At 43.3% G+C, this 72,089-nt stretch overlaps 1 protein-coding gene across 1 annotated transcript; it reads right to left on the reverse strand.

Moving 5' to 3' along the window:
• Positions 1–15,416: 15,416 nt before the first annotated feature.
• Positions 15,417–48,136, reverse strand: b4galnt1a (beta-1,4-N-acetyl-galactosaminyl transferase 1a). Its single transcript, XM_036533274.1, has 11 exons — positions 48,119–48,136; positions 41,174–41,398; positions 39,314–39,490; positions 38,439–38,545; positions 38,248–38,285; positions 37,694–37,874; positions 37,042–37,134; positions 36,429–36,616; positions 35,995–36,135; positions 16,048–16,285; positions 15,417–15,650 (listed from the first exon to the last, which is right to left on the reverse strand). The coding sequence occupies exons 2-11, from the start codon at positions 41,389–41,391 to the stop codon at positions 15,436–15,438; spliced, it is 1,596 nt and encodes a 531-aa protein (XP_036389167.1). The 5' UTR covers positions 41,392–41,398; positions 48,119–48,136; the 3' UTR covers positions 15,417–15,435.
• Positions 48,137–72,089: the final 23,953 nt, after the last annotated feature.

The raw sequence follows: 72,089 nt of genomic DNA on the forward strand, positions 1-72,089 counted from the left end.
ATTTACACAAAGAAAATAATCACAGTAGAGTTTAAAAAAAAAAGGGGGGGGGGGGGGTAAGGGCGCAGGGATTTGGTATTTAGATGCTAGGTCGGAAAATTTGAGAGTATATATCAAAAATTGCAGACCAAAAAGGGCCAAGTTTAGAGCAGGACCAAAACATGGGATAGAGTGTCGCTGGTGCCTGATGGCACTTAAGGCATTTTGGATCTGTATCTTGATATTTTTTAGCGAGTCTTGATCTGGAGAAATGGAGTCTATGGCAAACCTTAAACTGCAGTACACCATGCCTGATACATATGGAGGAGGAGTGAATCCTTTCAATGGAGTGCTGCCAATTCACATCCAGGATAACGCCTCCAAACTCTTCCTGCCACTGCTCCTTTATATGGCTGAGGGAAGGTGCAGTCATTGTTTGGATCATATGATATAATCTAGAAACTGACCCTCTTAACAAATGGATCGCAATCGAGACACTCATCAATCCAGTCCTTATATGACAGAGCAGGGGATGAAGAAAAGTTTTTTTTTATAAAGGCTCTAACCTGTAGGTATCTAAAGAAATGTGACTGTGGAATTGAGTGATCTTTTACCATCTGCTGAAAGGATATCAACATTCCATTTTCAAAAAAGTCCTTAATATGAATGAGGCCCCTCCTCATGTCCTGAACGCTGGATCTACCATTGATGGTGGGAATAATGGATTTACTGCTATGGGGCAGGACGGCAAAGTAACTCTATGCTTAAAATGCATCCTAAACTGGAACCATATTTTAAGCGTGGCACTCACTATTGGATTATTCGTTAAGTGTTTCTTACCAGGCACAACGAGGTAATGAGGCACATACCAACCCAGCTAAGTTGACTGGGGAGCTTGCATCTCGTTCCATTAATGACCATGAAGGCTGGTGTTCCTCAGGAGACATCCAGATTAGAATCTTATGTGCATTGGCAGTCCAGTAATAATTCATAAAGTTTGGCAAACCCAGGCCTCCATCTTTCTTGTGTCTCTGCAGAAACCCTTTCCTAATTCGTGGGACTGCCTTATTCCAAATGAAAGAGGATATGGACTGATCCAGATCTTTAAAGTAAGTTTTGGGAATAAACATGTGTAATGTTTGAAATAAAAACAGAAATTTGGGCAGAATAATCATTTTGACAGAGTTGATTCACACCGCTAGCGATAAAGGTAGGGCTAACCAGCAAGATAGATCACATTCAGTCTTGTCTAACAATGGCTTAAAATTCTTGATAAATAGATCTTTGTACCTACTTGTCACAGTGATACCCAAATAGGTATACTGTCATGTGCCTCCTTAAATGGATATGTGCTAAGGGACACCTACCTGGACTGTTCATTCATGGTAAAAATCAAACTCTTTGTCAGGTTGACTCTGTAGCCTGAAATTTTGCCAAAGTCTGATATTATTTTCAGCACTGTGGGAATAGAGGTGTGTGGATTTGACAGAAAAAGCATTAAGTCATCTGCATATAATGATACCTTGTGTGTGTTCCCCCCTCTTTCTATACCTATAATATTAGGTGAGCTTCTGAGAGACATAGCTAGTGGCTCAATAGCAATATTGAAAAGTAAAGGGGATAAGGGACAACCTGTCTGGTGCCTCTACAAAGGGGAAAGTATCCTGACAATATTTTATTGGTGTAGACAGCAGCGCTGAGGAGCAGCATACAACACTTTAATCCAAGACTGAAACACAGGGCCCAAACCAAACTTGTCAAGCACCCTATATAGATAATTATGTTCTACGCGATCAAAAGCCTTCTGGGCATCCAATGAGATAAGTACTTCTGGAGTAGGTGATAGCTCAGAGGAGTACAGTAAGTTAAACATTCTCCGCAGGTTACAGGATAAATGTCTGCCAACCACAAACCCTGTCTGATCCGAATGTATAAATTTAGGTAAGACCAACTCTAGAAGCCAGCACCCTTGTGAGAATTTTGTAATCACACCCAAGTAAACTCACCGGCCTGTAGGAATCACATTTAGAGGGGTCTTCACCCTTCTTAAGGAGTACAGATATTGTAGCTTGGGCTATGGTTGTAGGTAGGTTTTTATTATCAAAGCATTCAGTGTATACTTCTTGTAAGAGAGTTGTCAGCTTTGCGGAAAATGTTTTATAAAACTCAATGGGGAAACCATCAGGTCCCGGGACTTTGCCAGACTTCAAATGTTTGATTGCCTTATGAATTTCTTCCATAGAAATAGGTTGATCAAGAGTCGTTTTGTCTGTCTCCTCAATGCCTTTCAACTCTAGTCCATCTAGAACCTGAGTTATCAAGCTGTCCTCAGCCATCTCAGAACTGTACAAGTCCTTATAGAATTTCATAAACTGATTGTTTATGCTTCTCTGATCGCTAGTGACTTTCCCATCAGACAGTGTTATCTCCGTAATTTGACTGGCTGCTTCATATTTTCTAAGCTGATGACTCAATAGTTTGCCATGCTCATAATACTCACAATGAGATCTTAGGTGCAGGTCTTCAATTTCGCTTGTCGACATAATGTCGTATTCGGTTTGTAATAAAAGTCTCTCTGTGGAGAAGCTAACTGCTGCTCCTCCACTGTCCCTTTGTTCCTAAAATAAACGCAGGGAGATCGCTACGCATAGCGAGTGTGCTCAGGCGTACGATGGGTGCCTCACTAGTTGCTAGCCGGTTTCCTACAGCACAGTAGTTCGTACCTATGCTAGGTAGTTTTAACCCTTTCGCACGTACGGTCACACTGGTGTGATTAGCCGTTTAGCGCATATGCTAAAACTGGTGTGATTAGAACACTAGATTGGAGAAATTTTAGCTAATTTTAGCTTTGAGGAAACAGCGATTTAACTCTAAAAGGTAACATGCGCGCTACATACCATAACAAATAAGTTACATGCGAAGGGGTTAAAACAAAATTTGCCGTTCAGCACATCTGCGTTTGCCACGCCTTTCAGTAATTCAGCCAGATAAATATCCGCGCTGGAATTATGGAAGGAAGTTGCGGTCAAACTTGATAATATGATTAATTTGCATTAAAACATTAACACGTTAAAGTTTCGCGATTAATCACGAATGAGCGTTAACACGTTAACGTTGACAGCCCTTATATTTAACAAAGTGTTCGTTTGAGAATAAGCGCGGATTTAAGTGCCACACACGCTGGGGAGGAACATGTTCTGGAAAGCAGAGTACCATACTGACTGGGCTATGATCTGATATAACAATGGCTTCATAATTAACTGATTTAAGTAAAGCAATGAATGCTTTGAACAGCAATGAATTATGTAATAAAAAATAGTCAATCCTGGAATATGATTGATGCACAGGGGAAAAGAATGAATATGTTTTAGAAAATGGGTTTTTAAACCTCCATGGGTCAGTTACTTCATAAGCCTGAATGAAAGAATTGACTGCCTGGGCTGCCTTGCTCACAGCATTTTTAGTGGGCTTGGTGCGGTCCAAGTCTGGGCATAAAACACAATTGAAGTCACCCCCCTAGTACCAATTTGTGTGTCTCTAGAGCCGGAAGGTGAGAAAAGTGCACAAAAAAAATTGCATCGTCCCAATTAGGTGCATATATATTAGCCAATATGACCGAAATATCAAATAATTTCCCTTTAATTACGATAAACCTGCCATTCTTGTCAGCAATAACATAACTCTCTAAAAACGGGACATCTCTATGAATTAGAATGGCCACTACATGCGATTTACCATTAAATTTAGAATGATATACCGGTGAATACCCTTTGCTACAGACCCTACTATGGTCTTTCACATGCAGGTGTGTTTCTTGTAGATAAACTGTATCTGCTGACAGGTTTCTTAAGTGCGCAAACACTCTGCTACATTTGACTGGATGATTGAGACCGCGAGCATTCCATGTAACCAGATTTGTCTGCGGTCTAGTTACACTACTTGATGTCATAATGAAATGTAAAGTCACTAAAGATCACTAGCATGTTCAAACGGTTACATCGTCTGATGCAAAAATCCACTGCAGGGGCATAGAGTGTAAGGGGCAGGAGAGGAGGGAAAAAAAACAAAAAACAAACAAAACGAAAAAAGTGGAGAAAAAAAGATTGTAAGAATATACAGAGTAGGACAACTGAACCATGTATCATATGCCTCCAAAACACGAGGCAGCGGGAGTCCGTCTAACACAAACACAACACATCCAATGTAAGCTTACCACGTGTGTCTCACTAGAACTGCCCCATATCAAATAGAAATGTCCACAAACTATTAAACAAATATAATAATTCTTATGTTGCGATATTTATTCCCTTATATATTGTCCATTTGGCCAAGATTTGCCACCATTAACCCCCCGGGGGTGTAGGCACAAGCTATATTTCCTTGCAGCAGAACAGTACTTTAAACATTCACATACCTTGCGAGAAAGGATTCTCCTAGTGGTAGACCTACTACAGTCAGGGAATGAGCAACCACTCAACTAATGTTGATCAGTTACCCTGTCATTATATTTCCCAGGATATAGTCCTTTGCCTTACTAGAATTTCATCCCAGTTCCATCCACAAGCGTGATTCTCAGCTCAGCAGGGTAAACAACTCCAAAGCGAAGGCCCTTGATCTTGCATTCACGTAGCATTCTCTTCACGTCGTTAAACTTGGCTCGTTTTCTGCTAACTTCAAGGGTGCAGTCAGAAAAAATGCAAATTTTGTCACCATCCGCTGTGGTGAGCAGTTTCCCTGAAGCCTTTTGCAGAATCGCTACTTTCTGTTGATAATAATGGCATCTGATCACGAATGCTCTAGGTGGGCCTCCCTCATCGGAAGATCCTCACAAAGTGCAGTGCACCCGGTTGAGTAGGGGTGCTTTGTCGAGTTGCAAAATCTCACCCAGGATGTGAGAAATGTAACTGACTGGCCCCTCGACATTCTCTCTGCCTTCCTTCACACCCATGATTCGCAGATTGCAACAACGTGCCCTATTTTCAAAGTCTTCACTGCAAGCTTTGAGAGCAACTATGTCTTTTTTCATATTAGCCACTTTGAGCTCAAGGACACTGACTGCTGTGGACTCCTCGTTGGTAGAATTCTCCATCCGCTCATATTGTTGCTCCAATACTTCAATCCTGCTATTAGCATTGTCCCTGCTAGTTTTCAGCTCCTCGCAAAGTTGGTCTACCTGGCTCTTAATGTCAGCAGTTTGAATCTCCATTTTCTCGTCAATTTTTGCCAGGAGTTCCTCTTTCAAGGATGCAACTGCTTGAAGTATCGGTGCTTGTTCCGCAGCTGTGATAGGCTAAGCCATGGTCCTTTGTGCTAATTTAGCATGGCAAGTAGAGCTAGCCGAATTGACCACCGTTTCACGTTTACCATGCCCACGAATACCAGGCATCATTGAATTGCAGAGGAGAACGATAAATCGGCAGTTGATGTAGATGTATAAACGATGTTAGCGATGCGTTGTAAACCACGCTTTACTTTGGACTGTGAACTTTAATGTACATAATTTTCAGCTCTAGTGAGGAGCTCCACAAAACACATCCTCACATGGCGCTGCACCGGAAATTCCCCATGAGGGCGGGTTAAAACGCGTTCCCACGGCTTCACACAGGCACCTGTTGTGGGCCAGCAGACTTGGAATGAGTGGAACCGAGGATTAACAAGAAGAAGAATAAAAAGAATGTAAAATCCTTTAAGAAGGCAAATACGAGTTTGAGGATACTACACTTCCACATCTGGGAAATGGCTGGTTCCAAAAACTGGAATTGGAACAGGACAATCCATCAATAGTGATCAGATGATTAGATCATCACTGAGTAGCCTGTTATACCAGAATACTGGCCACTGCCCTAGACAAACAAGTGTTTCTCAACCATTCACCTATTGAGTATGTTATGTGTTTGCCTGAAGGATGTAATCAGTTGGACTGCCAATACAACTACTTGACAACTTGTTCATTTGCAGTTGCTGCAATAAAATCAGAGTTACTACGTGCTCATTCCTTTTCTCTACTGGGTTTTGTTGCACAGGACTCACCCAGCCACGTTCTCTTTCAGTCGGTAAGGGATGGCATTAATTCTGTGCTCCCAATCTTGGTACCCCTTTTGCTGCAGCTTCTCCATTTTGTTTTGCGGTTTCATTTTGGCAATGGTGTGGCTGCAGAATGTCCAGGTGTAGTGGACTATGCCCAACAAATCCACTAAGACCACCACCACCAGAAACACCGTCATCCGTAGTTTGTACATGGCATGACTTCTGTCATACAGAAGTACAGGGAAAACACTAGAGTAATGCTGCAAGACAAGCTTTATTCTTTATGAGAGCCCAATAGTGTGAGGCACCCTATTGTGATTCCTATATTTCTTTAAAGTTGCTTATTTTGACAACACATCACCTTTTACAGTGTAAAAGTGTCTAAGTCATATCCCTCGATCCAGTTTCAAGTTTTGTTTCCATTGACATTGTTGCTTGTTTAAGTTTAGTTGTCACTAAAATTTCCTTGTTAATTGCATAATTCTGGTTTCATACCTGTTCGATTGGCCAAGGTTGTTCAGATCTTTGAGGTTCTGCTGTAGATAGATAGATAAATCGATAGATACACACACACACACACACACACACACACACACACACATGCACGCACACACACACACAAAAGCTTCATGTCAAACTATATTTTCATTATTTTGTCAAATTATATCAAATCCCTCTCATGAAAAAACGAGGAACAACTGTACAGTAAATAAATGACAGAGGAAAAATGTTTTACCTTCCATACCTTACTGATACAATTCTCACCACCAGATATGGAATGGCTATTTACTTGACCTAATACAAATATAAACTGGTCTATCAACAACCAGCCCCATGACACGTCAAATTGCCTCAAGCGATTACATGTCACGGAAACAACTACAGAGATGGGAGACACCTTCTTTTCTGTTTGACTTCTTCCAGGAATTCATTAGTGACGAGTCTTGCACCAAATTGTTTCATTCATTCAATACCAAGATCTGATTGTTGACTCACTGATTCCTTCAGTTCCTCCAGTCAGCCCCTCTGCTCACTGTTATTCATTTCTTTGTTGCTCCAAACGTTTGGGCTTTGCCTGACTGCAGGCATATGAACAGGGAGAAGGCTAGAGGGCTTCTGCTCCTGCCCTTTCCCCTTACCCCTTTCCTGCAAAAGTGACCATTTCTATACATGGTCATTTCTTTACAACCCAGTTGAAACCTGTCCAAACCGGTCCCGCTGCTCCCCTTATCAGCAGGACCCCCGCAGGTATTCCGAGGCACAGACGCACCCCCAAGGACGGCCCCCAGGTCACCATTTGCCCTCTGACCTGTCCATATCCTGTGGCCACCAATAATAAACCTCATTAGGGCTAAGGATACGGGACAATATAAAATAGTGCTGACCTCCCCCACCTCAGTACTGCACCAATACCTGTGGAGTGAACAACTGGGGAGACCAAGCCCTTGGGGACTGAGAATTGTGTTGTTGTTGTGTGCATCTGTGCCTACATAAGTACTATGCCTGAGTTCAACTGTAATTGTAATACAATCGTCTGTAGAGAGGGAAGGGTATGTGTGCATGTTAATTAAGATAGTGTTTGTCTAAATGTTGCCATTGCCATAACCATCAACACAGTTAAGAGACTGTACCGGTCTAATTTTGTATTCCTGCTCCTTCCCTTGCAGGAAACCACACACACTCACAACACATGCAACTCTCACACATCCACACACTCCACACCCACTCAAAGAAAATCTTCAATAAACTTCTGAACCCGGAAACCTGACTCCTGTGTCCTGACCGACACCCCACTGTGACAGCAAATTAGCCTGAACCTAGTTCACGGGTGGAACTGCCCCCTCAGTTTCAGTGGTCCTTCGAGGCGGAGTGGTGCTGTTGCAATGGAAGGCGCACCAGGTTCAGCCACCTCATCTGCAAGCCGCTCTCGTTGTGAGACCCGTCATCCGACCCACCACGAGAGCTACGAGGTCCAGTATGTGGGGAGAAGCACCCACAGACCTGCAGATGTCCATGCCAGGGAGCAGGAGGGACAGGCTAAGAAGACCCCCCTCAGCACGTCAGAGAGGACACAGTCAAGATAAACTGGTGCAGCCGCTCATGGACACTGTGAGGCAACAGAGCAAGCTCATGGAGCGCATGCTGCAGCACTCTGCCACCTCCACCCCCTTCAGCGCCAGGTCCTCACACTGCAGCTCGAGGTAGGCATCACCCCAGATGGCCTGCACCCAGCCTGTGCAGCCAGGAACAAACCCAGCCATTGTCCAGGAGCTGACAGAGCACCTGCATCGGATGCAGGTGCCACCATCGCCCCCGACACCACCACCAGTCAGCCACTCCTCAGCGTCCATCTCCACTGCCCTGTACCACCTGCCACTGGGGCAGGAAGGCACTCCCAACAGACAGGGCCACGCACAGCCACGTGTTGGCACGGCAACCAGCCCCGCCACAGCAGCACTCCCTGCTGCCACTGCAGGTACACCCAACCCACCAGGGGATCACCCACAGGGCCAGCTCCCTCAGCTGCCCTATAGCCTGCCTCAGCCAAGTTTTCCCCCTGCCATGCAGGCTGCTGTGACCCCTGATCAGAACCCAGTCCTCCTGCAGCCCACTCAGTATCTGCCGCAGGGACCAGTGATTGGTGTGCCATCGTACCTAACGCCCTACCCACAGCCGGTTACCACCCTTCCCTCCCACTGGGCAACGCAGCACCCAGGAACTGTAATGACGGCTCCGCCACAGACAGCAGGAAGCCCCCTGCTGTGCGAAGACGGTCTTACAGGAGGGTGGAAGGCCCAACCTTCCCGGAACTGACTAAGGAGGATGAGACCGAGTACACCCTGCTCTGGATGGCCCTTGACAACCTGCTCGATCCTGAAGAGACCGAGCAGTACAAGTACCACATCCTCCTGGACCACCTGAAGGTTGACCAGGCCCTCGCCTTCTCCAAGGCCCCAGACCCCTTCATGTGGGCAGTGAAGGCACTGGATGATCGATACAGACAACCATGCCAGCTGGCATCCAGGGAGATTAAGGCCATTATGGCCTTACCTCCAATCCAGCCAGGGGATGGTCAGGCCTTTGACAACTTCACTCACCCTAGAGGCCCACTGCCAGCCAAGGAGAGAGCGCCCCCCAGCTTGCCAGAAGGAGCAGTGGCCCGCAACGGAGACCACCAGGCGGAGGACCAGCGTCCTGCACAGAGCCAACCAGGCCACCAGCGCTGCAGCCCAGAAGTCATCGCCCGCAGCGCCGGCTGCTGGGAAACCAGGGCGGAGGAGGAGCATGTACTGCGACAATGCTGAGCACTACCTCAGCCTTCCAGTGGTCCTCCAGGGACAAGAAGGTGGCCTGGATCAAGGAGAACCAGAGGTGCTGGCGGTGTGCTCGCGCTCATCAGGCTGCACAGTGCACCCTGAAGCGGCTCTGCAGTACCTGCAATGGAAATCACCTGCAGGTACTGCATGAAAGAGAGGACACGCTCAGCTGTCCAGACGCTGTACCTGGACTGCTGAGTGGCCACAGCCCTGTGATGCTCAAAGTTATTCAAGTCACCCTGCATCACAGGGGTCAGTCCATGGAGACGTATGCAATGCTTGATGATGGCTCCAAGTGGACAGTCCTCCTCCCAGCTGCAGCCAAACAGCTCCAACTGCAGGGCACAGCCGAGGATTTGGCCCTCCGTACGATTCGGCACAAGGTCAATATCCTCTACGGGGCAGCCATGTCATTCCAGATCTCCCCTGCATCTGGACCTAAGTGGACCTACAGGATACGGAATGCCTTCACCTCCGACCATGTGGCCTTATCGGAGCATTCCCATCCAGTGGCAAAACTGAAGAAGAGGTACGCACACCTTAGAGGTCCCTCGCTGCAATCCCTCAACCGGGTGCTCCCACTCCTGCTGATTGGGGCGGATTACACCCACCTCATCACCCCCATCGAGCCAGTGCGCTTGGGCCCACCAGGGGGCCCAGCGACCACCAAGACACGGTTGGGCTGGACTCTCCAAGGGCCAGCACAGCATCTTCAGCGCCAAACCTCTCTCCCCTAATGTCTGATGACCTCAGTCAGCAAACCCAGAGAGGACAGCTGGAGCAGAAGTAGAGGATGCTGCGAAGCTGCGGGAGCCCAGCTACTGTGGGCTAGTGTCAGGGAACACAAGCTCCTCCCTCCTAGGAGGCAGCCCAATCAGTGGCTCCCAAGAGCTACTGGAAGGGACTGCACCATCCCATCATGGGGCGGCTGATCAGGCCAGTGAGCCCTCACCCACCAATCACCCAGGGACAGAGGCCCAGCTCTTCTGGAAAGCTCAGGAAGAGAGCTTTCCAGAAGAGCTCACTGGTTTGGAAGCAGTCAGGCCAGTGCCCTTCAGCAGCCACCTGACAACCCTGTCGTCCGAGTCGGGTGGCTCTAGCCCTGCACATAAGTCCTGGACTCTGTGAGGAAGGGGGTCCAGTCGACATCACGACCACAGCAACACAAAATGGAAGTGACGGCGAGCTAAGCCAGTGGTCCCAAAGGCGACGGATCTACCCCCTGCTTATCTACAACCCCCCGACTCAACCAACATAGCCTGCCCTCCGCTGTGGGAGAGGATGTGTTGTCTGTGTTGTTGTGTTGAGACGGATGGGTCTGGACTGCAGAGGACACCTACACCAGCCCAGTTGCTCGACTGGTTGCGCTCCCTGCCGTACCTGACGACACAACTGAGCACCCTTAGAACGTATGATGTGGCCCTTTGGAATGAGCAAATTTCCACAAGAAATTTGGGGGCGGCTGTAGAAAAACTTCTGAAACCAGAACCTGACTCCTGTGTCCTGACTGACACCCCACTGTGACAGCAAATTAGCCTGAACCTAGTTTACAGGTGGAACTGCCCCCTCAGTTTCAGTGTCCTTTCCTCAATCTTCCAAGAAAGGGCACTTTTCAATTTTTTTCAATTTTTTTTCAAATTTCAATTTTTGTTCAGTGTATTTATCTTAAGAACTGGTTAGTTTTTCTGTCCTGGCTCTTTGCAGTCCTAGTAAATGCAGGTGGTGAAAGGGTTTTCTCTGTTAACAATTGCACTCCATCAGGCTGACAAACCTGTACAACTTGCTTTATCAGAGTAATTTGTAAAACAAGCAAATATTATAACAGCCACATAAGTGTTGAATGCAAACAATGTTGATTTTTAAATTTCTCCAACAATGTTCATTGTTGTGAAAATGCTTCACATGGACAGACTTCCAATAATCACTGACACCAAAGATCTTGTGGGCTGTTTGGCTTTTCACTCCAGCAGGCTTGCTGTCTGCTGTCTGCACACCACAAGATTGTGCATATCCACCAAACTGCCATAATTAATCCATTATAAATGAACTAGTGTGAGATAGACCAGACGTAGACGCCTACAGTACACGCAAACATGCATTCACATGCATGCACTCTCCTGCACAAAACATATGGGCATTTTAACAAACAGCCCAGAAACACAGGAACATACTCAGACAAGCACGTTTTAATGCACACACACACACTTCCTATCATGTTGTGGAGTTTGTAACCAGACACTGGCATCAGTAAAGTAAGCAGTGTAGTAAGCTGACAAATTCTATTTCTGATGCTGTCAGCATTAGTCATTTTAAATTACATTCCTTGTTTTGTGTTTTTTGTCAAGTTGAGGCAGTAAGTCTGAATGCTGGAAGATTATAGATCATACATAGCTGCCATTTATTCCTTTTTGTAGACTGTTTTAATCTTAATGAAAAGTATTAAGATGAAAATGAATTACATTGCACAGAATATGAGCAATAATGATGCTTCTTCTAGACTATATTCACACTCTTGTTCTGTATTGTATTACTATTGTTAGGAGACAGTTTTGTGGAACGGCACGGGGTTTGATCCGGAGACACGCGATGTGTATTCGAATACAAACACTGGAGATAAGCGATGTGTATTCAAATACAAAGCAACGTCGCTACATCCGACCAGAGCCAAACGGTGCCTGTTGTGAACCCTACAGAGCCAATTAGGTTACAGGGCTCAGGAAAAACACAATTAGAGAGGGAGCTGTGTAGCTATGCACAGCTCCACAAAACCAATCAGAAACAGCAACCCTGATGGTCACCATAACTCACATGTAAATGTAACTGTATAAAAAAAGAACGAAATGTTATACTAGTTTAACTGCTCAATGCTGATGTTCCCACGGCCGGCTGCGCAAATAAACCTTCTTGTCTTTTTCTATGATCATTGAATCTGTTTCTTTGTTGGAACGAAACACGTTTTGGTGTTTGGGACTTTTACTAACACTATTTCACTTTTTTTGTCTTCATAAATACATTCAATCCTTTCAAATATTAAAGATCATCATGTGTTTTGGCTGTATTGGTTCCTGGAATTGGTTTATCTTGCTGTGCAGAGACTGTGTTATGTACTCACACACTGCCCTCTGCTGTTATTTGGAGGTACTTCTCTGCTGCCACTTCAATGTAATTCCAATTCATTACATCAGATTACATTATGTCATTGAGCAGATGCTCTTACCCAGAGCGACTTCCAAATAAATGCATCACTATGCTAAGAGTAGTTATCGAGAAGTATTACAGGAGGTCAGTAAGATACTGAGTTTGGGACTGAGTTTTGGGACACAGAGACGACCCGAGGTAGCAGAGCGCAGCACTCTTACTGGCTTGTAGACCTTGATTGTGTCCTGTATGTATCAGGGGGCTGATCCATTAAGTCCCTTAAAGGTTAGTAACAAGGTCTTGAACTGGATCCTTGCTGCAACTGGTAGCCAGCGAAGGGACTCAAAGGGAGGTGTCACATGGGCCTGCTTCGGATGTTGAAAGTCAGTCAGACTGCTGCATTCTGGATAAGCTGCAGAGGTCAGATGGCATATGCCGGGAGGCTGGAAAGCAGTGAGTTGTAGTGCATTACATTATTGGCATTTAGCAGACGCTCTTATCCAGAGTGACTTACATAGCTTATGTTTTTTTTTTTACAATGTCATCCATTTATACAGCTGGATATTTACTGAGGCAATTGTGGGTTAAGTATCTTGCCTAGGGGTACAGCAGCAGTGCCCTAGTGGGGACATGTCCAGACATGACAGGATAAGAGCCTGGATCACAACTTGATCTGTGTATTTGGAGAAGTATAGTCTGATCTTCCTAATGTTGAATAAAAAAAATAAAAAATGAATTCCTTCCATTACATTCCCAAATTATTACCTTGACCAGATAAAATTAATGCTAAGTTCAAGAATGAGACAAAAATACCTCCCAAAACAAATCACTGCAGATATTGACTAGTTGTCTGCTTGATGTTGGATTGTTGCTGTGTTTCCAATACGTATTTCAAAGAAGTCTCCAGACAAAATGCCCTTGGGGCATTCCCTTTAAGGGTTCTGGAGTATTTCATTAATTGGCATGTAGGATAGTAATCTGTATTAAAAGTGTGGCACACAAGACTGACCTGTAGTTTCCACAGACAATTGCCTTCCTCTGAACCCCAAAATCCTCCTCCCCACCTTACACCACACACATGCACACACACACATTTTAACTGAAGGAAAATAACAGATCATATTTGCTTATTTTTACAGATAATTCCTATTAAATTAAACAAAAATCTTGAATAGTTTTTGACAGAATCTCATTCTGAGGCAATATTAAATGAAATAAGATCCTTCACAAAATGTATATTGTTCACTGAAGATGCAACATCTTCATAACAATTTTATCATCATTTTTCTATTGAAAAATGTATGGCCTTTACTATAATGTCAAAGGTAATCTAGACAAGATCTTGTGTCCATTGTTCCATTTCTTAACCTCTGATATGCTGAATACTGTATCAATACACATACAGGATTAAAAAGTGCTCTAAAGTGCTTATCTGTACATATAGGCCATATGTGAAATATCTCTTGTTTTGGCATATTCATCTTTCTACATTTGAATACATATAGTGTAATTCCAAATCATGCCCTAAACAAATCACATGCCACTATAAAGTCTTATAATCTTTATTTATCTTACTCTGAAAGCACATAATCTGGAGCACATAATTTATTATAATCCTTATACAGATTGTGTAAACAATTCTCTGCAAACAAAACACAATGAAGTTAGTTTCATCACACAAATGGGAAAACCCATATTCCCTTCTCACACACAAAAATAATCAATTTAGAAAGAAAATTGCAGATATCACCTTCTCAGAGTCATAGATTAATTGTAAACATCATTGTTTTATGGGTTATGGATACCACCTTGGTGTTAACATATAAAATGAGAAGAACAGTTTCTCAAACATAGCAATGCATAGTCAGGCATCTTTCATGAACATATCCTTGACAAAACATTGGCAAAATGTTTCTCTGAGACTTTGGCAGTTATCCTCTGTGAAATAACAGGTGAAAATCCAACAACGGAGATATTACATATGCATTTGTATTGAATATTTACTTAGTAATATTCCTTATGAACATACCTGTCTCAAAAACACGAACTGAAAGCGTAATAATTATATACTAGCAATTCTCCTACTTCACTTTGCCGTACATGCCCAATTGAAATTGAATCAGTGGTACCAAAGCTAAAAGAGAGTGCTTTTAATAGCCACAGTCTATTGAGATGCACTCAAAACAGACTGAGTGCTTTGCATCTTAGTGATGTTACAACAAGGACAAAATGCATCTGAAGTTTTTGAAATTCTTTTGTTTAACCTTTATTTGACCAAGAAGGTCAGCTGAAAACTGAAATCAGTTCCCTTTTATAGTGATCTGTGGAATCAGTCCAGGTAGGGACTGCACAGCTTATCAACTATAGGGGGAAGTGATTCATTATGTGGCCAGAAAGCCAGTTTAGTAGTTTGACCAAGACACCAGGGTCTACACATCTATTTTTGATAATGACCCTGAGGTTTTTAAAAATAACAGTGAATCGGGACTTCTGAGATTGAGGGTAGGTCTTATTTCCACATACCAACCTTACCAACCGTATTTCCAGTAGAGGTGAGGTTCCGGTATAGGCCGTGTGCTCTCAGTTCAGAGAGCTGCTTGGAACGGCTGCTTGGTTTCTTGGAACTTCAAGAAACAGGCATCCCTGCTAGCTGTTTCTTCAGATGATCTTGATTGTCATACCTAGACAGGCTGCATTAGACCTTTGAGGTGCAACTCTTAGAACAGAAACTAAGAGATTTGCATCAGCTGGCTTTACCGCTTACTGCTGCCAGGTGTTCATTCTGTATAGGGATAACATATGGCTGGCTCCTCTTTGCAAGCAAACCAAATTGGAGATATTACCCTCTATCCTATTGCAGAGCATAGACTTTTTGTTTAGCATTTGTTTGAGCCATAAGATTCAACTTGTCAGTGCTTCTTTGGCAACTCAGGTAGAGAGAAGAGAGAAAGAAGGAGGGGTAGTATAGGAGTATTCAATTTGAAGTTAAGCACTGGAATCGATTCTTGAAGTAGAAGAGACCATTGTTAGAGCGGGTGGAGTCAGAGGAGGTAGAGGGGTAGCGGAACTTGGCATAAGCCTGATCACTATCTGATTGGCCCCAGGGGAGCTTAATCTTGGAGGCGTGGCTCACTATGACATCATCGCAGGAACCGACATGAAGAGAGCCAAGTCCATCAATAAAAAACTCTGTAGGTGGGAGGGAGAAAAAGAAGAACTAATGAGCTTCTGCTTTAAACCACCCCAGCCGTTATTATGATCTTTATTATTTTTCCACAAAAACTATATGTACATCAATGTATTTGCTACTTCAATTAATTAGAGCTCTAATCAAAAGGTTAATATTTATGTATATATATCTCTTTACTGAACCAACAGCTTGCCTTGGTTCAGAGGCAGGAGATTGGTTCAAGAGATTTGGCACAGGGATTCAATTTCAATCTGTTATTGCCCCATGCATTTTAAATTTAAATCAAACTGCAGAAGGCTGCAGGTCTACTCTTTCTGCATCCATGCTATGTTTTTCAAACTCTGGATTTCTTAATTTGTCTGGAAGCACAGGGGACACTTTGAGAGGTGTACTCACCCAGGTGCGCCACCCGGGCCAGACGAGGGTCGAAGCCAACCTGCCGAACCTTCTCTGTCCGGCCCAGGAAGAAGTTGATGACCCCATCGCAGACAACACAGTTTGGGAAGCCCTGGAGGGCGTGGTGGAAACCCCTCCGAATGTGCAGGCAGTCGCCCTCCTCACCACCATCCTTCCTCATCATAGTCTGCCGATAGGTGGCAGTATAACCTGTGACCTCCTGCACTGCTCCGCCCACCTACACTCACACATGCAAAAACACAGGCATGCACACACAAAGGCAGACAGACTCATCATTAAAGGTCACCTCCAGCTGTTCTCTCTAAATACAGTAGTAAACTACTGAGTGTCTGCACATGGGCACCTGAATGAACCTGCATAAATAGCCTAAAGGTAGTTCCAGTTAGTGTTAGCCTAATAATACATCCAATTAATTGAATAATAACCACATTCATCTCTACTGCTCCAGAAATGCTGCAGGTTGACGAGCCTGGAACAAGTCAACAGACATCATAAGGCCAACTTCTGTGGCCAACCATACACTTTCCCTTGGTTTGATTGTGTCATCAGAATGCTTTCAAAATAATAAAATGAATAGTTTTTAATGTATGTATTAACAACATACAAAGTGCACAAAACAGAAAAATCAATAGTTAAATCAATATTTGGTATGACCACCCTTGGCTTGCAAAACATCACCGATTCGCTTCGGTATACTTGTGCACAGTTTTGTAAGGTACTCGGCAGGTAGGTTTTTCCAAGCATCTTGGAGAAGTTGCCACAGTTCTTCTATGGATTTTGGCTGTTTCAATTCTTTCTGTCTCTTCATTTAATCCCAGACTGACTCGATGATGTTGAGATCAGGGCTTTGTGGGGGCCACACCATCTATTGCAGGACTCCTTGTTCCTCTTTTTGGTGAAGATAGTTTTTTATCACTCTGGCTGTATGTTTGGGGTCATTGTCATGCTGCATAATGAATTTAGGACCAACCAGACGCCTCCTTGATGGTATTGCATGATGGATAAGAATCTAGTGGTATTTCTCAGCTTCGAAGAGGCCACTAATACTGACCAAATCCCCAACTCCCCGCCTCAAACCTGCAAGGAACCTCCACCATGCTTTACTGTTGCCTGCAGACACTCATCCTTGTAGCGTTAACCAGCCCTTCGATGAACGAACTGCCTTCTTCTAGAGCCAAATATTTCAAATTTGGACTCATCGGTCCAGAGCACCTGCTGCCATTGTGCTGCATCCCAGGTCTTGTGGTTTCGCGTATTATGAGTTGAGTCATTTGACTTTGTTTCCATGTCTGAGGAAACGGCTTTTTGGCTGCAAGTCTTCCCTTGAGACCACTTCTGACCAGACTTCTCCGGACTGTAGATGGGTGTACCAGGGTCCCTGTGGTTGCTACCAGCTCTGAGCTGATGGCACTGCTTGACACCTTCCGATTGCAGAGGGATGTCTACTGGATGTGTCTTTCATCTGCTGAACTAAGTTTCCTTGGCCGACCACTGCGTTTCTGGTCCTCAACCTTGCCTGTTTCTTTGTGCTTCTTCGGAAGAGCTTGGATAGCACATCTGGAAACACCTGTCTGCCTCAAAATTTCTGCATAGATAGACCTTGCTGATGCAGGATGACCACCTTGTGTCTCTATGCTCACCCTTGTCATGGTGTAAGATTAGCAATCTGTTCTGCAACCACCTTTTCAGTATGGCTGATTCTCACCCAGTTTTATTCCCTCTACACAGGTGTTTCTGTTTCAGTTAATAATTGTGGTTAAACCTGCTTATGTTGCTAATGAATACCACCTGTTTTGTTTAGTTGTTTGCTATAGTTGTTTTATCATGCATTGGAGTACATGCCTACAAAAAAGGTTTGGATGGTCTGGAAGGTTTTATGTTAGTTTCCCACTTTATTTAGTCTTAGTGGCACATTTCACTAAAGAAATGTTTGGAAATCTAAAATATGATACTTGTTATTGACACACTAATGGAGAACATAGAAAAGAACTGTTTTAAGACAAATGTTTATATAGTTTTTTATAGTTTTTATAATGTAAAAATGATAAATAATAAAATAATCAATAAGCCCACCCCTGGAAACCGGTAGAACAGAACCCCGAAACCCCCCATGGAAATGGCTTTTAAACTGAGCCTGGCCAAGTGAAGAGGGATTGCTGTAGATTTTATTATTATTATTATTATTATAATTTTTTTTTTTTACAATTGAGCACACGCTTCTTAACCTTTGTCTTAAATTTATAATGAAATTAAATCAAACATTCTGTTATTGATGGCCATTATCAATGCAAGCTCGATGTAGAAAGATAGGGCTGGCAGTAGCAGTGCCGCAGCAGTGACGCTGGCGGTGTGGACAAACACACGCATGCGAGCCGCAGCAGTTCAACGACGTAGCCATCACATACATGTGACACAACCGGTGTGGACCCGGCCTCATCCTGCTATGCCTATTTCTGCATTTTTTTTCATCCTGCGGGTGGCAATATAGTGGCATTTTGACTAGATGCGAACAATTCCCTACCTTACCTTTTCCATGTGTTTGTGCATCATGGCCATAATATGAAATAGGAATATTTGGGGCAGATTGCCAGGTCACCACCTAAAATTGTTCTGGTGGTATGTTTAAGGAAATTCATTTATTTAACCATGCAATAACCTCTGAAAGGCTAAATAACAACAACACAAAACTACTGTCTCAAAATCAAATAATACATTTATTTCACAGCAGTGGTGAAGCCAGTCAGGGCCGGCCCGATGCATGAGTGAACTAAGCGGCTGATGTTGTATTAAAGCAATATCATAATCAAGGTTGTGCTGTTATACTGAATATCAGCATGGCTGTGATTCGGTCGTAGGTACAAGGCTGCAAGCCGAGTGCTGAGGATAATCACAGCCGTGCTGATATTCAGTATAACAGCACAACCTCAAGTGTGATATTGCTTTAATACAACAGTTCTACAAACAAGGCTGTTTATCAAGTAATGATAAACGATTACTTGATCGTTGCTGACAAAAATAGTTCCTTCAGTATTACATTTACACGTGTTGTCGAGCAACACATAAACTGACTGCAGGTTAGTTAGCTAGCTTCCTGCTTTACAAAAAGGCTAGCTACCTACTTTCTTTCATACCCGACAGCAGGCTTGCCAGCTACTTTTTATCATACACGTAAAGGTTAGCTATACGGTAGGCATACGGTAGGCAAGCAAGCCATTTTTAATCATAGCCCACTACAGGCTAGCAAGCTACTTTGTAGCATACATGGACGGGTTAGATATACGGTAGGCTTGCTAACTAGTTATTGTTTATCATACCCAACTGCAGGATAGCTAGATTCTTTTATATCATAACGTATCCACATTATATACTATATATATATATATCCACCATATATTACTGTTGGTCTATGTTGCCTAACTAATTTTATTTTAGTTCTAAATTATGACATGTTGACAAACATTGCAATGTCAAGGATAAAATGAGAAACCCATGGACTTATTTCCATCATTGTTCTTGCTGAAAAAATTCTGATTTTTTTATTTCCTCAATTCATTAGGTCATATTATTGATTGTTATGGCCATTATTGTATATGAACAGTGAGTGTATGGGAAAATAAAAGAGATGTTGACCTTTCAAGTTTATAATGTCTGTTATCATTGATGCAGTCATCTACCAAAATCCATTTGAACTGAAATATTTTTAAATGCTTCTCACGACAAATATTGCTATATGCGATTCATTAGATTAATTCATCACAAAGCATGTAGGCCTAATTAATTAGATTAATTTCTTTAATCACTTGACATAATTATATTATGTCAATGGTAATCATACAAAAATGCAATATTATGTTAACAACAGTCAATAGTATTGGCGGCGCGAATTCTGCTTAGGGCCCCATAAAGGCTTGGGCCGGCCCTGAAGCCAGTATTAAACCTGAGTGTCCTCGCAAAATTTAGGTAATCGGAGCAATCGGAACGTAGGTCTACAAGATGCAAAATAATAGAATTTATGCACAATTCTAACCACTGAGAGATGACTGCTTAAATAATAACATAAAAATAATATCCAACAGCATCAGGGTCATTAAGTAAGAATAAAACAAAGATGACCAGATCGTTTGTCATTCTGCTCATTCCATGCAGCTCTCTTGCTCTTTCTTGCTCTCTCTCTCTCCTTGACGGAAACTTCACTTCTGTGTCGTTTCCAGCAAATATTTTTGTTGTTTGTGCTATTTTTCTATAGGGTACATAAAACTTAAGGGGAGGGGGCAGAAAATACAACTGAGGGGGCAAGGCAGCCTCTTGCCCCCTTGTGGTGCCGGGTGCAGACACACTGGTGCTTATTTGTTTTTTGGCCTCTCTTTTAAAATCCAACCACTTCTTCTTTACCTCCTCCACCGTACGTACCTCTGATGATAGCAGTCACCACTTTGAATCACTCCGCATTTTTCCGTCGATTGTAAACGCCGCTAGTCTGGCCCCCAAAAAGGACATTTTTTTCTCCTCTCCACCTCATCAACCATCACCTCTATCTCTGTGTTCGAATAATTTCTTTTCTTACGTCCTGCCATTGATCCTCAACATCAATCTCTGCATTTCACTCAGATTTACCTGGGATCTTAAATATGCTATAATAATCTCATGCTGATTTGATTTACGCTTAGATTTATGAAAACAATTAGGCATATGTAGTGTTTGATAACTCTGTTGAAAAACCTCCGTACACAAAAGGGATGTGGGATCCGTGGCATTCTGCATATGCATGTTCCTATGGCAAGTTGTACACAAAGATTGATACATATGGCCCAATATCTGCCACATTTATTCACACGCCTGATTAAACAGGGACAAAACAGCATGATACAACAGAGACAGCTTTTTTCTGCTTACATTTATGAATAAGATGTGAAATGATAACCTTAAATATTAATGGAAGACAACAAAATGTCATTACAGTTTTTCTCGATTGCTTACACACTATAGCTGGGCCTATTAACTAAACATCCCGAACCATGACACCATTTCCCAAAACTATAAACACTATTCCTGTCAATACTCCTGCCCCCTAGTTGTTGTGTTCATGTTTTTCCCCTCTGTCATTCTGGACCATGTGCTTGTGTTTACTGTTTTTCCCTGCCTCTCCTGTGTTCCAGCCTTGCTCCGCTCTCCGCCCTGTCCCTGCCCACCTCATTGCCTCATCGTCTCCACCTGCCTGCCTACCCACCTGCTTCCCATTACCTTGTCAGCCCAGCCCTATATCTTCCCTGCTCTCTGTCCCATTGCTAGTTCATTGCAGTGTTTCGTGCCTGTTTTGTCCCCGCCGGTTTTCTGCCTGCGAGTTCCCGTTATCGACCCTGCCAGTGCCTCGACCTTGTTCATGCCTGCCACCTTGCCCCGATTGCCTGATTGCCTGCCTGCCTGGTTCCTGGCCCTGCCTGCTCATGTTCCTGACTCTGGTTTTGCTCTCAGATTGCCTTCCTGGTCTCGACTCTGCCTGTTTTTGAATCGCGATTTTGTCTGACGATTTCAATAAACCCGTTTGGAACCCGAAGCTCCCGTGGTCCGCGTCCGAGTCCTTGCCTGAGCCGTTGCAATTCCCCTGTTTCACACGATTCAGATTTGTTGAACTTTTTGTGAAAAACTCTACAAACAAAGTCCTTCATATATCACTGGCTGCACCATGTGCTCATTTAAGGAAGCACTGGCATTCAATATCATTAATTCAAGTCATCACAGCTGGAACCCAATTAACACACATTTCCCGGTTAGAAACACTAAGAGTCAAAATTGTTCATACAGCAATCCTCAGGATATATAGATAAAACGGTCATGGGTCAGTTCACTTGTTTTACATTTATATTTACATTTATTCATTTAGCAGATGCTTTTATCCAAAGCGACGTACAAAAGTGCATATAGTGGGCAAACAGGCACAAGGGCAAGATGTGTACAGGTCATACAATGCAGATAGTGCTGAAGCACAAGGTCGTGTGTAGCAAACCAGAGCTAATCTGATCTAAGGTTATACATATCGAATACAATCACTGGGACAATAAAGTACCGCTATACTACCTAGGCAAAAATGTGCCACAAATACAAGGTAAGAGATAGAGCTACAAGTACAAGCCAAGAATCTTCGATTTACAAGGTCAAAATGGCAAGGGTGTCAGTCCAGGTAGATTTGGAATAATGGATTCACAAAGACCTGAAGGTAGAGGAACAGGACACAGGAGAGGAGGTGGAAGAGGAAGAGGAGGTGGAAGAGGCAGGGCAAGAGCAAGCAGACAAATAGTTTCTGATGAGATTTGTGCAACTCTAGTTGACCATGTCCTTGTCCATGGGATGTCAATGAGGGAAGCTGGGCAAAGAGTGTAGCCAAATCTGAGCCGCTTCACAGTAGCCTCTATAATCCGGACCTTCACAGAGGAAAACAGGTAGGTAATTTACATACTGCTCTCTAGTGTAACTTTGGAGTGCTGTACTCTGTGCTGTTACAGCACATACATGTACTGTAGCTGTTTGCTCTATTGTACTGTATGATGTCTGAAATGCATTGTATTACTATACCATATCACATCCAGTTAAATTGGAGTTACTGTATGCTCCTATTTTGCGAGGAGAGAATGTGACTGTTATGACCCTAAGTCATAAGTGTTTCGTTGTGTGCTTTTTCCTATGTGCTTCTGTTTTTCTCTCCCCTCCGTTTGAGGGTGGGGCTGTCCGTCCTGTCTGTCTGTCCGTCCAGTTGCAGGTGGCGGCTGGAGATTGGTCTGGGGATTGTTGGTGCCATTTTAAAGCTACGCCTATCCGATGCCGGCGGCTGTTTCCCCTGGCTCCCAACCCGACCGTGCATGCTATGGTGTGATATACTTCTCTGTGTCCTGGCATATATCATTCTGTGATTTTGTTGTATATATTGCTGTATGTTTCCATTGTAAATAGTCAAGAGACCAGTTTGGGTAGTTGTAGGGGTGAGAAGCCTTTTCTTTTTTGCACTCTTTTTCTCCTGTTTTTGCGCTAGGAAGCTAGGTAAGCCACATGTATGTTCTTTTGTTTTCTTTTCTGATTAGGTTATTTAGTGGTCCATAATAGATCATTTGGTTTATTTTTTTGGCCATGCTCACCCCGACACTAATAATACCGCACTTCTGTAAGTAAAGCACTTGTGCGTATTCGTTGTGGCACGGGTTGTCCTTGGGAGTGTGGAATCCCTTTCTGTTATGCTCAGTTTCCCCTAGGCTGGGGCGTAACAATGACCATGTGTGCCGCCATCAGCCACCGAGGGGTCCTCCACCGCCATGCCACCCTTTGTCCATACAACACCATGCATCTGCTGGCTTTCCTCGATGGTCTGCGAGATCATGTATACCGACTAGGCCAGAGGGAGCCAGCACAATCACAGGAGCCATGCTACGTTGTCATTTTGGACAATGTCAGTTTCCACTGGGCTGCTGTAGCGCGTGACTGGTTCACGAGCAACCCAAGATTCAGCAACATCTTTTTACTGCATATTCTCTAAACTCCTAAACCCCATAGAGGAGTTTTTTCAGCATGGTGGTGGAAGGTCTATGACCAAGACCCCTACATCCGTGTTCATCTCCTCCAGACCATGGAGGAGGCTTGTTTAGGTATTACGGCTGAGACTTGCCAGGGGTGGATAAGGCATACAAGGGGTTTTCCCCCCAGCTGCCTGGCTAGGACTAATATTGACTGTGATGTTGATGAGAATCTCTAGCCTGACCCAGACCAGAGACAGGATGCTGAGGCAGAATAAATGTGATTGCTTTCTTTATGTACAAACTGTTTTTTTTTTTTTCATTGGCTTATATTGGTAAATACATGGAAATTATTTCACTGTATTCTATGTTCTTTATCAGTTGCATGTTTTTACAGTACATTTACTTTTTCATTCAATTTCAGTTTATTCTACTACAGTACATTGAGGAATTAAAAATTTTGAAAATTTATACGTGTTGTGTCTTTATATTGTATTCATCATGTAAAGAGGTTGTTCTGGGGGAAAACCATAAGCGCCATTATTCATTGCAGTAACAGGTTTTTACGGTAGTGTTTTGAATTGATCTCATCAGTGTGTAATGGCTATTTTGTAGTGTATTTGATGGCTTTTGTGTGATATCTGAAGGCAAAGTTTGGTTTAGGTTTGGTTTTTAGTAAGATTACATGGTTTTGAGTGGAGAGTTTGGTTTTGACATGGAAGTTTGAAGTTTGTGAAGATTGAGCAGTTACGCATTTGTGTTTAGAGTTTTGGGAAATGGAGCATAATTTCAAGAAATGTGTCCTGGCAATAAAAAAAACTGTAATACAGCAAATTCATATCTATATTCACAGATAATGAATTTTATGTCAGAAGACACAAGGGTCGCATGTGTTCATGTTTCTTATATAATCTAATGTTAAGTAACCTTTCAAAATAAATTTGGCAAAAATAAAAACATGAACCCAATGTTTGGAATAAAAAGTGAAGTATTTGTTGAGACAAAATCTGTGCTCACTATAGAATAGCAGGGATCTATTATGTTTTTGCATTTAACATTACTTCAGCAGTTTTCAGAGGTTCTGATGGAGCAAGTTCATGTAATAACTGGGCAATGCAATGATATGAGGGAATAGAAGAAGTTCTCCTAAATAAACACATGATGGTGATATAATCACAAGCTTAGGATAAAAACTGTACTTTGAATTAATTTCCATTTACAACTCTATTAGACTATCCAGCCAATGTTATTTGAGCTCACTGTTCTTATTATTATAAGCTTTGACTGTAACTCTGTAACTATGAGACATAATTCCTGTCAGGATATTGTCAGGATATGGGTTAAGAATGATCTCCCTTCTTGCAAATCATTTCATTTGGTGATACTGTTTTTTTCCAGCTATAATTGTAACCTAATGATAGGACCTTACAGGAGAAAACCTTACAGGAGATGCAAATTAAAATGGTCTATAATGGGGATTAAAATGGTCTATAATTTTCAGAATAACATATTGTTATTGCATTATTTCCACGCTTAAGGAGTATTTACATGAGAAAAAGGAACTGCATTGTTTCTATGTAAACATTGTCATGTATTTGTATTTGTATTTGTATTGTACCTGTCTTTTTCATATGTTCTGTAAAGTCTTCTGTGAGGATTCATTTTTCTACTTCAATTTACCCTAACCTGTTTTATCAGTACAGGTCCCACTTAGTCCAAAAACAGCCCTTGAGCCTCAAGGACATACATTTCTCTTCGGTTTTGAGCCACATATTAAATCTCCAGATAAGAACATTCTTCCCTGGGCTAGCATGTGGCATTGGTTGAGTTTTGTGCTGGACCCAATTTCCAAATTTATCCTGCCAGACTTCAAACATGCCCTTATTTATGCCATTAGTTCCAGCAGGATCCATTAGCACATAATCCCACCCTGCTTTGAACTTTTCCAAACAAGAAGGAATCCTGCTAACATAATTCACTGAATACTCCCCTCTATGCAATGCGTCTCAGGGTGTACCACCCACTTCCTTCCTATTTATGCCAAACGTGCATGTACACTCTGTCAGTAGGCAGGCCATCATAGCTCTTGTAGGACAGCCAGTCACAACCAATGAGGGAGGTGGTGGCTGTTGAAGGCAGATGCGTGTGTTTGCGTCTTTGGAAGTAGTGATGTTAAAATCTGCCTATCAAATATCCCAAATCTGACTCCATTTTGTTCCAACCTGCGTTTTAGTTCCCCAATTCCCAATTCTACTTAGCATCCCAGGAATTCTTAGTTCGCTTTGGCTTGTAGGTGATCAGGCTACATAGTCCACGATGTAGGATACCGTACCAGCACATTTAATATAACTCGCTGCCGTATTATATTCTAAGTTATAGAATATACATTAGGCGGCCCACCTAGGGACTGCAGACTCGTCAGAATAGTGCAATACTTAAGACTGACTATGAGCGTAAGTATCAGTGGGTTTCGAGCGGTACGGCAAGAACATACGGAAAAACCTCGAATCCTGCTACGTGCGTCATTAGAAATGGCCAAATGAGAAATCACAAACAAAGGTTAAGGCTAATATTTTTATTAGTCCAAACTGTTCCATTTAAAAGTATTCCAATCAATTAGAAATTCCCGCATTACAGTAAACAGTATGGCAGAGTGCAAATGATGGCAAATATACACAGCTTACCAATGCGGAGTCACGTGGCTATACGCTTGATGCGCAGGAGTCCGTGCTAACGGTGCTCCCTATACGGAGTCACATGGCTATACACTTAATGCGCAGGAGGCCGTTCTGACGGGCTCCCTACACGGAGTCACATGGCTATACGCTGAATGCGCAGGAGGCCGTTCTGACGGGCTCCCTACATGGAGTCACATGGCTATACGCTGAATGCGCAGGAGGCCGTTCTGACGGGCTCCCTGAGTGAAGAAATCTTTCCCTTTATATACCCAAACCATAAGGAGTTGGTCAGCACATGAGGTGGGGTCATGGACAGAGCCCCACTAGGTTTTGTCCTTATCTGGCTTTTGATTGGTGCCGGTGTTTATTCTTGTCCCGTTATTTGGGGCATGTGCATTGGTGTTCACTCTTTCATCTTGCTGAGCGGTTTTTTAGACTAAGGGTTAGGAGACCCTCTACTGTTATAGAACTATCACCCCTTTGCTACTCGCATTGTATGGATCAAAATGAGACCAAACAAGACATGTGTACCTTGAACCAAACAGAATATACAGACATAATAGTTGATAGTTGCAGGTTGGGATTTCACTACTGGTCAGGAGGAAGCGTCCCTGAGAGTTTTGGGATCATCAAGATCCCGTGCCCTCTGACTCTCCCTACCCCCTGGTGACCCATCCTGTCGTATAGTTCCTTGGTGTGGAGGAGCGGGGACACATTCCTTGTCTTTTATGGCCCAAGACTGCTTATTTGAGCAACAGTCCCTTATTTTAGTGTGCCACAGTCCGTATGTTGTCAGGCGTCTCCCATTCCCACCTTACACTCTCTTCGAACAAATGGTGTGTTTCCACCAAGCAGTACAGTACAGTTCGGTTCATTACGTAACGGTTTGGTACGGTAAACCCTGGTACGGCTTGTGTCTCCACTGCCAACCGTACCCTACTTAATCGGCGGGGTGTATGCTGGATGGCGATTGCTGCGTCAGCTAGGTAAGTAGCATGACATCTTAAAAGCGCATGAATAACGCAACACAGCAGAGATGGTTGATAAACTAGTAAACAGCAATGAAGGATTTCATCGCCATCGGCTCCAGAAACTGAGAAGCTAGGATCTTTAATGGAAAAGTTACCAAAAAAAAAAAAATCACGTGTTAATTACCTACAACACCACCATTCGAAATAAATACAGAAAGTAAACAGTAGCACAGAGTGGATAGTTAAGTGAATTTCTTGCTAGCGTCAGCTTGCAAACAGTGTTAGTACTGGCTAGCAAGCAACATAGGCTTGGTCTGAAGTTGTACATTGATCGTGGGCTTTCCCGTGAGCTTTGTATACTTATTTCACAAGTGACAAATGAGACAGTAACTTTACAAGCAGAGCACAAAGCTAACGCCAACACTTTAGCAACGACAAACTTATTTCGTTTGTGTTTGTATTCACGTTGTCGCACGGAAGTGATGACTCTCTGTCGACTAATCAACGGATGGAAGTGGGTGTAGCTCCATCATCTACAAACCGTACCACCGTGCTTGGTACCCCAACAGAAGGGTACCAAAAACCAGTATGGTACGGTATGCTTATTTTGGTACGGTTCACAACTTTTGATGATGGAAACACAAATAATTGCGTACCGTACTGTACCGAACTGTACTGTACTGCTCGGTGGAAACGCACCATAAGTGACTTGGCTTGGTTTCCTATTCCTATTCCTATTTCCTATATTCCTTCACTACAGAGGTCCTGCAGGGCTCCACACTGTGCCCTCAGCTGTGCAAGTCTGTATCTGCACATATCTGCACTGGAAGATCTGCAACGAATACAATATTTAAACGACAGATAAGTGGTATTAACACCAACCCAATACTGTGACTTAATCTAATGGTATTACAATCTTTTGAGATATGCCGATCCATACTAACCGAGAGATAATTGTGAACAGACCAGATGTTGTTATCAAAATGAACAGTGAAAGAAAGTGTATATTGATTGATGTCGCTGTACCATCAGAATGAAACATAACTGTCAAGCTAACTGAGAAGCTATCTAAGTACAAGGATCTTGAGAGAATGTGGGGAATGTCCAAAGAGATTATACCAGTGGTTATAGGAGCTCTAGGAGTTGTAAAAAAAGCCTTGGAAAATTTTATCAATAGGATTCCAAGCAATATCAACATCCAAGAAGTACAGAAGATAACCCTCCTAGGAACAGCGCACATTTTGCAGATGGTTCTCTCCATTACATATAAGATGATAATGATAATGATAATGATAATAATAATAATGATAATGATAATAATAATAATAATAGGAAGAACACCAATAATACAGGTGATAAAATAAAAACTAAACAAATAAATGGTAAGTCTGAACCTTCTTCTAGATTGAAGAAGATTGTCTTTCTTCTATACTGAATCAATAAAAGCTGTCATTTTCCATTGTTTATCTTACCACTGTTAAGCTAATCACACTCAGCTTTTACTATCATGGAATTGTCTGGCCAACATCTCGGGTTGGATGACCATCCATCACTTGCAGCTCATTTTTGACACCACCAAGCGACAATTCTTCCAGGCCACCAAGTTTTCAAGACCTATCCATCATTCTGAACGTCTCCACAATCCCATCCTCCCAGACCACCGAGAATCTCAATGTGACTCTGGACAGCAGGCTTGTTTTCACTGAGAGTATCAGGGCTCTGACCTGGTCCAGCAGATTCTTCCTCTACAAGCATTTGCAGAACCCATCCATTTCTCATCACCTCCTCAACCCAGCTCCTGGTCTAGGCCCTTGTGCTCTTACAGCTGCATTACTACAGCTCTCTCCTCACCTGTCTGCCCTCATGATATACCAAACCCCTTCATTTGATCCAACATGCTGCTACCAGACCTGCTATACCTCACAAAATTCCTTCATTTGACCCCATTCCTCCAATTCCTCCACTAACACTTTTAATTCAAGACACTGTTACCTGCCTACTGGGCAGCTAAAGGACTAGCTCCTTCCTACCTACAGATGACCATCCAGTTGAATGCCCCCACCACACCACTCCATCCCACCCTCTCAGGCCAACTGTCCATCCATTCCTTATGGGAATGCCCATCCTAGTATTGTCTCCTCTCAACTCTGACACTAGTTGAATGAGGACGCAAATATCATTACCATAGCTGAGCCAAGTTTTCATACTGTACCTTGGGTCCCCAATTGTAGACTCCTCTCCTCTCTCATAGCACTTTAGACCATTTCACACTTGTGAAGTAGCATTATGTCAGACTTGTACAAATTAGGATTCTTTACCCTAGCTATGTAAATTACAAACTCTTTGAATGTGTTGCTTGTGTCATCACCCACTGGTTACCAGCTGAACTAATGATGAAAATAACTGGTATGTTATTTTATTGCATGAATGTATGAGCAGATGCATGCCTGTATCACCTTGAGTGCTCTGGTGTCTTAGACCATTTCTTAAGGTTGCAGAATACTTGTGTGAGGTATGGAAAGGTTTGAGAGTTCTAGGATCACTATGTAAAGTATCTCTGGTATTATCCACAGTTTTCTGTGTTATCTTTATAATTACTTTGTATGTGGGGACAATACACAAGAATGTGTAATAAGTATGAAAAGTGTGGTTAACCTTTTCGTATGTGACTTATTTTATGCTATGTAGCGTGCGTGTTACATTACATGGTTCATTATGTTTTCATTAGCGTTATTAAGTTTCTCATGGTTTTCACCACCACATTTGGTATACTTTGTAATGTTAATATTATTGACAAAAACGAGACGTTAACGAAATAAAAATGGACCTTTGGAAATAAAAACTGATGAAATATAGTACAATTTTCGTTGAGGAATAATAATGAAACAATAATGTCAGAGACAGACAAATGGACAAGCAATTTAGCTACCATATGTGTGTATATATATATATATATATATATATATATATATATATATATATATATATATACACATATATACAGGTCCTTCTCAAAAAATTAGCATATTGTGATAAAGTTCACTATTTTCTGTTATGTAATGATAAACATTAGACTTTCATATATTTTAGATTCATTACACACAACTGAAGTAGTTCAAGCCTTTTATTGTTTTAATATTGATGATTTTGGCAAAAAAGTAAAGAAAAACCAAAAATCCCTATCTCAAAAAATTAGCATGTCATCCGACCAATAAAAAAAAAGTGTTTTTAATACAAAAAAAGTCAACCTTCAAATAATTATGTTCAGTTATGCACTCAATACTTGGTCGGGAATCCTTTTGCAGAAATGACTGCTTCAATGCGGCGTGGCATGGAGGCAATCAGCCGGTGGCACTGCTGAGGTGTTATGGAGGCCCAGGATGCTTCGATAGCGGCCTTAAGCTCATCCACAGTGTTGGGTCTGGTGTCTCTCAACTTCCTCTTCACAATATCCCACAAATTCTCGATGGGGTTCAGGTCAGGAGAGTTGGCAGGCCAGTTGAGCACAGTAATACCATGGTCAGTAAACCATTTACCAGTGGTTTTGGCACTGTGAGCAGGTGCCAGGTCGTGCTGAAAAATGAAATCTTCATCTCCATAAAGCTTTTCAGCAGATGGAAGCATGAAGTGCTCCAAAATCTCCTGATAACTAGCTGCATTGACCCTGCCCTTGATAAAACACAGTGGACCAACACCAGCAGCTGACATGGCACCCCAGAGCATCACTGACTGTGGGTACTTGACACTGGACTTCAGGCATTTTGGCATTTCCTTCTCACCAGTCTTCCTCCAGACTCTGGCACCTTGATTTACGAATGACATGCAAAATTTGCTTTCATCCGAAAAAAGTACTTTGGACCACTGAGCAACAGTCCAGTGCTGCTTCTCTGTAGCCCAGGTCAGGCGCTTCTGCCGCTGTTTCTGGTTCAAAAGTGGCTTGACCTGGGGAATGCGGCACCTGTAGCCCATTTCCTGCACACGCCTGTGCACGGTGGCTCTGGATGTTTCTACTCCAGACTCAGTCCACTGCTTCCACAGCTCCCCCAAGGTCTGGAATCGGCCCTTCTCCACAATCTTCCTCAGGGTCCGGTCACCTCTTCTGGTTGTGCAGCGTTTTCTGCCACACTTTTTCCTTCCCACAGACGTCCCACTGAGGTGCCTTGATACAGCACTCTGGGAACAGCCTATTCGATCAGAGATTTCTTTCTGTGTCTTACCCTCTTGCTTGAGGGTGTCAATGATGGCCTTCTGGACAGCAGTCAGGTCGGCAGTCTTACCCATGATTGCGGTTTTGAGTAATGAATCAGGCTGGGAGTCTTTAAAAGCCTCAGGAATCTTTTGCAGGTGTTTAGAGTTAATTCGTTGATTGAGATGATTAGGTTAATAGCGTGTTTAGAGTACCTTTTCATGATATGCTAATTTTCTGAGATAGGAATTTTGGGTTTTCATGAGCTGTATGCCAAAATCATCAGTATTAAAACAATAAAACACCTGAAATATTTCAGTTGGTATGCAATGAATCTAAAATATATGAAAGTTTAATTTTTATCATTACATTATGGAAAATAGTGAACTTTATCACAATATGCTAATTTTTTGAGAAGGACCTGTATATATATATATATATATATTTTTTTAATCAAATTATGTGCAGGCACTCACTTAACAAAATATGCATAACCATGTACTGCATGTTTATGATTGGTTGATATACAGATCCAGGTCTTGCTGCCCCACCAATGGAACAACTTGGAAGAAAAAAAGAGCTGATTTATGGAGAACTTGTATCTATATCACTAGTGTTATTGACAAAAAAAACACAACGCAGGTACAAAATTGGTGGGAAAAACAGTACATACATTGAGGCATTTGAAGGTGCACCAACCAGAAATATATGATAGGGTAAGTTCTATAGCTGTCAAAATCAACTTAAAAGCTCGACTGTTAGCTAAAAGCAGACGGCTATCTTTTCTTGTTCACTCGACTTGTTAATTGTGCATATCGATAGGCAAGTTGGATGAATGGATGAATGTTAACATTACACGAACAACCTACTAAGTCAATGTTCCTTTTATTATCTAGCTAGCTGGACTACTCCTTAATTTGGACTGCCTCTTACTTCTAGCATAGATACAAACAGTGCTCACTCTCACTCTTGCCATTCGGTATTGGCAAGTTAGCAAGCTTATAACTAGGATATCCAGCAATGCTAGCGTTGTTCTGAGCTAGGTCCTACACTGTAAGACAAAGTCAGTGGAAATATTGTCGTTTTTCACTTTGTCGTTAGGAACACTATTGCAAATGAAACGGTGGCCAATATGTGTTACTTGTTAGTGTTTAGGTTAGCTTACCACCACAATAGTGATTGTTGGCTCTGTTTGTTTACAGGTCAGCTAGTGTACAGTGTCCTATTATGCTTGTGTTGTAGAGATATTGTAAATTCAAAACCATTATTATAATCTTCGATTTTTTTCATGTACCATGTAAATATTATGCTAGTTAGGTTTTATTACTGTGTCCACTCCCACTCATGCTAATCCTAGTGTGAATGTGGTAACCACAAGCGAGAAGCACTGCTCTGATAATAGCCTTCCTGAGGTTTTGCTCGACTCAGTTCTGGGTTGAGACTACTGCTAATGCTATGTTGCAGATGCACAGTGACAATGCCCTTATCATTAAGTCTCGTGTCCCTAATTTGTCCAGCAATATAGTATGTCCTGACGGTCATTTGCACTACAATTCCAAACATATAAGTGACTTAATTATACTATATTTGCACTGACTTTGTCTTACATTGTGGGTAGGTTATATGCGCTGAGTATACTGTACTTCATTGCAGTTTTTTTTTTCATTTGCACTGCAATGATAAACAACCAAGCGCAAAAGAATATTTTTAAATTAAATAAATGTCAGATTTATTTAACAAACAGCTACAGCTAGAAGTCCCTGGCCCTGAGAAGAAAACCTAAGGAATGTAGCTGTCTTAAGAACATCTATGTCCTTGATGAAAGGTCACTGTAATGATTTAATAAAAAATACAAATTGACTAAAATGTGACAAAAATGCATTTGCCTAAAATTAGACTAAATCTTCTGTAGTTTTTGTTGACTAAAACTAATAATAATTTAAAAGACTAAAATGTGACAAAAACTAATATGCATTTTAGTCAAAAGACTAAAACTAAATCAAAATCAGCTGCCAAAATTAACACTGGTACAGTGTGCACCATATAACTGCATCAAGGAGAGACAGCACCAACAATGTAAGTGTGTTTTGATCAAGGGTATTCTGCTCCCTTGTCGTTAGTCGGTACAGACCAAGAAGTCAATCAATAACTGAAATAACTGAGGTGATTAAAAACAATATTGAGCCTGCCACTCAAAGATTTTCAATTTTCAATGCCCCATGTTCTTGTTTAAGTGGACCCTCGTCTACACCGATAGTGCTTGGAGTTTTGTCGACAAATGGTGGCAGTTGAACATACAGCATGAAGAGGTCTGAGCTATTCATATTTTGGAGAGTAACAACAATGCATTTGAGATGCATAGCTGACTTGAGTGGCATGTGCTCTTGTTAAAGACATGATAAACACTGTAATCACAGAATTTTGTGAGAATGACATTGTTCCCCCCCCCCCATCACATTGTGTTGCACCCATCTGTTGTTCCAATACACTGTTTTGTACTCAACTATCATCAGTTCGTGACCAAAACATCTATGATAGAGGCTACATCTCCACAAGGTATGTCAATGATCAATAACTCATCTCTTGCTTAGCTCAACCACAACTAGTGGGTTCAAGAGTTGCCTTTCAAGAGTTTGTCTTTCATTAGGAGATGTAACTTGTATATCCATTCATTTTAAGATGTAAATTAAATTTGCATACCATAGGCAGAAAAAGTAGTAGGTTAGCCTAGCAGATATAAATAGCAAAATATTAAAAGCTCAGAAGAGCAATGCTCCAACTAACTTTCTCTCCCACACATATAGTGGCATGAAAAAGTATTCCCCCCTTCCTGATTTCCTCTTTTATTTATTCTCTCACTGAATGGTTTTATATAATCAAATAAAATTTAATATTAGATGAGGGAACCCTGAGAAAACACAAAGCATAGGCTTGAAAAATTATTTCATTCATTTAATAGAAAAAGTCACCAATTTCCCCTGTGAGAAAGTAATTATGCCCTATGTTTTGAAACAAAGAAATCAACAAAATTTTAGTTGATAACTAGATTCAGGTGACTGAACACAGCCAGGCTTTATTGCAACCAGCCCTGTTGAGTTTAAACAGCATATATATTGAACCTTACCATCAGACAGAAGTAGTCACCACAGAGCTCCTACAGGTATACAATGCCACATTCAAAGGAAATTCAGAACAGCTGAGAAAAAAGGTTGTTGAGATGTATCAGTCTGGAAAGGGTTACAAGACCATTTTTAAGGTTCTTGGACACCACCAAAGGCATTATGAGGCATTATCTCCAAATGGAGAAGACTTGGAGTAGTGGTGAATATCCCCAGGAGTGGCCAACCTGCCAAAATTTCTCCAAGGGCACAAGCGGCACATCCAGGAAGTCTCAAAAGATCCCAGAAAAACAAAACTGCAGGCCTCTCTAGCCTCAGCTAAGGTCAGTGTTCATGGCTCAACAATAGCAAAAAGAGACTATGCAAAAATGGGCTTTATGGAAGAGTAGTAAGGCACAAACCACTGCTCACCAAGAAAAACATCAAAGCTTGTTGCACATTTGCTAAAAAGCACCTGGATGATCCCCAAGAATTCTGGGATAACAGTCTATGGACAGATGAGTCAAAAGTGGAACTTTTGGGAGGGTGCAAGTCTTCCTATGTATGGTGTAAGGCGAATACAGCATTCCTACAGTAAAACATGGCAGAGGCAGTGTGATGGTATGGGGATATTGTGCTGCCTCGGGACCAGGACATCTTGCTATCACTGAAAGAAACATGAATCATCACTATTTGTACTTCTACAGTGCTGAAGATTTGGGCAGGTGAATGCATGACTGTCTGATTTGTAATTATTTTAGTGAATCAGTCATTAAGAATTTGCAGATAGCTTTCACTGCTGAGGCACATAAAATGAGACTATGCAATCTGTATTGATTTTCAGTGAATTTTTGGGAATACCTGATCATTTAAACTTCTGCACAAAAATGTTTCCAATACTGTCTTATGTTACTGGAACTTCAAGTCTATCCTCATCCTTGTCTTTTGAATGATTCCAATATTTGTAATGTATAATTCCTATCTAAGAATCAACAAGTAATGCTCATAGCAGCAAAGAAAGCAGTTTTACAGGTATGTTTTTGCTCTAAAACATATTCTCACCTGATTGTATCTTCCAACTGCAGAAAGCTTTGGAAGTTCTTCAACATTACATGGAGCTCCAAAACAAATATGTCATGTACAGTATATATGTCATACACAAAAATCATCGAGATTATCAGAGAGTGGCTGGAGTTTTCACATTTGTGAGGTATGTATGCCTGCATGTGTGTTAAGTGTCTGTGTGTATGTTGTGTTATGAATATCTATAAATATATTGTATGTTGCTGTCATGCAAAGTGTATTCAAACCCTATTTGTGAAAAAACCTATTAGAAATTGTTCACAAAAACAGTCCCTGTTGCCCTTGCAACAAAAGAGATGGATGAGAGGTTAGGGCCCTGCAATAGCTTGCCCTCCTTTCCAGTAGGACTATCATACCACAGCATTTGTGATAGGCTCTGATACAATGAGCCAACTCCAACCCCTAACTCACCAGGTCCAGAGTGGTCCTCTCTAGCACATCCACCATCTTCTCCACTTTGGTTTTTGCTGTGAAGATGAAATCATCATCCACCCACAGCACATACTTGGTGGACACCTGAGAAACAGCGAGATTCCGTCCTGCAAACCAGCCCTTAAGGGGAGAGAAACACAAAGTGTGGACTTTTTAACAGCCTTTATGTGTAGGTGTTATGTCATCTCAGTGGCAAGGACACTTTGTCTTCGCCTTTGAATAATGAATTTACAATTAATTCGTTCCCTCACCCTTAACTCATTTATTTATTTCCACAATAATGGAAAAATGCTGCATGAAAACAGGAAAAAGCACCACAATGGGTAAATTGAAATCCTCCCTAAAAAGCCTCAAAATCAGAGACTACATCACTGTTGAGTCAACGGAATAGTGCTCATTGTGAGAGTTCTCACCTTTCCGAAAGGCATGATGTAATGCTCTATGTAGGGGCCGGTCACAGGCTTCGGGTGCTCACTGTCGTCTGCAATTATTATGGTGACTGTGGGGTAGTAGCGACGTATGCTATCAATCAAACCCTGGAGTTTGTCATAGCGCATGAATGTCTTGGTCGCTATAGTGACTAAGGCACTGATGTTGTAGTCTAGGAAAGAAGCACAGAGTGTATTTACAGTATACATATATAATGACTTCCCCTCCCACTCCAAAGTGCCAGATTGTTCCTGCAGCGCTGCCACTTGCTGATCAAAGAATGATTATTGGACCATCGCTGCACTGTCTGCTGTCAGATGGCAGATCCCCATAGCTGGCCATAGAAAGGAACTGCTGAGGTTAACTGATGCCTTTCATGTTTTTGCATTTCCATTACATTCCAGGAGTCTCTCCACTGTCATTTCCAGTTTTTTTTTTTTTTTTACAACTGGCCTGGGTTTTTTCAGTTTTTTTTTAAATTCCCTCTTGAACAGCACTTTGTGAAAATCTAAATAGTAAAAATGCACAATAAAAAATGAATTTGATTTTGTTTGACTTAATTATAGTACTTAATGAATATTGACAGCAGACACATACCTCCTTTGGAACCTGGGTTATACAGTCTTGGTGTGACCCCATGTCGGATCCTGATCATGAAAATGGACTGATGCCCATCTGTTTCAAAGCTAACTGTAAACATCAAGGAGACAGATTTTGGCACTTCATCCCAACTGCAAATACAAGTAATGGGGTTACATCAGGTTAAGAATATGATTGCTCCAACGTAATTTCTCATAAGATTACACTAAATCCTATGCTAACATGAACCACACTGATAAATTTCAGAAGAAAATTATACAAACATACTGGATTGTGCTGCTTCAGCCAGTCTTACCCCAAACATAATGTTCAGTTTTAAGTTGGATCAATGTAAATAATTAGTGTTATAAATGCTATGCAGGCAACTTTTCTTACTTACTACTTAAATGAAGCTTCTCATTTCAAACTGCCAATGCTATGCAACTGTCAACTCATGTGCAATGGTGTGATCATGAGAATATATTAAAAAATAACTTTCAGTGGTATCTGAATACGTTTATACGTGTCAAAAATGACATAGAACATTCTGGTAAACCCACTGTGGATTTGGCAGAGGTATTCTCATTTTGCACATCTTGGGTTGATCTGGTCTGAGAGAGGAATGTTTGTAACATTGAGGAGCTTCTGACAGTGACTCGCTCAGGCTCACCGGTGTCTGCTGTATTGGGGTGGAACAGAGTGTTTGTGTAGGCGACAAACTGCAGCTGTCGGTTCAGGTTGGGCAGGAGGCTGCTGGACAAGGTGATGTGCATGCTCCCTTCACTTGTAACCTTTACCCCCTCTACTTCTGCTGACACATCAAATGTCCCCATTGTGGCAGTCAAGTTCACCTACACCAGAAACAGGGCTTTTAAAAGTGTTTGTTCTAACTGCAACAGCTTTTTTCAATGACCACAAAAGTTTCATGTTTCACACGTTTCCTGCATGATGTCAGTAGTGTAATAAAGAAATAATTATTACTGAAACCACATGGACCACATGCAGTTAGAACACACAGGGACCAAGCATTTCACTGAAATCTCCATGGGGCTCTGATCGTACACCAACATATTTGTGTGGTGCCACATAAATTCTCCCATTGGAAAAGCACTTGATGTAAAATGCAAGAAATGAATGTATTTAAAAAAAAATTTACAGATAAAGAATTGAGTGAGAAACAAAGAATCTGTAAACAATTATGTATTTCAAAAATGGCTGACTTACTAGGTGAAGTTTTCTTGGTGCTTCTTGTAGTCCTAGCCCTATACACAGACATCACAGGAGTCAATTGCTCATCTGTCTCCCACACACATACACACACAAAATCACTCACACATACACCCAGCACAACCAGTCATACATACAAACATACATGCACGTACACGTACACACACACATTTACTGTTTTGGTCTACCTGGGATTAGAATTGTCTGGAGGGGTCGCACCTCCACACCCTGTACGGGGTACTGCAAGGGGCTGTTGGCTTCTGCAATGATGAGTAAATCTGCTGGAGTCTTGGACCTGGGGAACAGGGGAAAGAGAGCTTGGTAACCCATGAAGGAGTAAAAAGTGCAAACTGCTTACCCATGATGTTAATTGCAGCCATTATTATTACACCGGATAAACATCATAGACATAAGGGTCTGGCAGAATTCAGCTGTAGGCCTAGTTGATCTTTGACTGCAGGCATTTTTTTATCTACTGTGTGTAATAAAAGGGATAACATTTTATTAACCTCAGAGGTAAACTTGTTCTAAGTTCAATGTAGTTGTGATACGTCTGTGGAGAAAATTAAGGAGCATTTGACCCTTCCATGATGGATAAAAAGAATCTTCTTGAATCTGCACTGAATTTGTCAAGGCACATTGGCTATTAAATCTAATGTGTCCACACTGACAAGACAGAGAACAGGAAACAGAACAAGGAAAGTGAGAGAGAGACAGAGAGATAGACTTGATTGTTCAATAAAGGGCATCAAAAGTCAAGATCTCACATATCAGTAAATTACATAGAACAGACTTGGTACTTCATCAGACAGCTGTAAGCAACCTGTGCAAAATACATCCAACATGTTCTGTTAATTTGCTCTTTTTGTTTACGCTCATTGGCAAGCTAAAGTGTATTCTATTTTTGTCATTGCATTGTTCCTCTCAGTAGAATAGCCGGAAAACTTTATTTCCTGCTTCCGAGCCAGCTCAGGCCAGTGTCATGCTACAGTAATTTTCCACTGAGTTAACGTGATCATTAAAAATAATTTCAAAACAGTATTCAGTGTGATCTGAAATTCACCTGATCTGGAAGTTGCGATACTCCTGCGCTCTGCGATGCTTAATCTCTGGCAGCTCTGCAGCATTGAAGGCCGTATGTAGAGACTGGGCAGACACTCTCGGGAACAGTAGATTCATGAAGGGCAGGTTTATATGCTTTGGCTCACCTTCACACACACAGCTGTTGTGCACCAGCACTCTGAAACAGGTGAAATGGTATGGCGAAAAGGACAGATAAACAAATGGGAAAAACAAGCATTAAGCATCCTATGTAGCACAAAGGCACACAAGTGTTTTAGAATGGTACGCTTCCTGACCTGTGATTCTAAGAACTGAAATCCCAGCATCATCAGAATCCATCTGTAATAATCAGTAGTGACTAGACAATCACTGACTAGTCCAGTGTTTCTGCAGCTGATTCAAATGATCAGTTTGTTATTAAGCAGCTTCAGGAGTTCATAACGAGCTGATCATTTGAATCAGCTGTGTTGGAGCAGGGAGAGATCTAAAACATGCAGGGCAGGGGGCCCTCCAGGAGAGGGTTGAGAAACACTGGACTAGTCCATCAGGGGGGTATTTCAGAAAGCAGGTTTGGTTTAAGAAACTCTGAGTTCAAACCTGAACTCTGGGTTGACTAATCCTGGGCTGTCAAACTCAGAGTTTTCGGTTTCAGAACAGGTGATAACATTTAGTTCAATCAACTCTGAGTTAACCCTGAGTAAAGCACGTGCACGAGGAGATAAAAAGCGCTCATCAATGGAATGCAGATAACATGATTCATCATGGGAACAGGAGAACAAAGGGCTCGATCCTCCTGCTTCTCCCCAGTGGAGTTAGGAATATTAATGAATGCATATACAGAATATGAGTATATATAGCATAGTATATAGTATAGTAGCAACAGAAAATAACTGACCGAGTCAATGCATGGGTATTAATTGGAAAAAAAGAAAAGTTTTATCCCGAGTGTTCCACTTATTTCAAAATGTGTGTGTGTGTATATGTGTGTGTGTGTATATATATATATATATATATGTATATATATATACACACACACACACACACGACGGAGTATTAGGGGCACATTATTCAGGAAAAAAAATTCTGAGATTTTGAGAATAAAGTCGTAATATTACGAGAAAAAAATCTTTTTTTCACACAGTTAAAGTTTCATGCTGAAGCATATATGCGAGTCTATATACATGTCTATGAGCGTTTCACATATATGTGTGTGAGTTTTCAGTAGTGTGGATGCGTGTGTGAAAGTTTCACATGTGAATGCGTATGTGTTTCATATGTGTATGTGTAACAAAGGTCTGAAATATTTCCTAAACGGCCCCTCATAATTATGACTTCTTTCTCGTAATATTACCACTTTATTCTCGTAATATTATGACTTTTTTCTTGAAATCTCAAATTTTTTTTCCTCAATGTGGCCCTAATACTCCGTCGTAGCTCACCCTCTCCTGACGGAGATTTCTGCGGAGTATTTGTGCTTCAATATCAACTGGCTCTTCAAGAAAAAGACACACCATATCTGACACCTCCTTCAGTCTGCAGGCTTCAGGTAGAGAGGAGGGGAAACTCAGGGTTAGTTGAAGAAAACCTGCCAGCGAGCAGGCTAGCTTCACGGAGTATGTTGCCAGAGTAACTGACTCCGAGTTACGCAGAACTGGCTTTGTAAAACCGAAAAGCAAGAGTTTCCTTCAACTCTGAGTCAACTAACAACGAGTTTTCACTAAACCCACTTTCTGAAACACCCCCCAAAACTCATTAAACCGGCAAGGCACCCACTGTCCAAAAAACCCTTTACCCATTTTGTTTATGTGTTTAGTAATTAGGTGGTCCTCTCCTCAGCTGGGTTTTGATGCACAGCACTCACCCAGCCATGCTCTCCTTAGGTCGGTAAGGGATGGCATTGAATTTGTGTTCCCAGTGTTGGAGCCTCTCCTGCAGCAGCTTCTCCATTTTGTTTCTTGGTTTCAGCCGCACATCTACAATGGTGTGAGCCCCAGGCCATCGAGTGTAGTGGACTATGCCAAATAGACCCACTAAGACCACAATCACCAGAAACATCATCTTCTGCAATGGGCGCATCATTTGGTTGCTGGCATACAGAGGCACAGGGACAATACTGGAATTACAAGGCAAACCAGGCTCCGTTTGTCATAATAGGGCCAAACACTGTCAGTGACTTTTAGGGGGCCAACCACAAAAGGTGCTGGAACCCTATTGTTTTGTCACAAAATCTGGCAGGATTGTAGGGTGCTATGGACATATACTCACAAGAGTGAAGGGCTACATATATAGCTGCCAGTTTTAAAAAATGTCTTCATATTCACCAATATAATGTAGAGTCATGAAATGTGGTAGATGTTTTTCAGATCAGTTTTGCACATTTTTGCCAAATAAGCATGGTAATATGCTCCATATTCAAAGTGATATGAGGAACATGGCTGCCACAACCCTAAATTTTGAATTTGTTTTATAGATGAACGACCAAATTGTAACATTAACATATTGTAACAAGTGGAATTTCATGAAATTGAATTCCATTTCCTCTCATTCCAATTTAAATTCTAAATCCTCTCATTTAATTCAAATTTTAAATTCAGTTAAATTTAAATGAAGCAACAATTTCTATTTCCAGTTTGAACAGACCCCAACCCTGATGCACTGAATTTCAATATTCTCAATTTCCTCAACAATGACTAATAGTTCCCTTGCAATGGGGTCTACTCCATTTTAAGCTGTTATAGTGGTGTTAGCAAGTTGGAAAAACTATAACCGGTTCCCTCAGCAAGAAAACCTATAGCCTTGCCTCACTTCTCAAAAGATACTGTCAAGGCTCAGGCATGGACTCAGACACAGACCATAAGTGCTCAGGTTCTAAGCGGTTTATTTGAATCGTAGGACAAGAGTGTCATGGCAGAACAGGCAGGGTCAAAACCAGGCAGGCAGTCCGAAGGCAGAGCAGGAATCAAAAACAGAAACAGGCTGGGTCAAACCGGGTAGGCAGGCAGATCAGGCAATCAAGGCAGGGCGGCAGGCAGAGACAGGGTCAGGGTCAGGGTCAGAAGTCAGGCAGGATTCAGTACTGAAAGCACCAACAGCGAAGAAACATGCAAGTACAAGACAGCCAAAAACCAAGGCAAACTGGCAACCAGACAGAGACAAGCAGGGAATAAAAAGGGCTGGGGCTGACGAGGAGATGGGATGCAGGTGGGCAGGCAGGCAGCTGGAGGCGATCAGGAAATCAGGTGGGCGGGCACAGGGTGGAGAGCGGGGCAGGGCTGGAACACAAGGAAAACAGTAAGCAAAAGCACATGGACCACATTGACAGACCGGGAGAACACCAAAACAAGCTAGGGGGCCGCAGTGCTGACAGATACACGCTTAAACACTATTCACCTGTTTCCACACGTTTCAATATTCAAAACTCTTTCTGCAAACCTTACACAAAAGTGGCATAAATAAATCATTCATTGCGCTATATGTTCATTCAGCAAACACATGCTCTCAATATAATTAACTCAAGTCATCACAAGCTAAACTCAAAGACCACACCATTTTTCCAGGTGCAAACACTAAGCCTCAAAATTGTTAACACATCATAATAAACAATTAGAATTGCAGGGTCAATAAATAGGGCCTAGAGGCATGTCCATGTGCTTTGGAACAATGGATCCTAACAATGCTGAAGTTGCAAGACAACAGAGAGGAAGAGGAAGAGTACAAAGAAGAAGATGAAGACGAGGAAGAGGACAAGGACGAGGACAACAACAACAAAGACAAGTAAACTCAGATGAAATCCGTGCCACCTTAGTTCATCATGTGCTCATACATGGGAGGACTATGAAAGAAGCTGAATAGCTAGTGCAACCCAACCGAAGCCACAGTTACATCCTTTGTCTGTACTTTCAGAAGGGAAAACAGGTCATTTGCCTTATTGTTACTGTGATACATGTAATGTTGTAGTGCATAGAGACTGAATCTCCACTTTGTTCTCAGTGTAGTTTTTACTGTACCGCAGTAATGGATGACCATAGGTCAGTAATGATCAAATTTCATTTTTTCACAGAGGCAGCCATCTATTGGAGGTATATGGAGACTTCTCACAGCTGAGCAGGAGACTGCCCTGGTGAATATGGTGATTGCCAATAATGCCATCCGTTTGAGGGAAATTCTAACCCAAATAATTGAAGACCAGGTAGTCTTCCACGGAACTGACAGCATCAGCATTTCTACCATTGCCCAGATTGTTCAGAAGAACCACATAAGAACAAAGCAGCTGTACCGTGTGCCTTTTGAAAGGAATTCAAACTGTCAGGATCGGAGATCAGGACACAAACGCGGACCACCGGGTAAACGGAACCAAGCGTTTAATTTCAATCAGCGGGCAGTTCGTCGTACAGGGACAGGCAGGGTTCAAAAACACGGGGAAGCAGTCCGGGGGCAGATCCAGGATCAGAAGTCGGGGCGGGCAGAGTCGGGAACCAGGCGGGCGAAAAGTGTCGGACAGATCCAAGTCGGCAGGCAAAGGACGAAGTCGGGAAACGGTCAGGAAACGACAACAGCAACAGACTCAAGGTAACTAAAGCGGGGACGAGACAGGAAGAACTCACTGAAACGAACTAGCAATGAGACAGGGACACGCAGGGGAGATATAGGGCAGAGGTAACGAGGCAATGGGATGCAGGTGAGCAGGCAGGCAGGTGCCGGTGATGAGGGGATAAGGTGGGCGTAGACCAGGCAGGGAGCAGGGCGGGGCTGTAACACAGGAGAAACAAAAACACAGGTAAGAGGGAAAAAACGAAAACACCGCGGCTTAAGGGGGCGGAGCCCTGACACAAACTGAGTTAAGGAGCAACGATTCCAATATGTGCAAGTAATTGCTATACTATGCAGACTTTTTCCAGTATGTAGAGTATAGCCCATCTCTCCAGCATATCAATACAGCACTGTATAGTATTGTAATGTGTTACAGTAACTGCAGTACACAATCTTTCATTCCAGTACAGTAGTACACTACAGTACTGTATTTGTAATAAAATGTGTGTTTTTTGACTTCTGTAGAGAATCTTTGAGCTGCCATGGCTGACCCACATGAGTACATCTTCATTGACGAGGCAAGGTTCAACCTAACAAAAGGCGCAAAAGGGGCACAACATCATTGGTCACTGTGCCATCATACAGGTTCCTGGCCAGAGGGGAGGCAACGTCACCCTACGTGCAGCCATCAGCAATTGTGGCATAACACGGCACAACTCCTTCAATTTCTAGATCAGCTGCACAATAACATTCTTCAACAGGAAGGGAAGCCAGAGCAACCAGAGCAAGCCCAATATGTTGTCATTTGGGATAACATGAGTTTCCATCGGGCTGCTCTGGTTCACGCCTTGTTCAATGACCACCCCAGGTTCATCGTTCTTTTTTTGCCAGCATATTCCCCATTTCTGAATCCGACTGAGGATTTTTTTTCAGCATGGCGGTGGAGAGTTTATGACCGCAACCCCTACGCATCGCAAAACCTTCTGGAGGCAATGGTGGACGTCTGTGGTGGTGTGTCTTATCCAGGGTTGGATAAGGCACACAAGGGCATTTTTCCCACACTGCCTGGCAAGAGCAAACATAATGTGTGACGTTGATGAGATATTATGGCCTGACCCAGACCTGAGACGAGATGATGAGAACACTGATGCTGAGTAACCTGTACATTTGCTGCATTTGGAAATATATAACATTGAAAAATATAACTGGCACTACTGCCTAAATGATAGCAAACCAAGACAGGCAAATTCTTTTATCACACCAGTTGAGTGAATTATCAAATGTGTGGAATGTACCTCAGTGATGCATTCCATTTGCCCCCCTGTGCCTCTATATTTCAGACCTCAGAGACAATATTTTCTAAGAAAGTAGACATCCATAATTGTATGTACAGGCCTATCAAATGTGATGAAATGCAGTATTTCTGAAACTGAAACTGAGTTTCTGATATTTTTCTGAAAAATAAAAATCACTATGATTTCACAATTTTGGTGTGATTCTGGTCATGTAAAAATGCTAATTTTGCAGTGGCATTTACAAAATTATGCAACAAATACTACCAATTATCTTCAAATAAAAATGGCCATACAACCACAATAATGATAGGCTAGTCAGCTGCCAAGCTACAGTGTCTATAGCTCTGCTGGTGTCTTTCGCTGTGAATAGCTGTTGAGAATGTGAACCTGTGGTTGGTCCTATAATACCACAGCAAGTTTGCTGGCCATTAGCCACCATTTCATTGTTACAAACTAATTCATGTTAATGTAGAAAACTGAAGTGAAAAAAGATGTCCTTGCGAACTAGCTACCAATAATTTCTAACTCTGACCTAGCTGACTTGTCTATGCAGCGTATTTTTCCCTTCCATCTGTAATTATGATGAAATGGAATACCAATAACACACACTGTGACTGGAATAGCAACTGGGCCCCCGGACCTTAAGCAACTCCAATATGGCCATCTTGGTAAATGTGTCTGAATATGTTTTCAGACCTCATTACTGCTTTCGACACACTTGGTTTATTTCAAATCTCTCATATTACCTCTTGACCAGATTATGCATAACCATGATTTTTTCTGTATTTATGCTGATACAGAGTCACCTCTTTCAGTTAAACCCAGTGAAATGCTATAATTAAGTAGCTATTCTACATAACTGTCTTGCTAACATTAAAGCCTGGATGTCTTAACATTTCCTCCTGCTAAATACTGGAGAAAAGTTTCCATTCTGAGCAAATCCAATTGAGTCTGGGCTCATCTCCAGCATGAAACCTTGGTGTTATCTTTTAAGCAAATATAAATTCAACAACACACAGAAGAAACTTGTTCAGTCATGCTTTTTTCAGCAAAAAAAAAAAAAAAAAAAAAAAAATATATATATATATATATATATATATATATATATATATATATATATATATATATATATGTAGTGTTAGGTCATTCGTGTCATGTACCAATCTGGAAAAAGTCATTCACGCCATCATCATGACTAGACTATTGCAGTTCAGTCTAACCTACACATGGCTTACTCGTCAAACACTTTCTTCAGCTTCTTCAGAATTAAGCAGCCATCTGGCCAGGACTAACAAGAGAACTCATATCCCCCATCTTTCTCTGCATTGGCTTCCAAGTATGTTCACAATCGATTTAAAGAATTATTAAATACTTTAAAGCAAGACATAGATTAGTTCCTGTTTATATTACTGACCTATTTTTAAATTTCTTTTGTTTGTCATGTTTGTGTTTTTAATTCCTCTCAGGTACTTTATTCTGCTTTACCATACATTTTGCATTTTTGTGCAAATTAAAACCCTTTCTTTCAAATGGATGAAAGGTACTATACAAATAAAGCTTAATACTAGTACCACCACCACCACTACTACTACTACAACTAATAATAATAATAATAATCATCATTTATAAGTCAATGGTCAAATGGTACATACAGAATATTGGACTTTCCCTTATTTTTCCCACTGCTCCTTTCAACTACTTGGCTTTGAATCACTGTTGTTTGAAGCTCTATTTATTTTTAACATTTATTTGGTAGTAATAAATTAACATTTATTTGTCATGTAGGGCTATAATAATCAATAACGAAATTATTTAAGTTATTTAATTTAAGAGTAAAAAAAAAGGCCAGGTTACTTAGGCCTACCTATACCAAACAAGACAGTACATAGGCTAAGAAATCAGTTCAAACGTTGTGACTGAATATACATGTGCCTGAACATCACAGGTTTATGTAGACAAAGTCATCTGTTAATGAGCTACCACATTGTAACTGCTAACATATTACATTTATCTTCTTTTAGAATACTTACATACGGAAGTCTTTACAGTTTACAAAATCATCGAATGTTATAATTTGTTTCTCAGAAATATCAAATATGTAATTAATTTATCAAAATGTTTAAATTGTCTTTTAAAAGGCAAAACAACGGTTATCAAACTGCTTTGCTTTACATAAAGTCCCGTCTTTGAGTAACGGTTTTGTCTGGTTTTCTTTCCGCATACGGAGTTGTTTGTCTGAACTGAAGCAACTTCATGTTTTTTAAAGGCAATGAGATGCTCGGCCATTACTGGCAAGTCATTTCCTTGACCGTAAAACTGCATGAACTACTTTAGAAAAAAAAAAATTGTCACGTACTTCCACATTTAACAAGATCTAGCTGTCAATCATTAGCTGTTTATTGTTAATGTTTGAGAGGACAACTTTAAGAACAACTTATAGTTCTTAAAAGAGGTCAAAGTTCTTCAAATAATTTAAAGTTATGTTTGTGTTAGTTTTTTCTCATTCAGTTCTTGTAGGAATTAGTATTTGCATTAAATCATTAAATCAAGAAAGGAGCAAAACAACCGATAAATTGAAAACTTTTATCTTGAAACACGCTTTTCTCTTCTGGTGTTTTTCTCTGTAAAATAGCATTTTAAAATTATACTTGTCTGTATGAATTGGCGGCTGATTTCAATTTAGAGGCGATGCAAAATATATATAAACTGCATTTCAATTGAAATTAAATTGAAATGAACTGCCAATTCAAATGGGGAAACGTAATTAGAAAAGTTTTGCTTAGAAAAGTTAACTGACGCATTCTATAATTCGTAGTTTCATATACGCTATAGCATCGAGCGAATATCGGAAGCTGCTGTGTCATAAAAGGGATCATACCAGACTGTATTTTTATTAGGCTACTTTAAGATGTAAAATTAATTCCCTCTCATGACAAAACTAGGATTCCTTATGTACTGAAATAAGAGGGACAGTGTCCTACCTCACTGGAAGCGTCCATAAGAACACAGTATTCACACAGTTATCATTAACCACAACCACCTCACCCACCCCCATCATGCACTGCAAAAATGTGCCTATTTTAACGGATTATTGACAGTAATTTTTTTTCCATAGCGAAAACATTAACGAAAGTACAGAAACAGGCCTTGTTTAAGCATTTGATTGATACTCAAATAAATCAAATAACAGTAATAATAAATAAATACAAACGAAAATGAAAGGATTTTGCCTTCATTACCCCCCCCCCCCCAAAAAAAAAAAAAAAAAAAAAAAACACACACACACACAAGCTGGTCTTCTCATTTTCGCTCAACAACACAGATTCATACAATCAATGTGGCTATGGACAAGCCTGAATAAATGCTGCTATAAGTACATAACCCAGTTTAGGTACGTCTAGCCACAACAGATGATGATGAAGTGATTTCCTAAGAGACACAAGGCTTTTGGTTGAAATTTACAGCAGATATGCTAGCTAGCTACACTGCAAAACTTTTTACATATTAGTTAAGTTAAGTTTTGATGCTGAGTTCAAATAATAGGCTATAAAATAATGCTTTCCTTTAGTTCCACGCAACGAAAGCGCGCTTACTAGCAGAAACGTGACGTCAGAGCAAAGGCGGGATTCTACAATTCTCCAAGGTCACAACGGTGGGCATTTTGACTCTTTGTTGATCCGAATCGTCTCATTCAACTCATAACGAACATCCCTTTCACTGACTCAGTAATTTGTTTCGTAACTGACTCGAAAGAGCGATAGGTACATTAATAAATGCAGGATATTGCTACGTGGTTTAAGGCTGCATTTCTATGTGAAATAATGAAATTAATTAAGCTCTTGCATGGCAAACCTCATACAGAAACCTGACCCTACAAAAACACAGTAAGTGCAATGACTTAACCTTCTGCTTACATTTATTTTTATGTTATAAATCTGTCATGATATTGTGATATACTGACACACTGGTGGAACAAAATTAATAAATAAGAAGTGAATCTTATATTTCCTGTTTCCTGTTTCTGATTCAGTAATGATTATAATCTGTCCCATATTATAAAACATTGTTAAGGAAAAGTGCGACAAGGAGCAGAGTAAACTCTCTCCTGCAGGGAGAACTCGAGACGGGTTTGGTAACCTTTACTGAAGACTCGTGAGGTTCCAAAACGGCTTGAGCAAGAGCACACACATATACACACACATAATGGAGCAAAAGGATCTCATTTTACATTGTGGAGCCCCACTGCCTGTATATTTACTGTCAGGACCTCTGTCAGTGCTCCGCCCCCTTAGCTGTGGTGTTTTTGTTTTTCCTGTCCATGTGCTTTTGTTTTCCTTGTGTTCTAGCCCTGCCCCGCTCCCTGCCCGATCTCCCACCGCCTGATTGCCTGCGCACCTGCTTCCCATTCCCTCGTTAGCCCTGCTCTATATATTCCCTGTGTGTCCCTGTCCTGTGGTTAGTTCATAGCAGCGTGTTTTCACCTGTTTCCTCCCTGCCGGTTTTTTGCCTGTGCAGTTTTCTCGTGTTCTGACCTGTTTTGTTGTTTGACCTGATTCCTGCTTGCTGTTCTGGCTGATCGCCCCATTGTTCTGCCTGCCCAGTGTTTGATCTGCCTGCTCCTGTTTCCCTGTACCTGGATTGCTCTCAGTCTGCCTCTCTGGTTTTTGACCCTGCTTGTTTCTCGTTTATGATCCTGCCTGTGTTTATTAAACACCCGGAATTCGACGCTTCTGCGGTCTGTGACTGAGTCCTTGCCTGAATCGTGACAACCTCTGCCTGAGGTCTACCTGTTCTATGTGTTTTCCCCAGTCAGTCTTTGTGGCTGTGTCTTGCATGTGCTTTTGTTTAGATGCCATGTGTTCCTTCATCCCACCTCCTGTCCTGCCAGCCTGCCCACATCTACCACCTGAAGCTCATTTCACTCACCTGTTTCCAGTTTTGTCATTAGTCTGTGTATTTAAAATTCTCCCCGTTTTCCCAGTTTGTCAGATTTGTTCTAGCATTTGTGCCTGTCTGCCTATCTGATCCCCTGTGGATGACCTCTGCCTGTACAAGGATTCTGATTTTTGCCTCCTGTTTTTTTTAATTGATTCTGAGTGTTCTGACTCTGACTCTGTTCTGACTGGCTTTTTACCTTGGACTGTTTTGTGACCTTGTGGGGTTTTTTTTTTTAACCAGAAGGGTTTCTGTAATCTGGTCTGTGTCTGGATCCTTCTCTCAGATCCCTGACAATTTACATGGTAAAATGGGGTATGTAGTTGTGGTGGAGAATGTGAGGCCTAAAGCACTAGTATGCACTAAAGCACTGTTATTAATGAAAAGCATTGATATTGTTAAAGCACTATATTAAGTACTACAATTAATAAGCACTACATGATATTGTTGATTTACTACATAAGCACTACAATTAATAAGCATTTAATGATAGTGTTGATTAAAGTGCTGCTATTGGAAAAGCATTAAGAACTGTTATTAATATGCTGTGATTGTGGGCTTGAGTAAAGCCAGGGGTTATTCTAGGTTATAAGTATTTGAAAGTTATTGCAGGACAGTTATCAGAATATGCAACCTTGAAGAAGGAACGCTGCCTTCAGCATTGCCCCTCCTTGGACGTCACCCCAGAACCTTTGTGCGCTATGTTGTTGTTCCATAGCCATCCTCTCCTATTGGTTCATGGTCTACGCTTATTGTATCTTCTCTCCCTTCACTTCTCCTATTGTTTTACAATCATGCTTATTGTATCTTCCTCTGACTCAGTCATGCCACCTTCGCTTATTGTATCTCCTCCCCCTGACATGTTTTTGCCCCCTTTCAACATATGCATCCCATTTTAGTTTTATATATTCTTTTATGAGTCATACAGCTAGAAAATAGCAGCTGATTGCCTGCATTGGCCTAGCTGACTTTACTGACAAATGCTTGCAAACTGTATGTGGAATTACTGCAATTTGTCATAGTTGCCCATCATGGTAGTGCTGAGCCAACGGCCCCCCTTCGCGGGGTTTAGTTCTTCTTTGTCTTGTTCCCATGGCCCATCTCCTGGGCTGTGTCCAGACGGGGCCTAGTTCTTACATTAACCCTATGTTTTACGGCCTAACCTTGTAGCTTATGGCACATAGATATCTGTGTGCCTTCTTACAGTCTGCAGCACCGCTGTCTGGCTAACTGAGTTATTTAACCTTTTTTATTATTTAAACGTGGGCCTGGAAATAATGGTGATATTCCAGGCATATATGCTTAAAAATAAAATGAGCTCTGTATTTAATTATGTTTAAAAATCATATAGGTGTGGAGTGGAAATGATGGGAAATTTTAGAAGTGTTATGTTTAAAAATAATATACAATTGATGACTATGGTGTTTATGGGATTTTCTAGGCGGGGTAAATGTAACAGCTTAAAAAATTAAATAATGGTGTATTCAATGGAAGATGGGGTAATCTTAAAGGAGGAGGCTGGGAGGAGTTGGAAGTTGGGGTCTGGGATCGGAGGAGTGAGAAGGCATAAAGGATGGATGCAGGCTGAGGGGAGGTCAGAATGTTTGGGGATATGCTTGCGAATGCATTGTAACCTGTTGCTCTTCGGACCAACCTGGTTTGCTGTATATGACTGATCACCATATGCAATAAACCAAAACCTTAATTACATCAGACTCTGTAAGAACTCTTAATTATTTCCAGAAGGCACCAAAGTGTGGAGGAAGGCCCTTGGTCCCTCTGGCCCAAACCCGGAGGATAGGCAAAACATAGTTGTGCCACTTGTCTACAATTGTGATTTGTCTGCAATCTCCCTAAATGTAGTTGTTATACCTCTTCTCAGCTCACTTCATTGGCTTATCACTTGCATCAAGGTCAAAACCTTGGTGCTTGCATTAGCACAATGACAAAGGACAAAGGTCCCTCAGTAGTGGAATGAACTCCGCATAGGGGTCAGGACAGCAGAAGCACTAGCCATCATCAGATGCAGACTGAAGACCCACCTCTTCACACTGCATCTTGGTTCCACCTCAATCCCCACCCCCTAACACCTGCTACTTGTATTACTTGCTGAATATTTTACAGGTAGTATTATGTGGGTTGTATTCTGTGATCTAGTGACTGATGTATGGTAGTATACTTGGCTTCCCTCATCTGGTCAGGTTGCAAAACTAACTTGTAGGACTTGAAGAGTGTTATGCTCACACTCACTGGGAGTGTTCTTAGCCAGGTCTGACACTGTCGGTCATTAAACTTTGATGGATACACTTCTGTATTCTTGTGCTGGAAATCGTTCCGGATTGGAGCTGCTGATAAATGAATGGAATGTAATGTTACTTGTGGGCCCAGTACCCTGAGGGAAATGTCCATTGGGTCTGAATATGTGGTGGTTCAATGGCAAGGGAAGCTTTCTTCTCTAGGCCAGTTCAGCTAAATTGCAGAGGCAGTGGGCTGGAGATAAGTGTAAGGTTGTTCATTGTGGATGCTGCATCTTTCTAAGTGAAGAGCAGTGTAGTGTAGCATAGCAACTAGGCTGCATGGCTAACCAGGGGCACCACAATGTTTGTTTATAGTACTAGCATGGATTGTGTTCGAGTTAGTTATTTGTGTTTTAATGTTCAGTATTTAGTTAGGAGTAATTGTACATATGTGTTTTATTAATCATTTTAGTGTCCACATTATTTATTGTGGCTTATTTTTTATACTGTGGATGAGATTGTTTGGAGAATGGACTTTAGCCCTTCCCCACTTACAATTTACAATTTGGTATTTCACAGACACTTTTAAACCAAAGCGACTTACAATTAGTGCATCAATCAGGTTTGGCTAACTACCTCATAAGCAAAAGATCACAGTAGGAATGCAAATTAATTATTTACAGTACCATGATCCTGTATATCCTGCAACAATAAAACAGAAATCTGCAGACAAAACCTGCAACATAGAGACAAGGTTAGTACAGAAGATTTTTTTATACCATAAAATATAAAAACATAACATAACAGAAAGGCTACACAACAGGGGACAGGTGGATTCTGAAAAGGTGGGTTTTCAGGCTCCTGCGGAAGATGGCGAGTAATTCCGCAGTTCTGATTGGGTAAGGAAGGTCATTCCACCACCGCGGAACAAGGGCAAAAAAAAGACGTGGCTGAGTGCAATGGCTGCCAGGCGAAATTAAAGTGATGAGGACACTAATGGATTTTCTGGTTGTATGTGGACAGGTTTGTACAAATATTTTTATTTTATTACAACTTTTATTTGGAAAGCTGTAAGCTACACGTTTCGGTGCCTGGATTCCGGTTGTTTCTGTGAATTGCAGCAATCCATTTGCTTCTCTTTTCTTTAGCTTTCGGCAGTCTGTAAAAAGATAGCTCCAATTTCTTGTTGAATCTATTTGTACAGTCAATCGCACAACAGTTCTTTCCGATTTTAGATGTGTTTTTTGTGTTGTTGCGGCATTCAAGCTGAACGCTAACGCTGCCGCTCAGTAGGTGTAACCCGCAGTGACCCCACCTACTGTGACGTCATGTGCATAACCTCTATTGGCTGTATAAGGGCCCACTACAGGTCCTTGCCCCCTCTGCAATGAGCCATCGGCTCCGCCCCTGCGCACAGCTATAAGTTGTTAGAGATTGGAGGGATGGTGCACTGTATTTGAAGTCAGTGCTGAAAAACTAGCTCCAACAGCAATGCAAGGCAGCTGGAAACTTGGAGACTTCATGTAATGTTTACTTTTACTGTACCAGTGGTGGTGAAGCCTCATGGAGGAAAGCCTGTATACAGCTATTGTGATTTGAACATGCAGAAACAAGTAGTTTCTTCAGCTAACATAACAAAAATTATGAGTTCAGCAGGATAAAGCAGAGCACCCCTAAGGGCTTAGGTGGACTTAAATATTAAATTTCAACTATAATTAAAAATGGAGCTACTCATCCTTACAAAAAATGTATACGTAAAGTTTATTTTATTAAGTAAACTTAAGTAAAGTTCAAGTACACTATATAGACAAAAGTATTTGGCCACACCTTTTTCAGGGTTTGGGCTAGGCCCCTTATCTCCAGTGAAGGGCAATCTTAATGCTTCAGCATACCAAGACATTTTGGACAATGCTATGCTTCCAACTTTGTGGCAACAGTTTGGGGAAGGCCCTTTTCTATTCCAACATGACTGTGCCCCAGTGCACAAAGCAAAGGTCTATAAAGACATGGTTTGATGAGTTCGGTGTGGAAGAACTTGACTGGCCCGCACAGAGCCCTGACCTCAACCCCATCGAGCACCTTTGGGATTTACATTTATTTATTTATTGATGAATTGGAACGGAGATTGCGAGCCAGGCCTTCTCATCCAACATCAGTGCCTGACCTCATAAATGCTCTACAGAATGAATGGGCACACATTCCCGCAGAAACACTCCAAAATCTAGTGGAAAGCCTTCCAAGAAGAGTGGAAGCTGTTATAGCTGCAAAAGGGGGACCAACTCCATATTAAAGTATATGTATTTGAATAAAATGTCATTACAATGTAATGGACAGGCGTCCGAATACTTTTGTCCATATAGAATATATTTCCCAAGTATACTGTAGTATGTAGTGAGTGTACTAATATCAATCTACTAGTGGTATACTTGTAAGTGTACTATTTCAATACTTCTTGGGACTAAATTGGCCCTCTTTTTAGTTTATAAAAGTATACTTTTAAGTATACTTTAAGTGTAAGAGTAGTAAACTGAGTACACAACTAGTTTACATCCAAGTTTTATTTTGTACTGCAACTATACTGTGAACTACACTAAAAGTTAACTTATAGGTATACTGTTAGTTTACAAGTTATATACTTCTATCCCACTTTTTAGTTTATGAAAGTACACTTTTAAGTAAACTACTAGTTTAATAGTTTTTATACTGAAACTATACTTGTAAGTTTTCTTTAAGTGAACTTAACATCATACTTATAATTTACTAATAATTTATTTGAAATATATCTTTTACTGTACTTTAAGTAGACCTGAAGTTAACTAATATGAATACTACCAGTGGACTACACATATAAAAACTCACAAGACATACTCAGGATTATGAACATATTTTTGTTTTCTTTATAAATCAAAATTTTCAAACAAATATTGTATTGGCTGAAAATATGCCGAAATATAAGAACATAACTCAAATTAACATTCCAGTTTAAAACAAAGAGCCAGGCTCTTTGGCGTCACGGTCAAAGTGGCATGGTTAGTACCCTGTAGACCCGGGTTCAAGGCCGGGTGGGGTGACTGCTTTTGCTCTTCGCTACAGAGTGTATTGAATATAACGTCAATGAGCGGTTAAACTATAGCATTTAACTTATTCTGCCTTAAATGAAGCAATGGTAAATATACCTGCGACTCGCATGTCTGTAGTTACAGTGCATTGGAAATGATTAACCCTTTTGCATGTACGGTCACACCGGTGTGATTAGCCGTTTAGCATGTATGCTAAAACTGTGCGATTAAAACACTAGATTGGAGACGTTCTAGCTAATTTTAGCTTTGAGGAAACTGCGATTTAACTCTAAAAAATATAGCACATGCTAACTGAAAACTATGAGAAGCTTAATATTAATAACGCTAATGAAACCATAATGAACCATGTAACATAATACCCACGCTACATAGCATAAAAATAAGTTACGTGGGAAAGAGTTAAACCAGAGGGGACACGTAAATAAATGTGAGCTGAACAAGTATGTAACATATAGTTAAAGTATTGTCCCAATATACTTAGACTTTTCTGTATACTTGTCGGTATAGGCTAAGACAAGTATATTTAAGTATAATTTTTTTTAGCATATCCCTGATAAGTACATAAAAGGTAAACTGAAAGCATACTCACTTATTTTTAGTTTAAAGTTAAAAGAAGTGTACTAATAGCACACTTGAATAAACTTCTTAGGGCAGACAAGGCACAGCTTGCAGAATCCTTGAACACACATCATCTTGCTGGAATGGCAAGACTGACATGGTTAGCACTGTTGCTATGATTCTAGGTTTCACCTTTAAAACAAATATTTAAATATTTTTAGGGAAAATAAAAGAAATTCAACCATTTAAAACACCTGCGCCAAATCTTAGTAGGTTCTACAGATACATTTATGTGCTCAACATGCACCAAGGTGTGTGGAAAGGTCTCCCCAGGACGCTCCTGTTCGAAAATATGCCTTGTGAGGGTGTATCCAGCCAGCTGCCCTGATGCTGTGGTCCGTATGTATGCCATATTAAGTTCAAAAAAAAGTTCAAAGTTTATTGTCATATGCATAGTAAAGAAACAAGTTCCCTGTACAACAAAATTCTTCCTTTGCCTTCCACTTATGAATGCCGTTAAGAGTAAGAGGTACAATTAGGTAAGAAAACACAAGAATTTAAGAAAGAAAATATATAAAAAAGGTCCGAGAGTGTAAGAAAAATAAATAAAGGATATATACATTAAATGTGCAAAAAGGACACCAGTGCAGTGTAGGATGTGCAATGTTGATGCAATGTCAGTTCCATTCCATTGCGCAGTTAGGTTGTGGTGTGGGTATGTATGTGTGAATGTATGCATGGGCTAGGCCGGGGAGGTGTGTATTTGTGTATTTGACCCATTCAAGAGTCTGATGGCTGTTGGATAGAAGCTGTTCCTTAGTCTGGATGTTCTGCATTTCACATTTCTGTACCTCTTGCCAGAGGGCAGAAGTGTGAACAGTTCACAATGGGGGTGGGTGTAGTCCCTGACAATGGAGCAGGCTCTTTTGTAGACTCTTTGATGATAGATGTCCTGCAGAGAGTGTAGCGGTGTCTTAACAATCCTTTCAGCAGTCTTTACCATTCTCTGCAGACGCTTACGGTCCATTTCAGTGGTACTCCCATACCACACCGTGATGCAGCTGGTCAAGATGCTTTCAATGATGCAGCTGTAGAAGTTGCTGAGGATCTGTGGTGACATGCCAAATTTCCTCAGCCTCCTCAGGAAATACAGCTGCAGTTGTGCCTTTTTGACCAGCTGGGTAGTGTTAAGTGTCCAAGTAAGGTCATCACAGATGTAGACGCCCAGGAATTTGAAACTTCTCACCCTCTCCACCTCAAGCCTATGGATGATCAGTGGCTGATGAGTTTTCTTCTCCTTTCTCATGTCCACGATCATTTCCTTGGTCTTGTCTGTGTTGAGGGTGAGATTGTTCTCCTCACACCATGTCACCAGATTTGCCACCTCATCCCTGTATGCTGTCTCGTCACTGCCAGTAATGAGTCCGATGACACCACAGCAAATTTCAGAATGGTGTTGTCCTTGTGAGAGGCGACACAGTCGTGTGTAAACAGTGTGTAGAGCATGGGGCTGAGGACGCATCCTTGCGGGGTGCCAGTGTTCATCACAATGCTACTACATGTTGTATTTCCTATTCTGACAGCCTGTGGCCTGCCAGTGAGCAAATCTAACATCCAGTCACAGAGTGTGGGGCTGAAACCAAGGTGCAACAGTTTGCTGGTGAGCTTGTAGGGGGTGACTGTATTAAAAGCAGAGCTGTAGTCAATGAAGAGCATCCTGAGATAGGCATCTTTGTTTTCCAGATGGGAAAGTGCTATGTGAATGGCTGCAGAGATGGTGTCTGAGGTAGATCTGTTAGAGTGGTAGGCGTACTGCAGGGGGTCCAGTGTTCCAGGTATGCTGCTCTGGATGTGGGCCAGAACCACTCTCTCAAAACACTTTGTGATGATTGGAGTGAGTGCAACTGGCCTGTAGTCATTCAGGCAAGTCACTGGGCTTTTCTTGGGAACTGGGATGATGGTGGTGGTTTTGAAACACGTGGGGACTGTGGCTTGTGAGAGGGACAGGTTGAAGATGGAGGCCAGAACATCAGCCAGCTCTGTGGCACATGCTTTGAGAGCCCTCCCAGGTATGTTATCTGGGCCTGCTGTCTTGCGGGGGTTTATTCTTCTCAGGACTGTGTACATCAGTTGCTGAGACAGTTAGTGGGGGGGGGGGGGGGTTGCATGGTCTGGGTGTTGGAGTGCCTCTTCTGAGTATTGCGCCTCTTCTGAGTATGAGATGATCAGAGTAACAGATCCCTTGCATGCTCTGAGTTTTTCAGCCTAGTCAATTTCAGGATGCCCCTCTCCATACTCTCTCAAGACCTGTGCCGGAACATTGGAAACAGAAGGCAGGCAGGCACGCGGCTTCATGATGGAACCTATTGACGGCAGTATTGCACTCTCATTACCACCACTGATTGAATGTAATGAAATTCCGTACAACCACTCTGAAATTCCAACACCTGAGGTTGCATCAAGCCACGCCCACTTGAAACATCTCACAAAACACATTCCTGAGCTCGACCAACAAGCTCCTATTGTGCTCTTGCTAGGCAGAGACATAATCAGAGCCCATAAAGTGGGAAGACAGGTGAATGTCCCACACGACGCACCCTACGCTCAGAAACTGGACCTCGGGTGGGTAATTGTAGGAGATGTGTGCATCGGAGACATCCACAAACCAGCTCGCGTCAGCTCCTACTACACCAACATACTGAGAAATGGATGCCCCTCTCTGTTTCCGTCATGCCCAAATTCTTATACTGTGAAAGAGAGATACTGCAACATTGAGCACCTCTCAAGTCCCCTCCTACACAAAGACAAACCAGTGAAGGAAATAAAAGACACTGGACTGTGACGTGTTTCAGACAACAAAGGATGATGATACAGAGGCTCCTTCAGTAGAGGACATGCAGTTTTTGAGCATCATGGACCGTGGCGTCTACAAGGATGCGGGAAACAGCTGGGTCGCTACCTTGCCTTTCAGAGCTCCACAGCCACGGCTGCCAAAGAACAATGGAATGAACACAGGCAACACGTGCACAGGCAATGGAACACCTCATCTCATTACAATGGTCTTTCAGGAGAAAACCTGAAATGAAAGAATAGTTTGTCATGTTTATGGAAAAGATCTTTCAGAGTGGCCATGCAGAAGAAGCCCCCCCCCCCACTGAAACCTGAAGAGGAGCACTGGTACTTACCCTGCTTTGGCATCTATCATCCCAAAAAGCCCTCTCAGATAAGAGTTGTGTTTGACTCCAGTGCACAACATAAAGGTCTGTCTCAACAGCTTAGTGGGTCCTCCTTCGGTTCCGCAAAGAACGCATTGCTTTTACGGTGAACATACAACAAATGTTCCACTGTTTCAAGGTCTGTCCAGAAGATCGCAACTTCCTCAGGTTCCTCTGGTTCAAAGATAACAATCCTGAGAAATAGATTGTGGAATTTTGTATGAATGTCCATGTCTTTGGAAATAACCCTTCCCTGGCGGTGGCCATTTACTGTCTCAGGCGTGCAGCCCAAGGAGGCCAAAGTGAGTATGGCGAAGATGCACAGCAGTTTGTGGTCCGTGACTTTTACGTGGATGATGGGCTGAAATCCCTTCCCACAGCAGATGAAGTGATCAGTCTACTCAAAAGGACTCAAAGCATGCTGGAGTGCTCTAACCTCAGGCTGCATAAGCTGGCTTCAAACAGCAAGGAGGTGATGGAGGCCTTCCCCTGTGAAGATCATGCCACAGACCTAAAAGACCTGGACCTGGCTGCTGACAGCCTACCAGTGCAGCGCAGCCTCGGGTTACACTGGGACCTGGACTCAGACTGCTTTACTTACCGTGTGTAGGATGAGAGAAGGCCATTTACTCGACATGGAGTCCTCTCCACAGTGAACAGCTTGTACGATACTCTGGGATTCATCTGCCCCGTGACGATCCAAGGGAAAGCACTCCTCCGAGAACTCACCATTAACACCTCTGACTGGGATGCTCCACTGTCTGCAGAAAAGGAGAAGCTGTGGGACAGCAGGAGAGATTCTCTTCAGCAGCTGCAAACCCTAAGAATCCCCAGAGCCTACACGTGTGTGTCATTATCCAAAGCCAAGCAAATTGAACTCTGCGTTTTCTCAGACGCATCGGAGAGGGCAGTCGCTGCAATTGCCTATCTTAGAACTGTGGATGCAAACGGAAAATGCCATGTAGGATTGATCTCGAGCAAGGCCAGACTTACGCCACGCCCAGAACACACCATACCCCGACTGGAGCTTTGTGGAGCGGTCATAGCAGTAAATTTAGCAGAGGCCATCATGTCTGAAATTGACATTACTTTTCATGCAGTCACATTCTACACAGACAGTAAAATTGTGCTCGGATGTATTTTCAATGAAAGGAGAAGATTCTATGTGTACATAAACAACTGAGTTCAGAGAATCAGACAAAGCACACTGCCACAACAATGGAGGTACGTACACACACAGCACAATCCTGCAGACGTTGCAACACGGTCTATTCCAGCAGACCGTCTGAGAAATACAATATGGTTCACTGGACCAGCCTTCTTGTTGCAGCTCAAAGATGTGGCACCTGCTGCACAGACATTTGAGCACTTACAGCCAGATCAAGACCCTGAGATTCGGCCCCAACATTGTCCACAGTACTGCTCAAACATCTCAGGTCCCAGCGCTTCAACTGCTTCTCACGCTGGAGTTCTCTTACTAGGGCTGTTGGTGCCTTGATTCACATCATTCAGCGCTTCAGGAAAAGTAGGAACAACACCACTGAGGAGTGTAGGGGATGGCGTCAGTGCCGCACACCCTTAACAGTTGATGTCCTTGATCAGAGCACAGAAGTCATCATTAAAACTGTCCAGAATGAAGCCTATGCAAAAGAGCTGGAGTGTCTTGCATCCAACATAAACATTCCAAAAAGCAGTCCGCTATGGTCCCTGGATCCATTCATTAATCAGAAAGTGTTGCGGCTCAGGCAGGGACTCAGGCGCGGACCACGGGAGCGTCGGGTTCCGAGCGTCTTTAACGGAATCGTCAGGCAGATCGCTAATCCGAAAACAAGCAGGGTCGAAAACCGGGAGACAGTCCGTGGACAGAGCGAGGATCGGGAAATCGGAGCAGGCAAGGTCGGGGAACCGGACAGGCAGGCAATCAAGCGAACGAGGCAAGGAGGCAGGCAAAAACGAGGTCAGGGTACAAGCAGGGTCGAAAAACGGGAAACAAGCAGATAGAAGCATAAAGCAAACGCGGGGATGAAACAGGCGAAAAACACTGTGACGAACTAGCAACCGGACAGGGAAAAGCAGGGAACATATAGGGCAAGGCTGACGAGGGGATGGAAAGCAGGTGTGCAGGCAATCAGGCGGGCGGAGACCGGGCGGGGAGCGGGGCCGGGCGGGGACGGGCTTGATCCTGGAGACGTGGAAGGTGGGATGTATGCGGCGGAGAGAGAGCGGTAGTTTAAGGCGGACCGCCGCGGGACCAATCACCTTGGCAATAGGGAACGGCCCGATGAAGCGAGGAGTGAGCTTGCGGGAGTCTGTCCTGAGGGGAAGATCCCTAGTGGAGAGCCACACCCGCTGACCCAGGCTGAACCAGTTGCTGGTTCGCCCGCTCGGCTTGGCCGTTGGACTGGGGGTGGAACCCGGACGACAAACTGACCGTGGCGCCCAGCAGCCTGCAAAAAGCCCTCCAGAAGTGAGAGGTGAACTGGGGACCCCGATCAGACACCACGTCAATGGGCAGCCCGTGCAGCCTGAACACGTGGTGTACAAGCAGTTGGGCGGTTTCTCTGGCAGAGGGGAGTTTGGGGAGTGGAACGAAGTGGACGGACTTGGAAAACCGATCGACGATGGTGAGGATGGTGGTGTTACCATTAGATGGGGGCAGACCGGTGACGAAATCCAGCGCAATGTGGGACCAGGGTCGTCGGGGAACCGGCAGGGGTTGCAGCAGACCAGCAGGCGGCTGGTTAGACGTCTTGTTTCGGGCGCAGACCGAGCAGGCAGAAACAAAGATGCGGACGTCCTCTTTAATGGTGGGCCACCAGAACCGCCGACTGATGAACACCGCCGTACGTCGGGCGCCGGGATGGCAGGCGAGTCTGGACGAGTGTCCCCATTGCAGGACCTGGGATCGGACAGAACGAGGAACGAAGAGGCGATTAGGGGGACAGGAGCTAGGACCCGGTTCGGTCCGGAGAGCGGCGTGGACGATGGTCTCGATGTCCCATTGCGCCGCTGCGACCACACATCGGGCAGGCAAAATGGTGCTGGGTTCCTGGATCTCGTCTGCTGGCGCGAACTGGCGAGACAGAGCATCGGGTTTCCCATTCTTGGCTCCCGGTCGGTAGGACAGAGTGAAGTCGAACCGGGAAAATAGCAGGGACCAGCGGGCCTGTCGGGGGTTCAGACGCTTAGCCGACCTGATGTATTCCAGGTTCTTATGATCGGTCCACACCAGGAACGGCGTCTTCGCCCCCTCCAGCTAATGCCTCCACTCCTCCAGCGCCAGTTTAACAGCGAGTAGCTCCCGGTCACCGATGTCGTAATTACGCTCAGAGGGTGAAAGACGGTGGGAGTAGTAAGCACATGGGCGGAGCTTGTTGTCGGAAGCAGAGCGTTGTGAAAGGACGGCCCCCACTCCCACGTCCGAGGCGTCCACCTCCACGACGAACTGTCGGGCAGGATCGGGCTGGGTTAGAATGGGCGCTGAGGTGAAGCGGCCCTTCAGGTTGCGGAATGCCTCCTCGGCTCCCGGGGACCAGGTAAAAGCCCTATTGACAGATGTCAAAGCAGTGAGGGGAGCCGCTACCGTGCTGTAATTCCGAATGAAGCGGCGGTAAAAATTTGCAAAGCCGAGGAAGCGCTGCAGCTCTTGACGGGAAGTGGGGCGAGGCCACTCCTCTACTGCTCGCACTTTCTGCCGGTCCATTTGGATCTCTCCCGCTGTGATCACGAAACCCAGGAAAGAGACGGTCCTCCGATGGAATTCGGATTTCTCCGCTTTGACATACAAGTGATTCTCCAGCAGGCGCTGGAGAACCCGACGGACATGCTGAACGTGTTTGGACAGGGAGCGGGAGAAGATGAGTATGTCGTCCAGGTAAACGAAGACAAACCGGTTCAGCATGTCCCGGAGTACATCGTTTACCAGAGACTGAAACACAGCTGGGGAATTCATTAACCCGAACGGCATGACCAAATATTCATAGTGCCCGGATGGAGTGTTGAAGGCAGTCTTCCACTCGTCTCCCTCACGGATACGGACCAGGTGGTAAGCGTTGCGGAGGTCGAGTTTGGTGAAGATGGTGGCCCCTTGCAACGACTCAAAAGCAGCGGACAGGAGCGGTAGGGGGTAACGATTCTTAACGGTAATGGCATTGAGACCCCGGTAATCAATGCAGGGACGGAGAGAGCCGTCCTTCTTACCGACGAAGAAAAACCCGGCCCCGGCAGGCGAGGAGGACGGGCGGATGATCCCGGCGGCTAGGGACTCCCGGATGTAGCGATCCATGGCCTTCCTCTCCGGCGGAGACAGGGAGTACAGGCGCCCCCTCGGGGGTGAGGAGCTGGGCAGGAGATCAATCGCACAGTCGTAGGGGCGATGCGGAGGAAGCGAGGTGGCGCGGGACTTACTGAAGACTGGCTTCAAGTCCAGGTACTCCGGCGGCACTGCTGACAGGTCCGGGAATTCCTCGGGTGCGGCGGCGTCAGGTGACACCGGAGTCAGAGCATCGCGAAGACAGTGGGAATGGCAGAACGGGCTCCAACCCAGAATCTTGTTGCCCTGCCAGTCAACGTGGGGGTTGTGCTGAGCTAGCCAGGGATGGCCCAGGACCACGGAAGGTTGTGGGGTGTCTAGCACGTGCAACACGATCTCTTCGCGATGGTTGCCGGAGATGAGGAAGCTCACAGGGGGGGTAGCGTGGGTGATGCGGACCAGAGGGGCCCCGGTGATGGCGTGGGCTTCTAGCGGCGAGTGCAGCGGAATACGGGGCAGCTGCAATCAGGCCGCCAAGCCGGCATCAATGAAACTCCCGTCGGCCCCTGAATCGATTAAAACAGTGACAGCGTGGGATCGACCCCTGATGAGCAGAGTGGCCGAAAAAAGAGGGCGGATCTCAGGAGACTGGTTTAAAGGGGTCACGCTCACCTGTACTCCCCATGCTACGGGTGAGCGCTGGCTTTTAACGGGGCAGGTCGCCACGAAATGCCCTGGCTGCCCGCAGTACAGGCAGGCTCCGGCGCTGATCCTCCTCTGTCGCTCGGCAGGGGACAGGCGAGTCATGTGAGTGCGGTCTGCTTGCATCGGCTCCAGGGAAGTAGGCGGCAGAATGGCGGGGCTACACGCAACCGGTGCGGGCAGTTCTTGGAAGGGGCTCAGCAGTCCACTGGCTCCTCTCTCCCGGCACCGCTGCGACAGGCGCTGGTCGACACGGATGGCCAGATCCACCAGGGCGTCAAAGCTGGCCGGCAGTTCCCGAGTGGCCAGCTCGTCCTTGATGGACTCCGAAAGGCCGTGGAGAAAGGCGTCGTATTGCGCCGCTGTATTCCAGCCACTAGTGGCAGCGAGAGTGCGGAACTCGATCGCAAAATCCGACACTGACCGGCGCCCCTGGCGAATCCTGAGCATCTCCCTTGCAGCCTCGCGACCGTGTCTGGATCGGTCTAAGACCTTCTTCATCTCCTCAGCAAAGACCGTGAAGGAATGGCAGAAAGAAACGCCGGCGTCCCAGACCGCAGTGCCCCACTCCCTGGCACGTCCCGTCAGCAGGGTAATGACGTAAGCGATCTTCGCCCGGTCCGTGGGAAACGTGGAGGGCTGCAGTTCGAAAACCAGGGAGCACTGGGAGAGGAACGACCGACAGGTTCCTGGATCCCCCGTGTATGACTCGGGAGGAGGCAGACGGGGCTCCCGGCTCGGGGGTACTGGAGAAGCTGGAGGGGGAGCTGCCGCAGGCGGCGAGAGGCGATTACCCTGGCTCAGCTGCAACTGTTGCAGCTGGGACGTGACGCTGGCGAGGCTGGCAGCGAGGCCCTCCAGGGACCGGCCGATGGTTCCCAGCTGGGATTGGTGCCCCCCCAACAACGCGCCCTGCAGCTCCAGTGCAGCCCGCAGCTGGGGTAGGTCCGCTGAGTCCATGGTGGCTAGTTCGTACTGTCGCGGCTCAGGCAGGGACTCAGGCGCGGACCACGGGAGCGTCGGGTTCCGAGCGTCTTTAACGGAATCGTCAGGCAGATCGCTAATCCGAAAACAAGCAGGGTCGAAAACCGGGAGACAGTCCGTGGACAGAGCAAGGATCGGGAAATCGGAGCAGGCAAGGTCGGGGAACCGGACAGGCAGGCAATCAAGCGAACGAGGCAAGGAGGCAGGCAAAAACGAGGTCAGGGTACAAGCAGGGTCGAAAAACGGGAAACAGGCAGACAGAAGCATAAAGCAAACGCGGGGACGAAACAGGCGAAAAACACTGTGACGAACTAGCAACCGGACAGGGAAAAGCAGGGAACATATAGGGCAAGGCTGACGAGGGGATGGAAAGCAGGTGTGCAGGCAATCAGGCGGGCGGAGACCGGGCGGGGAGCGGGGCAGGAAAAACACAAGGAAAACAAAAGCACGACAGCTAAGGAGGCGGAGCACTGACAGAAAGGGCTGTTGAGAGTGGGGGGACGTCTTGCTGAAGTTGATTTAGGACCTGATGAAAAAAGACCATTAATCTTGCCTGGACGTCACCATGTAACCACCCTTATTGTGCGTCACTTTCATGAGCAGACACAACACCAGGGATGTCAGTTTATTGAGGGAGCCATCCGATCTGCAGGCTATTGGATTGTGGGTGGCAAGAGATGTGTCAGCAGATAAATCTTTGAATGCATCACATGCCGTAAGCTCAGAGGAAAATGTGAAGTACGAAAAATGGCCGACCTGCCACCGGACAGACTCAGCGCAGAGCCACCTTTCACCAATGTCGGTATGGATGTTTTCGGGCCCTGGGCTGTATCTGCATGCCGCACGAGGGGAGGGCATGCTGAGAGTAAGAGGTGGGCAGTTCTCTTTACTTGTTTATGTGTCAGAGCCATTCATATTGAGGTCATTGAGTCCTTGGACACTTCCATCTTTATTAATGTATTCAGGAGGTTTCAGGCTGTCCGAGTGCCAGTGAAACATTTACGCTCTGATATGAGGCACAAATTTCATTGGGACCTCTAAAGACCTTGGGATCCCCTGTAATGCTGATGAGAGAGCGATAGAGAGATTCCTTTTGGAACAGGGCTGCACCTGGACCTTCAACGCCTGGCACTCCTCTCACATGGGAGGGGTATGGGAAAAAATGATTGGCATCACACGCCGTATCTTAGATTCAATGCTCATGCAGATGGGATCCTCCAAACTCACACACGATGTGCTCACAAACTTCCTAGCTGAGGTTACTGCCATTGTGAACAACCGCCCTCTAGTGCCTGTGTCCACCGATCCTACAGATCCCTTCATTCTCACACCCACCTGACTGCTGACCCAAAACACAGGCCCTTGTCTCCCTCCAATTGGTGAGTTCGGACACAAAGACTCATTCAAGCAGCAGTGGCGCAGAGTTCAAAGCCTGTCTACACATTCTGGGACAGGTGGCACAAACAATATCTGGCAACTTTGCAACCCTGCAGGAAGTGGTCATCCGACCATCCTAATATTCAAGAATGAAGTGAGGTGCTTCTCAAGGACAATCAGTGCAAAAGGAATGACTGGCCCCTAGGCATCGTCACTGATGTGTATCCCAGCAAAATGGGAGAGTGCGTAAAGTGCAACTGAGGATTTCCAGAAAAGATGGTCCAAAGCTATTACTTAGACCTGTGAATGAACTGGTGTTACTCATTCCCACAGCTAAATAAGAGTGAAATGTTTTGAATTTGTTATGTTACAAAAAATCTGTATTGAATGTCGTACAGAAGAAGTGAAATATGTAATTTGAGTATGGCATGGATAGATGAAATGTTTATTTTGAGGTTTGTATCTGGATAGTTTGGATAGGTCTGGATAGGTTTCATACAGGATAAGTCAAACAGGATACATGAATGTTTATTTTAGGATTTTGAATTTATAATGAGTTTATAAAAAGAGTGAAACCCTCTGGGTATCAGAAGGGGAGTGTTCTGTAACATTGTTTTATGAATGGAATTCTGTGTTTCATAAGCCTTTTGCGCCATCTACTGGCGAACGGTAATAAGTTGTATCGTTGATAAATGATGTCATCAATAATAGGCAGTTTAGATCAACGGCATGTTACACGAGCTATGTACGGGGAGTGACTGTTTATGTTCTTTGTCATGCAGTTGGCCTTTGAAGGCATTTTCGTTTTACCCTACTTCAACGGATTTTGATAAAAGGAGTAAACGAAACCTCTTGTCTGCGTGATCTGTTGGAGAGGAGTTTAACTAACTGTCGACTCTGGCAAGGCGCTAGAGGTAGAGGGCAGGACTATTTTTATTAGCTAGATGAGGCCTTCATTTCAGTTGAATAAAGTATATTGAAATTATGAAGTATATTAAGCATAATATTTATAAAAAGGATGTTGGGAGTTTTCATAATACATTACACAATAGTTATGCAAATTACGTATAGTATGGAAATGTAGTCTGTTCTGGCCAGATCATCTTCCTCATCATTTTAAGAGGAGGACCTGCTGCTAAACAAAAATAGAGTCACTCTAGAATGTAATGTAGATCTTACATTTACATTTACATTTATTCATTTAGCAGACGCTTTTGTCCAAAGCGACGTACAAAAGTGTATACAAAGGGCAAACAGGCAGAGACGCAAGAGCAAGATGTGTACATGCCATACAAAGCAGAAGCTGAGCACAAGGTCAGTGCAGCAAGACAGAGCTAATCTGATCTAGGGATACATATATCAAATGCAATCAAGGGACAAAGAAGTACCGCTATTCTACCTAGAACAGCATTTGGATACAAATGGCATGAGGGATACTGGACGGTAATTGTTCATGTCAGATGGGTCAGTGGTAGGTTTTTTTAGTAGGGGTGTTACCAGAGCATATTTGAGATCTGTGGGAACAAGACCAGTAGTTAGAGATGAGTTGATGACTTGTAATGTAAAACTAAATTTTACATCAAAAGAGCCAAAGAAAGCCAAACTTGTTTTCAATTATGTAAAATTTATTTTATTATATGCAATGCTTTTTCCTCTATCATGCAACCCTATTTGGAAACAGTCAATTGTACAGCAGACTCATCGTACCATTACATTTTGTCATTTTTAGCAGCTCCTCTTATCCAGAGTGGCTTCCACACTGCTGCAACAAAGTGCATTTAACATAAAAGCATGAAATTTTGCACAAACAAGGACACCACTTTGCATATTCAAACGAAAATCAGTACCAAACACAGTGCTGAGGTCACAAGGGTATACTTGTTGGGAGTAACGGAATACATGTAACAGCATTATGTATTTAAAATACAAAATATGAGTAACTGTATTCCGTTACAGTTACCATTTAAATTTATGGTAATCAAATTACAGCTACATTTTAAAAATATTTAAATTACTGGAGGGATTACATTGGATTTTTTTCATTTAATTTCTGTCAAGGTATTGGACTGTTAGGATGATTGACAGGCTCATTGTCCAATGAGGAATTGGTGAAGTGCGCAAGGAGTGCTCCTGTGCGACTGATCTTAAACAAGACCCACAGAAGATTGGTTGTGTGTTCGTTGGTTCCCACGAGTTAATAAACTTCGACACTGTTATGGCCAAATTTCACAAATATTTTGTACCCAAGAAGAACATTCATGAGCGGATGTGTTTCCACCAGCACGTGCAGAGGCATGGTGAGAGTGCGGAATCCTATGTGAGGGCCCTTTATGAACTCAGCGAGAACTATGACTTCAGTGCTAACAGAAATGAGCACCTCAGAGACAGACTCATTGTCGGGATGAGAGACAAGGAACTCTCCCGGAAGCTGCAGCTCATAACAGACCTAACCCTGGAGGTGGCAGTGCAGATGGTGCAGGCAGAGGACATTGCACAACAGATCAACCAGTAGGAGGGACAACGGTTGGCGGGCAGCATAGAGGAGGTGGCTCACAGGCATGGCGTGAGAACGAGGGGTCGATGCTGGAGGGAGAAAAGGAGCAGTGACAAGAGGACAACGAACAATACGTGGAGCTATAACAAAGGTGACAGGTGCAGACAGTGTGGAAAAACAGGATACAAAGACCAACAGAGTTGCCCAGCAGTGGACTGCAAAAAGTGTGGGAAACAGGGTCACTGGGCTAGGATGTGCCAGACTAAGTCCATGAGGGAAGTCAGGACAGAAGATGGGAGTGAGGAGTGCTTCTATCTCGGTGCAGTGAGTAGCAAAAATGGGCAGGAGGCATGGACTGTGTCACTGAAAATAGGCAGCACACCACTAGTACTGAGGGTGGAGCAGATTAGCGCAGCTTTTGAAGAGCATGGCACAATGGACACTGAGCCTGTAAAGATCCATCTGAAAGAGGGTGCTGTGCCACACGCAGTACAGAGCATAGAGTGCCGTTACTGCTGCTACCTAAAGTCAAGGATGAGCTGCAGAGAATGGAGGAGCACGGGGTCATAGAGAGAGTGACACAGCCTACCAACTGGTGCTCACCGATGGTCCCAATTATCAAACCCAGTGGCTCAGTGCGTATCTGCGTAGGGCTAAACAAGCTAAATGATAACCTAAAGAGGGAGAGGTACATGCTGCTCACCACAGATGAGATTCTGGCTAAGTTAGCAGGGACGATAGTGTTCACGTCATTAGACGCAGCATCTGGGTTCTGGCAGATCCCTTTATGCCGTAAAAGCAGCCTAATCACAACGTTCATCACTCCAGTCGGGCGTTACTGCTTCCGGAGACTACCTTTCAGCATTAGCATAGTTCCAGAAATTCTTAAGAGAAAGATGAACAAACTGTTAGCCGACCTAGAGGGGGTAGCCGTCTACATGGATGATGTGATAGTATATGGGGACAATATGGAAGTACACAAGAAGCACCTCAGTAAAGTGCTGGAGAGAATGGAAAAGGCTGGACTGAAACTAAACTGGGAGAAATGAGTCTTCAGGTGGTCGGAGATACACTTCCTGGGGCACATCATGGACTCAAAGTGTCAGAACAGACCCAGAAAAGGTACATGCTATCATCAACCTGCAAGAGCCCACCAACGTCAATGAGTTGAGACGTGCATTAGGCATCATCAACTACATGGGCAAATACGTACCTGACCTAGCTACAGTAGGTGGCCTGTTGTACAAGCTGCTGAAAAAGGAAACCGCTTGGACCTGGGACGAGCCACAGGATGCGCTGACAACGGCATCGGTCCTCGCCCACTACGACCCAGAGAAGGAAACAGTGGTGACAGCGAACGCCAGCAGCTATGATGTTGGAGGTGCCCTGGTCCAACTCCACAGTGACAGCTGGAAGCCCGTGGCCTATTGCTCTTGGAGTAGTGTGGAAACCAGGTATGCACAAATTGAGAAGGAGTGTTTGGCAGTTGTTTAGGCCTGTGAAAAATTCCAAAAGTACTTAGTGGGCATGGACAGATTTAAGTTGAGGTAAGAGTGTACCCAGCAGCGTAGCATGCTACTCTGGTTCAAAAGATTCGCTGTCAGTGAGTGAGGGACTGATTGATATTACCATATAGTTCCCATGCACAAAGTCAATGTGACAGGAGATACTGGAGAGAATCCACGATGGGCATCAGGGCTTATCGAAGTGCAGAGAGCATGCTCGAGAGACTGCCTGGCACATCAGAGACTTTGATACAGAGGCTGAAAGCTACATTGGCGAGGCTCAGTATCCCTGAGGTAATAGTTAGCGACAATGGCACACAGTTCACCAGTAAAGCATTCAGAGACTTTTGCCATCAGTACAACATGCGTCACATAACATTGAGCCCGCACAACCCGCAAGGCAATGGACAGGCTGAACGAGCTGTCCAGGTAGCCAAAAGGATCCTAAAGCAAGACAACTGTTGCTGTCGCTGTTAGCACCGTGCTACACCCACAACACCGATGGGAGTTAGCCCAGCTGAGCTGCTTATCGGACGAAAGATCCCTACAACGCTTCCCACATTGCCAAAGAACCTCAGCCCGAAATGGCCAAATGGGACTGCCATGGAGAAGAGAAATGCAGCAGCAAAGCGGGAACAAGCCCGTTACTTCAACAAGCAACAAGGCTCAAGGAATTTACCCAGCGCAGCTGCACCTACAGCCGAGTCACCACCAGCTCCCAAGTTGAGTCCTGGAGGGCTCACCATCACGAGATCTGACTGCATTATCAGGCTGGCAGAAAGGTTGAAATTATAAAGAAACTTTGAAATCTGTGTGGTGTTGTTCATTAAAAAAAAGTTTTATACTATAACATGCATTGTTGTGATGGAGTTGTGACAAGTAATGATTTATAAGGGTTGCGGGGTCATCAAGAAATGAAATTGAATCGTAACTTGCTTTTATTAAATTCAGCTAATATTAGCTTAATGTTGATAGCCTGTCAATGAAATACTGTAAAGATGAATCGGATGTTTATACAGACTTCACCTGGATGGAAACCGACTCAAAAGGGGGAGGTGTTAAGGTTCTGGACTGTTAGGATGATTGACAGGCTCATTGTCCAATGAGGTATTGGTGAAGTGCGCAGGCAGTGCGCCTGCATGACTGATTTTAAACGAGACCCACAGAAGATCGGTTGTGTGTTCGTTGGTTCCCACGAGTTAATCAAGTTATCAGTTTATACTTCAGTTTACACGTACTTCTCAATTTTTTTTCATTTAATGTTTATTCAGTTGGAAAATCTATCCAATGATACACTGCGGAGTTGCCTATCTCCCATATGCCCCTCACGAAAAAAAAGAAACAAGCGCACAGCCTGCCTGACTCATAAGACAGTAGAATGGAGAGTGAGACAGAAAGCTACCAGCGCAACGCGTTTATGTCATGGAAATACCAGGACCATTTTACTTTCAAATTTGGCAAAGATCACAACATAATAGTACAATGCAAGCTGTGCTCGCCACTAACCAAACTGCTACCTGCTTCAAAAGAGTCAACCTCTAACCTGAAGAAGCCTCTTGAAGCAAGTTCTCTTTCTTTATTTAAGCTAATATTGATGACTAGCTAGCTATCTT

The sequence above is a fragment of the Megalops cyprinoides genome, chromosome 7 (assembly GCF_013368585.1).
Source record: "Megalops cyprinoides isolate fMegCyp1 chromosome 7, fMegCyp1.pri, whole genome shotgun sequence".
In the NCBI taxonomy this organism is placed as follows: Eukaryota; Metazoa; Chordata; class Actinopteri; order Elopiformes; family Megalopidae; genus Megalops; species Megalops cyprinoides.

Coding starts and splice junctions, on each gene's coding strand:
- b4galnt1a (XM_036533274.1), bottom strand. CDS start 41,391: ATGATGCGCCCATTGCAGAAGATGATGTTTCTGGTGATTGTGGTCTTA. Junction 38,546..39,313: donor TATCGCAACTTCCAGATCAG/GTGAATTTCAGA, acceptor CCTGTTCCCCAG/GTCCAAGACTCCAGCAGATT. Junction 15,651..16,047: donor GGCCCGGGTGGCGCACCTGG/GTGAGTACACCT, acceptor TCCCACCTACAG/AGTTTTTTATTGATGGACTT.